This window comes from Nymphaea colorata, chromosome 1 (assembly GCF_008831285.2).
Source record: "Nymphaea colorata isolate Beijing-Zhang1983 chromosome 1, ASM883128v2, whole genome shotgun sequence".
NCBI lineage: Eukaryota > Viridiplantae > Streptophyta > Magnoliopsida > Nymphaeales > Nymphaeaceae > Nymphaea > Nymphaea colorata.
The window spans coordinates 16,952,112-17,018,171 of NC_045138.2; the positions used below are offsets into that span (position 1 = coordinate 16,952,112).

The 66,060-nt window shown below is 38.5% G+C and overlaps 6 protein-coding genes across 17 annotated transcripts in view; 4 read left to right on the forward strand and 2 right to left on the reverse strand.

Annotated features, from left to right (window-relative positions):
• LOC116265580 (uncharacterized) overlaps nt 1-348 on the forward strand; it is a 5,796-nt gene extending 5,448 nt beyond the window's left edge. The window contains exon 7 of one of the 3 annotated variants that reach the window (XR_004175148.2): nt 117-348. The gene's annotated coding sequence lies outside the window, so the exon portion shown is untranslated. The other 2 variants (XR_004175149.2, XM_031646297.2) reach the window with 2 other exon arrangements.
• A 2,388-nt stretch (nt 349-2,736) lies between these two features.
• Nucleotides 2,737-6,263, forward strand: LOC116260356 (uncharacterized). The gene is made up of 2 exons (XM_031638643.2): nt 2,737-3,277; nt 3,537-6,263. The coding sequence occupies exon 2, from the start codon at nt 3,769-3,771 to the stop codon at nt 5,905-5,907; it is 2,139 nt and encodes a 712-aa protein (XP_031494503.1). The 5' UTR covers nt 2,737-3,277; nt 3,537-3,768; the 3' UTR covers nt 5,908-6,263.
• Nucleotides 6,264-12,995: 6,732 nt separating this feature from the next.
• LOC116246348 (uncharacterized) lies at nt 12,996-18,682 on the forward strand. 8 transcript variants are annotated; one of them, XM_031618191.2, is made up of 3 exons: nt 12,996-13,483; nt 13,737-16,146; nt 18,660-18,682. In XM_031618191.2, exon 2 carries the CDS (start codon nt 13,999-14,001, stop codon nt 16,135-16,137), a length of 2,139 nt encoding a protein of 712 aa, XP_031474051.1. In that variant the 5' UTR covers nt 12,996-13,483; nt 13,737-13,998; the 3' UTR covers nt 16,138-16,146; nt 18,660-18,682. The 8 variants fall into 8 exon arrangements, with proteins under 8 accessions (XP_031474051.1, XP_031474049.1, XP_031474047.1 ...); XM_031618189.2 differs by lacking the exon at nt 18,660-18,682 and adding an exon at nt 17,589-17,704; XM_031618187.2 differs by lacking the exon at nt 18,660-18,682 and adding an exon at nt 16,961-17,391.
• Nucleotides 18,683-19,736: 1,054 nt separating this feature from the next.
• Nucleotides 19,737-29,932, reverse strand: LOC116246350 (flowering locus K homology domain). 3 transcript variants are annotated; one of them, XM_031618195.1, is made up of 7 exons: nt 29,680-29,932; nt 25,266-25,560; nt 23,622-23,868; nt 21,678-21,826; nt 21,212-21,478; nt 20,893-21,087; nt 19,737-20,136 (listed from the first exon to the last, which is right to left on the reverse strand). In XM_031618195.1, the coding sequence occupies exons 2-7, from the start codon at nt 25,548-25,550 to the stop codon at nt 19,960-19,962; spliced, it is 1,320 nt and encodes a 439-aa protein (XP_031474055.1). In that variant the 5' UTR covers nt 25,551-25,560; nt 29,680-29,932; the 3' UTR covers nt 19,737-19,959. The 3 variants fall into 3 exon arrangements, with proteins under 3 accessions (XP_031474055.1, XP_031474054.1, XP_031474053.1); XM_031618194.2 differs by having other exon boundaries at nt 23,616-23,868; nt 29,685-29,928; XM_031618193.2 differs by having other exon boundaries at nt 23,616-23,868; nt 29,680-29,928.
• A 9,657-nt stretch (nt 29,933-39,589) lies between these two features.
• LOC116268073 (uncharacterized protein At2g34160-like) lies at nt 39,590-41,933 on the reverse strand. The gene is made up of 5 exons (XM_031649892.1): nt 41,722-41,933; nt 41,250-41,298; nt 40,310-40,372; nt 40,106-40,170; nt 39,590-39,911 (listed from the first exon to the last, which is right to left on the reverse strand). The coding sequence occupies exons 1-5, from the start codon at nt 41,839-41,841 to the stop codon at nt 39,798-39,800; spliced, it is 411 nt and encodes a 136-aa protein (XP_031505752.1). The 5' UTR covers nt 41,842-41,933; the 3' UTR covers nt 39,590-39,797.
• An 11,210-nt stretch (nt 41,934-53,143) lies between these two features.
• Nucleotides 53,144-58,642, forward strand: LOC116263918 (protein WVD2-like 1). The gene is made up of 8 exons (XM_031643745.2): nt 53,144-53,457; nt 56,385-56,730; nt 56,813-56,991; nt 57,183-57,265; nt 57,363-57,456; nt 57,543-57,614; nt 57,761-57,871; nt 58,150-58,642. Exons 2-8 carry the CDS (start codon nt 56,424-56,426, stop codon nt 58,462-58,464), a joined length of 1,161 nt encoding a protein of 386 aa, XP_031499605.1. The 5' UTR covers nt 53,144-53,457; nt 56,385-56,423; the 3' UTR covers nt 58,465-58,642.
• Nucleotides 58,643-66,060: the final 7,418 nt, after the last annotated feature.

A 66,060-nucleotide genomic window follows, 5' to 3' on the forward strand; every position in this document is an offset into this window, starting at 1 on the left:
AACCATTCAAATTTTCTATACTTATTTTCCTCTAAAATCACTCAGAAAAGTGCAGAAAACTCTTTAATTAAAGGTACATTTCTTTTTTATTAGTTGCTAAATGATCTTGAATGTAGCTGATGCAGATTGGTTCTCTGTATCCTTTGGTCCAAGGTGTATGGATCCTAATATTGACGGTACTGCTTGAAACAACTCCAAGTGGCTAAAGAACTGTCGAATGGTGCAGCGTAGCCAATTGAATAAAGATTAACATTGATATATGTTCTCAATCTTATTTTAATTTATATTTTTATTTTCCTGGAACCGATGTTTGAATAATTTTTCAGAACTAGACTCTTTTGGTGTGTCTCTCCAACTCGAGGAAGTGTACTTGTTTCTGCTTATGTAAAGCATGATGCTCGTGAGACTTGAACAATTGCTGTTATCTTGAGACGGTGCATCTCACGATGTACTTTCCAATCACAAACTTAAGGCGTCACGATGTACTTTTCAATCACAAACTTAAGGATGAGACGGTCTTTTGATATTGAGTTTTCATGTTTAATTTAGAAGCAGAAACTGCCTACCCTTTCTTTGGATCAAGTGTTGTTTTGGGATTTGGATAGACATATGGTACATCTATCAATTAGAGTATTATACTACCACTTGTTTCTGTTCAGAAAAACTGACGACTGAGTTTTTATTGGCTCATCAGCCCAACTAGCTACCTTAATTCATCAGGTATGTGCTTTTGAGATGAAATATCCAAATATGTTTTCAAAACAGTCGGTCCACTCATTAAGAACATGGGACTGGTTACATGTAACTCTCTTAATTCTCTAGGTATATTTGCTAATAAATTCATTCTGAAAAACACTTTTGGCCTGACAATTTAAATATTAATCTAGTGTGATATAATCAAATGACTACACATTATATATATATATATATATAATTCATTAAATTACGTAAATGGATGAAGTATGGAGACTGTGTTGAATGATTGTAAATCACGATCACGTTGATTGATCGTTAAGGTGGAGTATGCTTGAATTCGGTTATAGATACAGTCAGTTAAAAACGAAACTGCATCAATGCAGCATAGAATGGAGTTCGAATATAATTGGGTTTACAATTTTATTCAGACTAAAAATGTGCCCAAAATTGAATTTAGACTTGGATGGAGAACTGTAGGTTTCATGGGTTCCATTTATTACGACAGATTCCTCAAGTTAGTTATAGCTGAGATTCACCGAATAAATGAAACTTCAAAAAAAAATTACACCTTATGAGAAAGAGATGCACCTAAAGTACTAAGTTTGGGTGTGGATGCAGTTTTCACTGACATATTTATTTACACCTTGAGATATCAAAAGGCCTACAAACTACACCTACCAAATTTGAAAATTTATGTGCTCAGATGCCTAAGCACCACTTTCTTTAAAAGATTTACCTTAGTTCTTACACAGTCATCCACTTTGAAAGTTTTTCCCGATAATTTTCTTAGAAATGTTTACAAATTTTCATGTTTGAGGTGAATGTGAAAATTTTACTCAAGTGGAGTTGTTAAGTGAATTTAAGGTAGTGTCCGGATGCAAGGCCAAAAGTAACATGGAAAGAAAAAAAAGTGAAAAAAAAATTGATTCTTCAAAGATTTTTTAGAAGAAAAAAGTTTCACCCAATTTAGATTTGAGACTTGTAAATTTTTCCAACCAATAAATTTGCTTGAAATTTACAATATAAGCCGAAAAAACATTTGATTCTTCAAAGGAGAGGCAAGGTTAAAAAAAAAAAATCAGAAAAAAAAGTTTCATTCGGAAAATAAAAGATTCCAACAACATCGCTTTGGAGTCCAAACCCGGTGCAACACATAAACCCGGTTCTTAAAACTCATTAAAGTTTTTTACTTTTTTCTGCATCTCAAATTTAAAATTTTTAAACAAAGATATATAAATAAAAATGTGCCTCAAAATAAAAAAATTAAGGACTTTTTGTAAAAAAAATAATTTTAAATTATTCTATCTTATAGACATCTATATTTTAGAAAAAATAAATGGCGAGTTTGGTTGAGGATCGTTTTTGATGAATGGTTAAAAGAAAAAAAAAAAAAACAAAGTGACGAGCATTTTCATCATATTATATTTGTTCATATTTTTTTATTTAAGTTTTTATGTCAACATTTCATCATGAACCCTCATGAGTGAGCTCACCCTTCACTCTCTCTTATATTTTAGTGAGTGAAATAATGTTTCTAAAAAAAAATTACTAATAGAATCCCAATGTTTTGACATTTTCTTCTCAATTTATTTTGTTTTTGTTGGAGATAAACCCAGTTACCGATTCGGATTTGATAAAGCAATTCGGTTTTGATCACGAAACAGATTCGGATGCAGCCATGCATTTATTTTCACAATGGAATCTGAATCGGATAAAGTATCCGAGTCGATTGCCCATAAGTACGGGAACCAAATCCAGTTCTAGAAAAACAAGGTTCGAATTGGGGTCTGAACCGAAATCCGACACACAAAATCCAAAAAGAAATCGATTGAAGGCTGAGTTTCTACTCAAATCCGATCCGAACCATTACCACATTCGGTTTCAAGTTCATGAGATCGTATACGTAAAACACGGGGAACACTTTTATAAACGCCATTTTTACCCTTCAAAATACGAAATTTCGAAAATAAAGTTTCGTCTCTCTTTCTCTATGCAGCTTGGAAGGTGTGAGGGCGAAAGTTTTATATATATTTTTAATACCCTTTCTCCATTTCTCTCTCTTCCTCAGATCGCTCTCTCTCTCCTCTCCCCCTCTGGGTGGGTGTGGGGTTGAAGAGGAAAACCCTCGGCTGCCCCTGCAATTCTCGCCTTCCATCCGATGCCCTTTCCTCCTTTCTCTCTTTCCCCGCACGTCCTCTGAAGAGGGAAGAAAAGGAAAAAAAAAACCCCAAAATTAGCGGGAAATTACTCAAGATTTGAGATCCTGCCATTCGTCTCCTTCCCTCCATCCTCCCTCTGCAAATCTTCGCCCGCCATCGCCTCCCCACCTACTCCTCCTTCGCGCTACCCTCAGGGGCGGAAGGCCTTGTGTCCTGGTTCTTGTTCCTTGTTAGGGTTTTGGAGGAAGCGGTTCGGAGGAGGGAGGCTTTTAGTTTAGCTGTTTCGCTTTTGATTCTGGCGTTTTTAGAGAGAAGAGTTTGAATATTTGGTGGGGTTTGGGAGTGAGTCAGGAGGTTCGCCACTGGAGGAATTAGGCATTTCTTCAGGGTCCTGAGGACCCCTTCTGCTGCCTTCTTAAGAGGTACAGTATGAATTGCTTGGTTTTCTTCTTCCTTGCTTTTTTGGTTATGATTTCGGTTGAAATGCTGTGGTTTTGCTCAAGTGTGAAGTTTAGGAGTTCTTGTGGTTCTTCGGCTATCGTCGTTTTTTTTTTTTATCGTTCTGTGATTGGTTTATGATACTGGAGTTTGTGGGCTGGTCTTTTGGTTGTTTGTTTGCCTTTTCTGAGCCTTTATGGTTTTCTCCTGATTCTCTTCCTGTTTGATTTTGTGTTTGTTTAGTGCTGGAAATCAGTGTGTATGTGGTGTTCGTCGGTTTGTTTTGCCTCTGCGGCTGAGAAACGGAAGCTTGAAAACTGTGATGGACGGTCTCTTGGTAGAGGAACTAGCTTTTCTGGCTATTCGTGGCTCTGCTATGAAGTTCATTAGATTGGGTAATTCTTGAAGGAAATTCGGAATCTGTGTGTTCTTTGTTTGTTGGTGAAGGGGAAGAAGGCGTTCGTTCTGTCTCTTAATGGCAAACCACGAATTGGCTCTTGGGCAGGCTCACAGCTTGGATCTGCGGCGAGCCCACACTCTAGGCCTTAGCCAAGCTCATGATTTGGCTCTGCGCCAGAGCCATGATCACAGCTTAGGCCTTGGGCACAGCCACAAGCATGAATTGGGTCTCAGCCAGAGCCATGCCCTCGCTCTTGCGGCACAGCCGCATGAACTAGATCTCTCGGACAACCATGGCCTTCATAGCCATGATCTTACCGTGGGAGAAAACCATGAAGTGGCTATGGACCACAATCAAGACATGGGTGTCAATGTTGGTCAGGAGTTGGTCATTGTTTCTGAGCAGCAGCAGCCAGTTGTGACTAGTCAGGCACTTGTTACACCCATTCGTCAGAACCGAGCACTCGTTGCTGACCCAGATCATGAGCTGACAGTAGGGCAGGAGTTTCCAGATGTGAAGAGTTGCCGAAGAGCCTTGAGAGATACTGCTATAGCGTTGCATTTTGAGATTCAGACCGTGAAGTCAGACAAAACAAGATTCACAGCTAAATGTGCTACTGAAGGTTGCCCTTGGCGAATTCATGCTGCAAAGCTTCCTGGTGTTCCTACTTTTACAATAAGAACCATTCATGCCCAACATACTTGTGGAGGCATTACACACTTGGGGCACCAGCAGGCTTCAGTTAGTTGGGTTGCCAGCTCCATGGAAGACCGTCTTCGAGAGAATCCAACTTATAAGCCAAAAGATATACTTGAAGACATTCATAGAATGCATGGTATCACATTGACGTACAAGCAAGCATGGCGTGGAAAGGAGCGTATAATGGCTTCTCTTCGTGGTTCATTTGAGGAAGGGTATCGACTTCTACCACAGTACTGTGACCAAATCAAGCGGACTAATCCTGGAAGTATTTCTTCAGTGTATGGTGCAGGTCCCGAGAACTGCTTTCAGCGCTTATTTATCTCATTTTTCGCTTCAATCTATGGTTTCATAAATGCTTGCCGTCCACTGCTTGGGCTCGACCGGACAGTGTTAAAGAGCAAATATCTTGGGACCTTGCTTCTTGCTACAGGATTTGATGGTGACGGTGCATTGTTTCCATTGGCATTTGGAGTTGTTGATGAGGAGAATGATGAGAACTGGATGTGGTTTTTGTCTGAACTTCATAATCTGCTTGAAATGAATACTGAAAACATGCCTAGGCTAACCATCTTGTCGGATCGGCAGAAAGGCATCGTGGATGGGGTTGAAGCAAACTTTCCCACTGCATTTCATGGGTTCTGTATGCGTCACCTCAGCGAAAGCTTCCGCAAAGAGTTCAACAATCCAATGCTGGTGAATCTTCTGTGGGAGGCTGCTTATGCGCTCACTGTAATTGAGTTTGAGGCCAAATTACTTGAAATAGAGGAAATATCTCAAGATGCAGCTTATTGGATCCGACGTGTTCCACCTCGGCTTTGGGCCACTGCTTATTTTGAAGGTACAAGGTTTGGACACCTAACAGCGAACCTCGTGGAATCCTTGAATACATGGGTTCATGAGGCATCTGGATTGCCAATTGTCCAGATGATGGAATCTATACGTAGGCAACTAATGACATGGTTTAATGAGAGAAGAGAAACTAGCATGCAATGGAACTCTATCCTCGTGCCATCTGCTGAAAGGCGTGTTGCAGATGCAATTGAACAGGCACGCAATTATCAAGTTCTTCGTGCTAATGAGGCAGAATTTGAAGTTATATCTCATGAAGGAACCAATATTGTAGATATCCGAAACCGTTGCTGTCTTTGTCGTGGCTGGCAGTTGTATGGTTTGCCTTGTTCACATGCTGTTGCAGCACTCATCTCTTGTAGGCAGAATGTTAATCGATTTACTGAGAGTTGTTTCACTGTCACAAATTATCGCAAGACCTACTCTCAGACAATCCACCCTGTCCCTGATAAAACATTGTGGAAGGAGTTGTCTGAGCATGCAGAAAATGGTGGAAATAAAATTGATGTTGTAATATCTCCACCAAAGTCTCTTCGGCCCCCAGGGCATCCAAGGAAGAAAAGAGTGCGTGTGGAGGATCGTGGTCGTGTAAAGCGAGTTGTCCACTGTAGCCGCTGCAATCAGACAGGGCATTTTAGAACAACATGCACTACGCCTATATAAATGTTCATTTTGAGTGGTAGCTAGATTATTGAGGCACCCGTATCTTCTTGTGAAAAATTTAGGGATCCTGTGTATCGAGACCTGCAGCCTTTTGTTGGAAATTAAGTTTTCGAGATCATTTTTTGCTTTGAGGTATATGGGGCTTATTATCTTGTAGGATATCTTAGTCTTTTTACACTTTTCTGCTGTGCAATCGCATGTTCTAGTTTTTCCTTCCATGTTCCCCGTTCTCTCTGTGATGTTATACAGCATGCTTGTAGAACTTTAGCTGTATCCCACTCTTCTTCTATGGATAGGTAAATAAGAAAAAAAAAATTGTATGTTGTGATGTTTTATCATGTATGTTCTTGTAATCACACTAACTTGTCCCTTGTTAATTAGCTTGTCTTTTACACAGCTCGGTCTTAAACAAATCCAATTTGAAAGGCACCAAGTGTGGCACCGTCTCTGCATCTTTTCTACATTTAAAGGTAATTACGATGGCAAAACTACAATGTCTGGTGAGTTACTCATAACCAGATGATATGCCATCCTTCTCAATTTTCTAAATTATTTCGAGGCCTTTGGACTAAGGAAGACAAGAATACCATCAAAAGCTATTGATGATGGATGAGGGTAAGAATTTTAATCTACTCAGACATGTACAAGCGGCTAATTCATGTAAGTGCCAGAATTGCTAACCTGGGGTGTCTGGTTAACGCCATCTCCTGCTCTTAGGCACCTCAGCAGGTTGAGTGCCATTAGTTTTCTATCTGGTAATTGGATTCGTTTACTTTGTATAGTCTTCTTCCTTGACCAAATATATATATGTCTGTAGAAGGTACAAGATCGCTTCGACCCATCAGACCTTGTCTTATCAGGTTTGTTGATTAATTTTGACCCTCAGCAGCAAGATGAACGATTACTATACTTGCACTTGTGCAACAGCCCCTAATAATTGTTCATGACTTACCTGCTGGCCTTTTACTTCATATCTGCCATCTATAATCTTTTGCTATCAATGCAGATCTGTATTTCTGAACTTGAAGGCCCCTTCAGTAAGGTGTTTAACATACTTTTCTACTTTTTTGGGTACTTTAATCGATGAATCCTATCAGGTTACTTCTTGAACTTATGGAGTGAGATTTGAATGATTACTGACAAATGATTGGGTGCACTGAATCTCTTCTTTTTCAGCTGCTGGCTGTTGCCTCTGGAAGTGCAAGCTTTTCTTTAGTTGGTTCTCAATCTAAGCAAGAACTGAGATTTCTTTACTTGGAGAAGATAACCATCCATATCAGTGCCCATGGGGATTCTATGGTTGTCTTGTGAAAATGGGCAGTATCTCCTTGTAGTGCCAAGGACAGTACCTCCTGCATGACGTTGGCATTTGAAGCGTCCACCTTGTGACTTGCTCTTTGGGAACGTGCTTTTTTCATGCTTCGCTAAAAGCATTAAAGTAGTTTGAGGATAAGAGCAGCAGAACATTGTTTTATCACGATTGAAATAGTCGTTTCTCGATCTTCATGTGATATGTTGATGGCAAGCTAGATGGTCTTCGTTGGGTTTCTTTTATACTAACCAGGAAGAATGGCATGGCCGGCCTTCATTTTACGAAGTTTTTGAATGAGCCAACTATGTTTTTTATTTTACCGTAGCCTCCAGCTGTGAATGCATACAATCTTCCATAAAGTTCCTCGCCGTCGATTTGATGGATGACCATAGTGAACTTTAAGCACGTGTTGTCTAGGAGCCAAATTCTTGCAATAATATAATCCATACATTGATATGCTCTCGTTCTCATGCAAACGGTAGAGAGCACAAGATCTCAATCATAATTCATAACTCAAACCGATCTGCTTGAATGGTGGATAGTTCATCCAAAGCTGGACAGATCACTGGATGCCAAGGACCTTGTGAGCCAACCTCAAGCACTCTCCACTGTCTAGCAGATAAAAAGGGATCAGAACGGTACATCGGAACCTCAGGAGCCACAAGTTTTGTACCGATAAAGACTGGGTAGGGAAGTCACTGCCATCATCATCGTAATCACCATTCACCATCACCATCATGCCAAGGGATCCAGCAAGTCACGTGCATGAACGCACACTTTGAGAATTGTAACTTGCCATGGGGTGCAAATAAGTTTCTTCATCACAGGTGCAGTTTCCTCATGTGAGAAATGAAAAATAAGGGGGCAAAAATTGCCATGCTACATAGATCCATAAGGATCTCCACAGACATGCTAATCTAATGGAAGAGCGGGTACATTAATTGAACTTCTGCCTATGCCAACACAATGCTCTGCAATAATAATAATAATCAGGTCCTAAATTTAAGCCTGAAAAAGCACGCATGTGATATCTGAATTTGTATAGGTGGATCCATCATCGCCACCACAGACTGGTACATAGCCTCCGGCACGAAGACGAGCAAGCCCAGGGTTTGGAAGGAGGTTAAGAGTACCTGGACCTCTGTGGGGGATAAAAATTGCATGTCAACTGGGTTGAGCTAGCTCTGTGTTGATTCATGTGAATTCCGCGAAATGGATCCATCATTGCCACCGCAGACTGGTACATAGCCTCCGGCACGAAGACGAGCAAGCCCAGGGTTTGGAAGGAGGTTAAGAGTACCTGGACCTCTGTGGGGGATAAAAATTGTATGTCAACTGGGTTGAGCTAGCTCTGTGTTGATTCATGTGAATTCCGCGAAACCTGTGCATCCTCATCGAGTGTAAAACCACCATATTAATACTTTTATGCAATATCACCATACAAGTTTATAAGCTGTTTAGCCAACTTTTCGTCTGGCAAGGAAGTTTTTTTAAGGTTAGAAGCACCAATAATTGGTGTAAGCTTCTCCTATGTAGCAGTTGCAAGATCCGATTTTTTTTTTTTAGAAAAAAGAGCTTTCCGTTTGCCATATCTCATGGCTCATCGAATGAACTGATAGACAGCTTCAAATGCAGTTCCATATATAGGTTGTACTACTGAGATGGGATATTGTCATTGGGCAATGTAGTTTGCATGTGCATGAGTTAAGTTTCAATTTTGAACTTGAAAGATACACTTGAAAAATTTTGGTCCGCTCTTAGATGTAAGATCTATAACATTATAATCAGAACCATTGATCCTGCGGTACATTTTTTTTTTTGTTGAAAATTAAAACAAGAAAGCATGTAGGTGCCTTCAATGTTCGATTGTAAAACCAAATTGTTGGAAGGGCATGCAAGTCTACTAATCAAAGTAACATATTCAATCAAGAGAAAAAGTTCCAATAGTATTCTAGCTGCTCATGGCTGTTCTCGCCGATATCTGTGAGAAGCCAACCTACTATGCACCCCACCAGGTAAAGGGAGGCGCTTCTTAGAAGGCCAAGGATTGGTGAATCTGTTGACAATCAATATTTCTTTAATTGGAAAGAAGCAAAACATAGCTCCTTGTGATTTGAAACTTTAAGAAAAAAAACTTAACCATAAAAGATTGCATTCATGCCTGTATCAACTACTGAGCACTTTGAACTTGAGTTGCAGAGTCATTAATTTCATCTGTTTTTCTCCTGCAACCCCGCAGTTTCTTGGATGGTGATGGCAGCTCCACTAACATGGCGCGTATAGCTAATACTCAGCCACCAGCGCCAATCACAGCATCAACACACGGTAATGGAATCTGCATAAGCCGATTGCTGGGGGACCCGTGTATATAAGAACACATCTCACTGTCAAACTTGTAAGCAGCAACTGCTCGATTGAACATTAGCCATCAACTTCCTGCTTTTAGTTGCAGAATCAAAAAGAGCAGGGACATGTCTACCTGGGTAAATCACTGGTTGTGGGGGTTGCACACTCTGCAATTGCTGAACACCCACTGGTTCCAAATGTTGAATTGGCATTGACATCTTTAAAAGTAAATACAAGAGATATATGTCGACCATAACTAATTGCATACAGCCTAATATAATTTTAGGCTCAATTCAATTAGTATCTCGGAACTAATTGCTTTAACCCTGAAAATATAAAGCATGTTCTAGAACAGTGATGCGTCACACCAACAAAACTGGCCCAAGCAAAGAAAAGAAAAAGAAGCGAAGGCTGCAGTTCAGATTGGTTCTTCAGTTCTTCAGCAATACGCTTCACGCAGAGTAGGAACAGAACTTTCATTCAGTGGAAGAACACTTTTATCAACCAAGAAATTCCTCGAAGTGTGAGAGAATCAATTAAACTGCTTTGCACACGCATGTGGGCTCCCATTTTATCTGAGCAACTCCATCATCTGCCAAAACACAGAACAGGAGGTTCTCTACAGATTAAACGGAGAAAAAAAATTCAAAATTAACAAGAAGCTATTATGGAATCTGAATCCTAAACTTTGGAATGCAAATGTGCTAAGTATCTTTCTTAAATAAAAAAAGGTACCTTTGACAGATTAATTTGAAGACTTTGGTGAATAGGGATCATCTCGGTCTTCTTCTCTAGATTCCTCTCAATTACGCAGGATGTAATCCTGGACACAAATAATAGAATGGTGTTCACAGTTTCTCCACCAGGACGTACTCCCCAACCTGCAGTAGCTATATCATTACATTTGCATATAATATCTATCAGGTTATGCAGAACTACCATAAAGTCATGCTCGCTGTGATTTGATTAAAGCTGTGCCACTTGATGTTTAAGGCCAAATTGTCATTGTGTGACCACCTGTGAATGTGACTGCTATTAAAATCATGAACTATGTTTCCAAAGTAGTTATATGGAAAAATGTAGCTTATTTATGGGCATAGCCACAAATATCATTCTAGGGTCCGAGTATTTATCGGCAAAGTTGTTCTTTTTGGGAAAATCTTGGAAAAATCTCAGAGCTTTTTAAAAACATAAAAAGTCAAAATGTTAGGTAAAAATATAAGAAATGAAAAACTAATAGGTATCGTATTGCGTTTAGAAGGCCATGTTAAATACCTAAAACAAGAGGAAATAAACCAATGAAACAAAGGTTGAAAAAAATAAAAACAGAAAACGAAATAAAAAATAAATGAAAAAATCAGAGAAAATCGTGATAAATTCATTTTTAACCTTTTTCAATATATCGTGATATTTTTCCGTTTTTATCTTTTTTTTTTTCTGGTTAATATCACAATATCTTTTAAAAATATCACCATATTTGTGGCTATGGAATTATAGGTAATCTCTCTGCAGGCGGAAAAGCAGATTAATGCATTTCTAGCAGTTCAGCAGCAAACTTAGTATACGTTTCTTTATTTCCAGTTAGAAGCCCACTTTTATAACTTTCGATAATTCCAGTAAGAGGGACACCATTTCTAGTTCTCCTGATCTTGCCATGCGCTTCTTGAAAACTGAAAATAAGGGCCTGACTGAAACTTAAGGCAGGAATCGGATAAGGGGACGCGAACCCTGCATCAGGAAAATAATAAAAGTTGCAACACTTCTCTGAAATTACGAGCAAAATGGGTGCCCACATAGAGAATTTCCCAAAAGAAAGATTAGATAATTTCACTTTTCAATGTTATGCCATTAACATTAGAATGCATGTTCCCATGTTTTATTATAAGACCAAAATAATAATTTTCCTTTACAAGGAGCATGAGCATTTTGGTCATTTGCACCCTTTACTTTAGCAGTTGGATTTGGAACCCTGGTAAAACATAATAAAAACCAGCCCCACATTAATCACTCATTACATATAAAATATACAAATTTAATATATAAACATAATATTCATAATAAAAAATACATATGAATATAATATATATATATATATATATATATTATCAGATGGAATTGGGCTGCACAAAGCCATTTTTGTGGCCTGGGCACTAGGAAGAAAAGGTCAAGCATTTGATCTGATGCCCACGTTTACTTCTAAACAAGCAAAAAATTCTATTTCTCTTGATAAAATTTGATAAAAGCTGTATAGAGTTGAGTACCTATACCTATTTTTGAGTTAAAGAAAGTTGTTACAAATAGAAGGCATGAGAGATGCTATAAATGCTAAAGCAAGAAAATTGGATGACACCCAAAAATAATTTTTGCAGGTTAAAGAGACGATTTTACTTGCAAACCAATGTATCATGAGCGTCTGGATGGTAATAAAAAAGAGTTTTTATAAAGTCATTTTCTATGAAAACCATTTTTCAAAAAGGAGTGAATAACTTGCTAAAAATTTTCAAACTCTTTTTTTTTTTCGAATATTTGCATAGAAAAACCCCATCGTTTGCATTTTACAATTAAGCGCCATGAGTAGGCCTTTTCTTTAAAATGTGAAGAGCAGATTAGGTTGGAGACTCCATTTTATAGTTGAATATTTTATGGGCAAAAGGTTCAAGTTATTCAACGGTTAGTATATGATTTTGGGATTTTGGATTTTCTTTGACCTTCGCAAATCTGATAATGTTTTTAAATTATCTGAATCTGAATAATCTGTATTTATAGACTATGTCGACTAAAAAATCTTATATAAATCCCTTAACTATTATACACTTTAGAATCTATGAACTTTATATGAAATTTTAAATGTCTAAGCCGGTGTTATTAAATCAAATTGTTCTGGCCGCCTACTCAGTTAACTCCCCAAACTGTCCTTCAGGTGATTTGATCCGGAATAGATAACAGAAAGTTACAAAGAAAAAGAAAACTTTAAAAAACATCAAAAAAGCATAACAAGCAAATTGTGTGAGAAGAAACTTAGTTCAAGTCGCTAGAGTTGGAGAAATTTTTCATATAATCTTATACAAAGATAAAAAGGTAAAAGATACCCACAAATATTAGCCTCCACAAACTTAGGAAAAAATTAAAAAGGATATAAGATACTCGGTTTACTTTATTTAAATCTTAGAGTTCACATTGTTTTCTTTTGAATCATAATAAATTTTTAGGGACAGAAAAAAAAAAAAACCACTCACCCTAATTCATTTGTGAACAGAATCGGATTGAAATTTATAATTTTAAGTGAGAGGTTGAAGGCGAAAGAGAATTGAATACAAACCTCTTTTGGAAAATAAACCTAATTCTTGTCATATTCATCGTGTCCGTGTGACGAGTAATTTAACTCACCGGAAGTCCCGAAGGTTCTTTTTAGGGGCCGTAATGCCCCTTTCTTCTTTCTCTCTCTTCGATTTGGGGGTGTGAAAGGGAAAAAGCCTCGGCTGCCCCTGCAATTCTCGTCTTCCATCCCATGCCCTTTCTTCCTTTCTCCCTTTCCCGGCACGTCCTCTGAAGGGAGGAGAAGGGGAAAAGCCCCCAAATTAGCCAGAAATTACCCAAGGATTTGAGATCCTGCCATCCTCTCCCCTTCCCTCCATCCTCCCTCTGCAAATCTTCCCCGCCATTTCCCCTCCCCACCTCGCTCTTCCTTGCGGGTATCCCTCGAGGCGGAAGACCTCCTGTCCTGCCTCTTGTTCCTTGAGTTTAGGGTTTTGCAGGAACCGGTTCGAGGCTCTGTTGGGTTCGCTTCTGATTCTGGCGCTTTTGAGGGAAGAGTTTGAATATTTGGTGGGGTTTGGAGGTGAGTTAGGGGGTTCGTTGGTGGTGGAAATTGAAGGGTTCTTCCCGGTTCTGGGATCAGTTCGGACGTCTTCTTGCGAGGTACTGACTGTACATCTTTTGGTCCATTTTCCCCTCTTTTTTGTGGTTCTGATTTCCGTTGAACTGCTGTGGTTTTGCTGGAATGTGAATTTGGGAGTTCTTGTGGTTGTCGGGTTGTTGCCGTTTTTCGTTTTCTGGGGTTGGTTCTGGTACTGGTGTTTGTTAGTCAGCTGGTTTCGTTGCTTGTTTTGGCTTTGTTTTTGCTTTTGGGGTTTCTTTGACTCTCCTTTTTTTGGCTTTGGTGATTGTTTAGTGCTCGAGATCAGTGTGTATGTGGGAAATTCGATGGTGTTACTCGGTTCGTTTGGACTCTGCGGTTAGGAAACGGAAGCTTGAATACCCTGATGAAGGACAGCTTCTTGATCGAGGGACTAGCTTTTCTGGATGGTGCCGGCGACTTGTCTTATGAAGTTCATTAGTTTGAGTAGTTTTTGAAGGAAATTCGGAATTTGTGGGTTCTTTTTTGTCGCTGCAAGAGAAAGGGTGTTCGCTATCGAAAAATCCTAGCTTTCTGAATGGCAAACCATGAATTGGCTCTTGGGCAGGCCCACAGCTTGGATCTGCGGCAGGCCCACACTCTAGGCCTTAGCCAAGCTCATGATTTGGCTCTGCGCCGGAGCCATGATCATAGCTTAGGCCTTGGGCACAGCCACGAGCACGAACTGGCGCTTGGCCAGAGCCATGGCCTCGCCCTCGCGCCACATCCACATGAACTGGATCTCTCGGACAACCATGGCCTTCATGGCCATGAACTCACTATTGCGGAAAATCACGAATTGGCTATGGACCACAATCCAGACTTAGGTGTCAGTAGTGGCCAGGAGCTGGTCATCTCGTCGGAGCAGCCGCCGTCAGTTGTAACTAGTCAGGCCCTTGTTACACCTATTCGTCAGTCCCGAGCTCTCGTTGCAGACCCAAGTCATGAGCTCACAGTCGGGCAGGAATTTCCTGATGTGAAGAGCTGCCGAAGAGCCTTGAGAGACGCTGCTATAGCCTTGCATTTTGAGATTCAGACCGTGAAGTCAGACAAGACAAGATTCACAGCTAAATGTGCCAGTGAAGGTTGCCCATGGCGAATTCATGCTGCAAAGCTTCCTGGCGTTCCTACTTTTACAATAAGGACTATTCATGCCCAACATACTTGTGAGGGCATCACACACTTGGGGCACCAGCAAGCTTCAGTTGGTTGGGTTGCCAGCTCCATGGAAGATCGTCTTCGAGAAAATCCGTCTTATAAACCAAAAGACATACTTGAAGACATACATAGACTTCATGGGATCACCCTAACATATAAACAAGCATGGCGTGGAAAGGAACGTATAATGGCTGCTGTTCGTGGTTCATTTGAGGAAGGCTATCGTCTTCTACCACAGTATTGTGAGCAAATCAAGCGGACTAATCCTGGTAGTATTGCTTCAGTGTATGGTATAGGTCCTGACAATTGCTTTCAGCGCTTATTTATCTCATTTTATGCTTCCATCTATGGTTTCGTAAATGCTTGCCGTCCACTCCTTGGGCTCGACCGGACAGTGTTAAAGAGCAAATATCTAGGGACCTTGCTCTTTGCTACAGGATTTGATGGTGATGGTGCATTGTTTCCACTGGCATTTGGAGTTGTTGATGAGGAAAATGAAGAGAGCTGGATGTGGTTTTTGTCTGAACTCCATAATCTGCTTGAAATGAATACTGAAAACATGCCTAGGCTAACCATCTTGTCTGATCGGCAGAAAGGCATTGTAGATGGTGTTGAAGCAAACTTTCCCACTGCATTTCATGGGTTCTGCATGCGACACCTCAGCGAAAGCTTCCGCAAAGAGTTCAACAATCCCATGCTGGTGAACCTTCTGTGGGAGGCTGCCTATGCCCTCACTGTTATTGAGTTTGAGGCCAAAATATTAGAAATAGAAGAAATATCACAAGATGCAGCCTATTGGATCCGACGTGTTCCACCTCGTCTTTGGGCTACTGCTTATTTTGAGGGCACAAGGTTTGGACACCTAACAGCAAACATTGTGGAGTCGTTAAATACATGGATGCTTGAGGCATCTGGATTACCAATTGTTCAGATGATGGAATCCATCCGAAGACAGTTAATGACATGGTTCAATGAAAGGAGAGAAACTAGTATGCAATGGAATTCTATCCTTGTACCATCCGCCGAAAGGCGTGTAGCTGATGCAATTGACCAGGCTCGCAATTATCAAGTTCTGCGTGCAAACGAGGCAGAATTTGAAGTTATATCTCATGAAGGAACCAATATTGTAGATATCCGAAACCGTTGCTGCCTTTGCCGTGGCTGGCAGTTGTATGGCTTGCCATGTTCACATGCTGTTGCAGCACTCATCTCTTGTAGACAGAATGTTAATCGATTTACTGAGAGTTGTTTCACTGTCACAAATTATCGCAAGACCTACTCTCAGACAATTCACCCTGTTCCTGATAAAACATTGTGGAAGGAATTGTCTGAGAATGCACAAAATGGTGGCGATAAAGTTGATATTGTAATAGCCCCACCCAAGTCTCTCCGGCCACCAGGACGCCCAAGGAAGAAAAGAGTACGTGCAGAGGATCGTGATCGTGTAAAGCGAGTTGTCCACTGTAGCCGCTGCAATCAGACAGGGCATTTTAGGACAACATGCACGACACCTATATAAGTCTTCATTGTGAGTAGTGGCTAGATTATTTGAGGTACCCATATCTTCTTGTGAAAAGTTTAGGAATGTTCTCTGTAATCAGACCTACTGCCTTTTATTGGAAATTGAGGTCTCTTGTTCATTTTCATTCTCAAGTATATTGTTTTATTATCATGTAGGCTACTCTAGGCCTTCTAGACTGTTCGGCTATGCATCACATGTCTTAGTTCTCTCTTCAGATAATGCCCATTTTTTAATGTGACATCACATGGCATGCTTCTAGAGACTATCAGCTGTTTCCTGGTTTTCTTTTTGGTTAAAAAAGAAAAAACATAAATACCTATGATGCTTTTTATGATTGTACAAATTACCTAGTTAATTAGTTTGATATACCTTGCCTTTGAAGAAGTTTACATGTAAAATTCAAAGCTAATCTGAAAGACACCAAGTATGCATTTTTCCTGCATCTTGTTGAGATCTGAAGAAAGTTATGCTAGCAATGCTACAACATTGTAATGAACTGACTCGTTGCCATGGAAATCTTATACGACTCTTATGCTTTGTTTGTTATGCATATTCTGCTGAATGCACATTCAACAACATCCGACCGCTACTGTTATTTGGTTCTTTTTAATTGAGTATTTCCTGATAACGTAGTAATATTTTGAGGCTTTCGGGGCCTTCAGACCAAGGAAGCTAAAGTGACAACGGAAGCTGTTGATGATGGATAGTCCGATAACGTTTTAAAACTTAAAATTTCTGGGACATGAACAAGTGATTCATGCATTTGGGGGCTGAAGTTGCATGTCCGGGGTGTTCAGCTGATGCAGTCTTCTGTTCTTAGGTCCTCAGGAGGTCGAGTGCTGCCAGTTTGCTAATCTGGGAATTCAGTTTTTTAGCTGTACATGGTCTTCTGTATTGATCTAGTTTTCCTTGAGCGGACCATCTTCAAGCAACTTCAAGTTTAGTTTGTTTTGTCCGGGGCTGCTGCAAGGTCACCCCGAACCATCTCACCGGTTTTAAGCTCAAGTGCTTCTTGATGAACTTCAGCCCTCGGTAGCAGGGTGAATGATTAATGTATGTAAACAGCACAGTATCTGCACTTCTCAACTATCTGCACTTCCAGCTGCCATCCGTAACCCTTGCAATCCATACAGATCTGTATTTCTAATTTTGAATGCCAATTCAGTGAGGTGTGAGCGTTCTGTTCTGATGTGGATCTTTTAGTTCGTAATCTTTATCACCCTTCTTGACTTATGGAGTCAAATTTGAATAACTACCGAGAAATGATTGGGTCTTGAATCTCTTCTTTTTTTCAGCTTCTTGCTTCTGCTTTTGGAAATTTCTTGTTTCCCTGGGAATCTTTCTAAACTGGTTTTCTCGATCTAACCAAGAACTGGAATTTCTCTAGTTGGAGAAGGCAACCATTCACGTACAATTTTCCGGTGATAATCCTATTTGCCTTGTGACAGGAATTTTTCAGAGAGTATCTCCTCGTGGTACGGAACGGTACCTCTTGCATGATGGTGATGTTTCTTGCATGATGGTGATGTTGGAGGCACAACTATCTTTTTCTCGGAAAAAAAGGAAATATCTGGTAAATCCCTTGAGCAACAGCATGTGCGTTCGGTGCTCGCACATGAGTGTGTATGTGCCTGTGCCGTGTCTACGAAGTGTTGAAGAATGATGTTAATGCAAAACACATGGATAAATTGATACAAACCTCGATGTTCTTCTGACGCATAAACTTGCTTAAGTGTCACGTTACATCATAAAACAGATTTAAGGATCGCCAAAAGTCTACGTTTTTTCAGAAGCATCGGCATGAATGAGCAGCACTTTCTTCGGGCAGCAGTACTAGTTCTATAACAAAGCACAGGGTTCATGGTTTTTGAGCTACCCATAGAGTTCATGTATGTATATATATATATATATCAACCAACCATTTAACACTGTATATGAATGAATGAGAGAAAAACAAAAAAAAAAAGTGATAAACTAATATTACATGACAAAAACGTTGATAACTTTTTTTCTCTTTGTGCTTCTCTTAACTATCCATCATAATGGATGGAACAGTATTGATTAGATGGTTGAGTAACTCTGATATACATATATATATATAAGCTAAACTTAATCTGATAATATAAATAAATTCAACATAATCTCTTTTGACGAACATTTTTAACTTATCAAATGTAGGTGCATTTCTAAATTGCTTATGGTTCATACTCATCAAATCTTTTTGCAGGTTGGCAATTTGGTGACTTGGTTGAATGATTGTAGGGCGGGAAACGATAAGGCAAAAAAAGAATTCAAGACAAGACCATAAAATCACCATATATGTATCATCATTTTATATATATATATATATATATATAGTGTGTGTGTGTGTGTGTGTGATTATTTTCCAAGTCTTTGGATGAGCCGACTTTGGACGTGATTTTCGGGCAGCCTCCTACTGTGGGTGCAAATTAATTTTCTGTATGTCAGATGAGGTGTCCGTTTTCTGTTGGTTCTCATCTCTTCACAATGATCAACAGGTGCAGCCATGATTTGAGCCAGTGTTTGAGATTTGTACTCAGAATTTGAAGCTGTTGATGCTCTTGAGCGACATTCAGAACACTTACAAATGAATGGGTTGACAGAGAAAGGCTCTATCTGTGATAATTTGGTGCCATTCACCTGATTGCAACCAAGGAATCCGTTACCTGATCTACCACTTTGTTCCTTCGGTGCTAACCATTGCTTTAGTCTACTGGAAATGGTGTCTTCAAATGATATGGTCATGTATCTGCTAAATGACATTGATGGATGGCTACTGTTATAAGCATTGGATAGGAATTGTTACGAGACTTTGGACGCTGCACTATGCATGATTGAATGAAACCAACTGACGGTGGCGACATCATTGAAGAATTGATCCACTAGATGCCTTCATCTGCTTTCATTAAACGGTGGAAGGATTGATTCATCAGTCATCACAGGGCTGTGCTGTTTGCAGATTGCAGGAGTCGTCGTTTCGGCGTGGAGTTTTGATAGGATATTGACAACACTGGTTTGCCTTGTTATGGGAAATCTGAAACCTTATTACCAATCCTTTTGTTTATCTAGTCTGCAGACCTGCTTTTCCAAACTAAGAACGGTTGCAAGGATCAGTCAGACAACAAATTTCAATTTGGATAAAAAACCTTAGGAACATGTTACACAAACCAAATGGTCATTTCTTGCAAACTGAATCATGTTCATCACAATTACGCGGTGAAATTTGATCATAAACTTGAAAATTACCAAACCATCTGTCTCTAAAAGGTATCCAACTCAACCCGTGTCCTTGGTAGTCCGAGTACCTTACACAATGGCAATCCAGTAAAAGCCAAGATGGAAAAACCACTAATGAGGAAAAGCTTTTAGGCCAATTTCAAGCACTCTCCAGTCTCCACTGCCTAAAAGACTTATAACTAAAATGGCAATGAAACCATTGAAACTTGAAAAAGGAATCACGATAGTAAACGAAAATCTCAAAGCCACAGTTTTAGGCTGATAAAAGACTTGGCATGGAAATCATTAGCCACTACCATCATTACCATCGCCTTAATAATAATGGAACCCGGGCAAAATGCATGAACAAGTGCTTTGAAAATTATAACTTCCAATTAAGAGCTACAGAACATGTCATAATGTACACAAATTGCAAAAGGCTCCATCAATTTGCTAATCTAAAGGACACGGATACATTATCTGAACATTCTGCCTACGCCAACACAATTCTCTGCAAAAAACTATCAGGGTCCTCGAGTTAAGCCTGGATCACAAAGCACGCGTACTAAATGCTGAAGTTGCCTAGTATCCATAATTGCCACCATAGACTGATCCATAACCTCCAGCAGGAAGACTAGCAGGCCCAGGGTTGGAAGGCGGTGAGGAGTACATGGACTTCTGTGGAGGATAAGAATTGTACGCAGAATCAACAGAGTTGAGCTGATTTTGTGTTGGTCCTGCAGCTTCAGCCATGAAATTCTGCAAAACCAGTGTATTCTCATCAGGAAAGCAAAAATCACCATAACAAGATAATTCTGTAAGCGGTTGAATCCAACTTCTATGGCAAGGAACCATTTTCAAGGTAAGACACAAATATACCTGGTGTAAGCTTCTCTAGGTAGCAGTTGACAGATCTTTAGTTTTTAAATAGAAAAACTAGAACAGGTTGACCTTCTTTTCACAGCCATGGCTAATGACTCACAATCAGGTTATATTTGATGAACAGCATAAAGAAACTGTTCCACATATAGCTTAGAATGTTGAAACGAGACGAGTTTTAACTGGGCCATGTATTATGCATGTGCATACAAGTCGCATTTCAACTTTGAACTCCAAGAGATTGCACTTCAAAGTTTTTAATTGTAACCGACTGAATCCTACATACCTTGTATGGTGAGGCCACCATTTTTCCTTTGTTCTATGTTAGAAAAAAAATCTATTGTATTATCAGGGGAAACCATTATTCTGGACTAAACAATCTTTTTTTTGTCGAAAACAAAAAAGCATTGAGTTGCCATTCTCAATGATCAATCATGGAAGAAAATTGCTCGAAGACAACCCAAGGAGGCACAACTTTACTGTGTTCCCTAATGGAACTAACTCAATGGTGAGTTTTTGCTTACATTCAAAATTTTCAACTGGAGAGAAGCAAAAAAAGGTAATTCATTGATAAAGCATAAAATAAAATAATAATAACTTGGGAAATAAAATAAACTTAAAAGATCAGACTCATACCTGTATCAACTGCTGAGCAGTTTGTACTTGACTTGCAGACCCATTAATTTCAACAGTCATCTCTCCTGGAACACCCCTAGTTTCTTGGATAGTGATAGTGGCTCCACTAGCACGCCGTATATAGCTAATACTCGAGCCACCAGCTCCAATCACAGCATCAGCATATGACAATGGAATTTGCATATGCTGAGTAACCTACAAAAGATCACATCCGACTGTCAAACTTATAAAAAGTGATATTTCAATTGAACGTAATCCACCATTTCTCTAATTTTAGTTACAAAACAAAAGTGATAAAAGTCAGCAAACACATAACTACCTGGGTAATTACTGGTTGTGGCTGTGCATTCGGCAATTGATGACCCATTGGTGCATCTCTTCCATAAGCAGACAAAGCTTGGTGAGAGTGTTTATCAACACTAGGAAGATCAGATGGTGGATAGTAGCTGTCTAGCTGACGTTGAGGAGGCATATACTGTGAACTGTTCCCAAATCCAGAACCGCCAGCACCTGGAAATAGACCACCTTGATGGTGGCCCCATGGTTGAGGTGGCATGTTTGGTTCCAAATGTGGATTCATGGACATCTGTCAAAAGTGCCACAAGAGAATGCCAAACACAATTAATTGCTTTCTAAACCTAAGAATATAAAACATGTTCAAAGAAAATGATGCATCAGGCCATCTAGACACATCAGAAAAGAAAAAAGAAATGAAACTTCAGTTCAGATTGCTTATCCCATTGTCCAGTGTCATGCTTCATGCAAAACAGCATTGGAATACTTGCATTTGTTTCAAATAGTGGAAGCACGCTCTTATCGACCAGGAACTTCCTCAATTGCGAGGCAATCAATTCAACTGCTTTATGCACGCCTGTGGGCTCCCCTTGTATCTCAACAACTCTATCATCTGCTAAAGCACAAACTGGCAGGTCCTCTACAGATAAAAGGGAAACAGAACATAAAAAAAAAAAAAGATTGAAGCTGCTATAGAAGTCAAATGTTTAGAATTAGATCATAAATACGCCTAGTAGAACACCATCTTTTCTGAAAGTAAGAGGAACCCTTGACACAATAGTTGTTCCTTGTTCCCCAAAAAAAAGTCAACCTAGTCTGAACCATGATGCTTCTGCAACAGCTGCAAATTTGTTTTGAGGAGACCAAATTACACATACTATACAACTTCAAATTTTTTATCATTGGTTATAGCCTTATTGGCCAAAGGTTTTCCTGACTTTGTTCTTCATAAACTAAGAAAACTGAGGAGAGATCTTGCTAATCTTAGTAGTTAGCATCCTTCATCACAAACCAGTTTTATAAAAATCACAAATTGACATCGGATCAGCCAGGATGCCGGTTCAATGAATTGGCTGACTCAGCAATTTAGCTGAATCAGTTATGAATCAGAACAAACATTACTAAGATATATATAAGTATGTAGGGAAATATGAAAAGTAATTTCAAAGGACCTTTAAAATCTTTAAAAATAATTAAATGAATAGTCTACAGACTCTACACCATGTGGTTCTATTGGATCAACCAGTGAATCAATACAATTTGCCAAAGTTGATTTGAATCGGCCATTTCGGGTCAATTTTAAACAACATTGTCATAAATATTAATCTTAGTGGTTAGCATTAAACATCACACTGCAGCAACATCATAATATGGACAGTTATACCCTTTTGAAAATGAATGAAGAGACCAAGAGTGCACTTTTGTTAGCTAAAGGATAAAAGGAAGAATCAGATATCAGCACCCCAAAAGATGCACTGAAAAATTAAAAGGCAACTCAAAACCACCACCAGGTTTCTTGTTATTAAATGAGTAAATATAGCTCAATTACAGCTTTACTTTACATTAAAATTGAACAAATTTCTAAATTATAGAAGTCATCAGATTATTCTACAATCTTTCAGGTCTAAATGACAAGTTATATATTGATTTTCTTTCCTAGTCAATGAAACCTGGCCCAAGTCACGCGTTGATAGTAGAAGTAGAGTCTCAGTCACTGGGTTCAAAACATCGGGTAAATGCATACAGAATTCCATCACAACAGGTTATGTGATGTGCACAATGTAGTGTTCAAAACATGCCATTTGCTTCTTTATATTTCTGAGTATTGTATCACCACATAAGCATTGTTGATGACAACATGAATCTGGTAGGAAACATGAAATACTACTAAAATGATTAACTATGCTATGTTTTGAAAGTAGTCATATGTAGCTTATTAAGAATCCATATGCAGACAACCAGCAAGAGATTCATAAATTTCTAGCAGTGAAGCAGGAAATTTAGTAATATTAACTATTAAGACTAGAATTCAAGCATTGGCACCTTAACAGACTAAGCAACACAAGAGAAAAGCTTTCCACTACAGCAGTCCACGAAACCAAAATCATACAAGTTAATATCTAATAGAGCCAAAAACCCATCAAAAAAGCTGTCATAAAATAAAATGAATTACCGTAAGATGATTGTGTGGGAAAAAATGATAAATAAATACAAACAGGCAATGGGCAGCATTCCACGAAAAACTAACATTATACCAGTTAATATCTGATAGGGTCAAAAGGGCCATCAGATAAAACTGTTACAATACAACATAAAGTGAATTACTATAAGGGGATTGTGTGAAAAAAATATAAATAAATATCAACAGGCAATGGTTGCATCATAAAGGAAAGAGTAAAACAACATAACACGACACTTTTAAAAAACACCTGTACCAAGAACACGGACGGTGCAGTTTGATGCCTCTTGAATGGACTTTATTGTAGCTCCCTGTTTCCCAATCAGGCTTCCAGCCTGGGTAGCAGCAACCAGAAGTCGTGTTGAAATCATTCCACCTCCACTTGGTGGGGCATGGCCAGATTCACCATCTAAACCATCAATAATACGTTTGTGAACTCTCAGAAGGCCATCCATTGCTGGAGAAATTGAAGCATCCTGCTCCTCCTTTGCTGAAATAATAACCTTAAAGATGTACAAACAACATGCAGAAAGATAAGTTAGACTATGTGCAAATCTAAACGGATGTTAAAAATTAAAAAAACTCCTTTTTTTGGGCAAACCAGGCAAAAGCAGAAAAGAAACTGGGGAGAAACTCAGGATATTAGAAGTTTTTCAAAATATGAATTGAAGAGTACATTTGGATTCCTCAGGCAACTAAACTTATTTAGAGAAGAAGGGACACATTTTATCTGCATTTCTTCAGACAACTGAGTTTAAAAAGTAGAAACATAATTAACACTGTAAAAGGAATATAAAGTAACTAAAATTTTCTGTATTAAATAAATCAAGTTGGTTTACATTTTGTAAGTCGTCAATATACCTTGACGGTGGCAATTCATGTGATAACTGACAAGACTGTTGACATTCAACAAAACAATGGAATTAAAGTACAGACATATAGGAGTGTATGTGTTTTATAATCCCATAAATTTAAATCTGATTAACAACAATCTCATCATGTCAACTAGCACCAGCAGGATTGCTTTACAACTTACAAAAAGCAAAGTTGAGAAGTGATTCATTCTTTCTGTCCTCCAGCACAGCTAATGACAGTAATTTGCTTAAAACAGGAAATGGACATATTCCAAAGAATGTCAACTGCTTGATGCCCCAGTGAATTTGAGAAGATCAAGCACAGAGGAGGAGGAGGAGGAGGTGGTGGAGGGAAGGGGTGAAGGAGGCATGGGAAGAGAGAGAGATTGCAGCACAGACAAAGGCCAAAAGAGACCTTCTTAAAAACCTAGTTTCAGACAAAATCACCGAAACATGAGACGCTTGAAACCAAAAAAATATTATTATGATGATAATGTAGACAACGCCTTAAAGTGTTAATAAGCCAAAGGTAATACACGTCCAGATTACCACCGCTGAAAAATAATATGATGAAGACCATAACATAGGTATTTTCAACAGCTCGATATTAATGATATGTACCCCTGCCTTACCCACTGTAACCCACATGGTACTCATTGACGTGTTCGTGCATGTGTTGTACCCCTGCCTTACCCACTGTAACCCACATGGTACTCATTGATGTATTCGTGCATGTGTAGTGTATCAGCACCTGCACCTACATAGCTGATGAACCAAAGGAAGCAAGAAAAGGAAAAGTAGAAAGCCATGAAGAAAGAAAATAAAATATGCCATAAGTAAAAGCAGGAGACATGCCACGATAGAAAGGAAAGATAACTGCTTCATAATCAAGCACCTTATATCTTTACAAAGTGGCATCCAAAAAACACCAAGAATATGAGAAGCTACTTGCTGGTGCCTACACTTAATATATGCATCTACCACAGTACGTTTGCACTAAAATAGCCTTTATCAACTCTAACAAAATAGGAGCAACACGAACTCACAGCTCTTTCCGGTGCACCTGGAACACCATCAAGAATCTTAATGCGTGCCCTGCTCTCCTCACACATCTTTTTGATGAACTCTCCTTTTCTACCAATAATACCACCAACTTTCTGTGCAGGAACCAGCAGACGGAAGACACTCTCCCCCGGCCATCCAGGCCACCTTTTATCACTACCACCTCCAGCACCTACCTCATCATCACGGGCCCTTTTTTGGTTAGAATGTGTATTCCCAGGCACTCCGGCCGTTTCTTGATCAGAAAATGTTTCGGCAGAGGCAGCCATAATATAATATCTGTTGAACAAGAATTAAAAGCCTGATCAGCCTATTTCACATCCACAGGAATGCTAGAAGCAGAACTATGAGTTCCATAATGAATCAGCAATTTGGGATATATATCGATAAAACACATATGAGAACTGGACTGACATTTTCCGCCAATAGTTGGAGAAAACAAATATAGGAACATGGTGTGCCAATTAGAAGTACTACAAAGTACAACCAACAAAAATAATCTAAAGGCATGTTTCATGATTAAATGAAATACTAAAAATCATACACATAATTTGCTAGAACAATTGAAGGTGAAAGAAATGCAAATTAATATCTAACATATCTAATTTAGGGAGTCAGAGTCTCCAGTTTCCTAGATTATTCACCGAGCAAGCACAAGCCTCAGATTCAAGGTGTGTTTGCCACTTTAAGTATAGAATTCACATTTCAGCGTTGCCGAAAGAGAAATGTCATCACCAGTGTTATCTGTAACATACAATATGACTCGTCTGGGTGAAGAAAACCTAGACGATACAGGCTCGATACACGATACGTCTGTGTATTGTGCCCATATTGGGTGTATCATACAATACACATGATACATCCCATATTTGTATCACCCCATATCTTACGATACGGTGTTAAAATTTGAAACAGGACCCCAAGGCCCCTTTTTGCATCATTCTTTTAAACTGAGACCCTCTCTCTAACTAAACTTCTCTAAAAGCTGTAAAGAGGGAGAGATTTTGCTGGTTTCTCCAAAAAAATTGCTGTTTTGAGGAAGTAACTATCGATTTATTGAACTTGTAATGTAGTTTACTAGACTGAAGAGTCTATAACACTCTAAGGTCTAAAGTCTAAACTCGTATGTGATAGATGCTCTTTAAATTTGTTATGCGCTTTTTTTATATGAAATATATTGCTCTTGATTTTTCTGCTTTTTTGGATATTTTCCTTATTCTTTACTATTTTTAGTGTTTTTTAATTAAAAATTCAATTTTACGATACGTTACGGTACATTTATGATACGTTATAGGTCAGCCCGACCGATACATGATACGATATGCCAGTGACAACATTGATCATCACATCATTTGTTAAATGACAAAACAAACCATATAATCAGCATTTTATAAAGCCAATGACAAACAATTTTTTCTGCTATTGTTCGCTAGACAAACAAGTGTTTAAAGAATCATCCTCTTCCCTGAAATATACATTATTATAAGTCGTATTCTATGGTATCAAAAGCATACCTATGCCTGGTAGGCTTCCTAGGCTTGTCTGGTCATTTAGCGTTACATGTCCTACACAATCTGGAACAGAAGAACACCTTGGGCTGGCTCAGCTATGCACCCAACAGCCTAGGCTTTTCCCCTTTTCCTGCTGTCTAATCAGGATTTCTGTTTTCCTCTCTCGCTCTTTGTCTTCCTCACCCACACCTATGCCCACAATTGCATGTGCACCTATGTGACAGCTCATAAAAGGCATCCTAACTTAGAGCTTCTCTTTTCTGAGTTCTGGCATGTCAGACATTCTATCCAGAACAATGTTATCAGCCTAATTTCCTACCCACTAGAGTAAAGTTGCATATTTCAGCTGTCAAACAATATTTTAAAGCTTCTCAAAAGTGCAAGACTTAGCTTGAGCAAAGTATGTTGTCTCTTTCAAGATTTAAGGAGGTACTTGCCATCACAATTATGTTTGTTATGTCGGTACACAGGCCACACATACACAGTTGATAATGCATTCAGGTCTTGCTCAAAACTAACTAGCAGTAGCCATCATGGTTTGGCCACATGGAGCATAAAGAATGTTCTTGCCGAAGTCAAATCTTTGTTGAAGGTTATAGGCCACAAATGGTAGTACAGGAACTCTTTCTTTTGCCTTTTAAACTGAATTAAGTGAATTCTCTTTAGGGTAAGAAAGATTTATAACAAAAGGTGACTGATTTAGCTTTAAAAACATTTCAAAAAAAAAAAGAGAACAACTCACATGACAATGTTAGTAGCTCCTCATCACAGTTGCTAGAAACTTTCAAAACCTTTCAAAATCACCTAAGAAACACAAAAGCATGCCTCCTTTCATGCTTATGGAGATATATGGTTATAATATAAATTTTAACCTCCACAGCACTGAAATACATTTACCCACAAGATACTGAAAACAATATTTTATTAAAGGCATAAATGGTTAATGGTTATTTATTTAGAATACTCTTGCTTTATGATTAGAGTACAATAAACAAGGCTATATTTTGCCAAAAAGGTTCACACAATGCAAATCAGCAAAAAACATTGTGTTCACTTTTTTTTTAAGACCATTTCTTATCAGTTTAATAGCCATCTTAAGCACATCTCCTTATGCCGCCTAAGCCTCTCAAAGGTGACAGTCCAATCATTTCCAGAGTTTTCCCTTTCTCAATTTCTGGACCAGTTTTCTATCTCATTAGCTACAAATTTGGTGTTTCTATCTGTGATCGTGGCCAGTCATTTATCTGCATTTTAGATTCTTCTTTCTATTACTTTTCTTACATGTGCTAGATTGGCACCTTCTTTTAAGTTCCTATTGCTATCCTTCATGCATATGACACATTAACACCTCTCTACCTCAATTACAGAATTCACATTCAGCGTTACCAAAAGAGAAGTATCATCAAATCAATTTGTTAAATGACAAAATAAACTATATCATCAGCATTCAATAAAACCAATAACAACAAATCTTTCTGATACTGGTGGGCTTAAAACTGGTGTTGCTGTGGCAAGCTCTAGTAGACATGAATCATCCTCTGCCCTAAAAGATATATTATTATTAAGTCTAAATAACATGGGTATGTGTGACTGCCCCACATACCTGCTCCGGTATGTGGAAGCAGGTACGGCAGGGCCAATGGTACGGCTTCGATAGGATCTGGGTCAGACCCATTCCAAACCATAATATATGAATGTTTAAAAGAAAAAATGTCAAGTTTCACCTCGATCAAGTGGATATTGCCATAGTGGTTTCATGTGCTCAATAGGTCTATTATCCCATGAAGTTGAAGTCAACAACCTGAAAATTAGTATGTTTCTTGTACCCCATAAGGAGCGTAAGAAGCCATTGTTTGCACGATTTTGTGCCGCTGCACTAACCTGAAATTATTATTGTATAGATGCAATGCCCCTGGCAGGCCGGCATTGCAATTACACCATAGTAACCCCAGACCACTACACCAAAACACAACATACAAAAGAAAGGTCAAGGATAAACAAAGGCAAGCACGTGTAATTATCTTCTCATAGGTGCCAACAACGAAAAAACTACAAGCAAACAACATTGATCAGCTACAAGACCTATGGAGGCAAAGGCAAATATCCCCAAGCTATCTCGATAGGTTGCAAAATGAATGGGCTGCATTGTTACATGCGTTACACAGCCATCTCTTAAAAGTAATGACAAAGCAACAGTGAGCATTGCCCTGAACCTCAATCTTCTGGTTCAATGTCCCTCTTGTTTCCAACTGAAAATTACCCTTCTAAAACAGCGGCTACCAACAACTACATATCCAATGAAACTCATTCACCAAACGAAACCAGATGGCTGCGAGCAGTCCAACACCGCCAAGCCAAAAAAAGGAGGACTGTGGAGTCAAGACTGAAAAACAAAAAAACACCCCTGGAAAAAACAAGACCGCCACAGTAATGAACACGCGATGAATAACACAGGTACCCACAAACATTCGCATTTAGAAACGCCATACCACGCAGAGAGAGAGAGAAAAAGAGAGAGAGAGAGAGAGAGAGAGAGAGAGAGAGAGAGAGAGAGAGAGAGAGATAGGAAAGGTTACAGAAACACTAATAATCAATTATTGCTAACTAATTCACCCAAAAAAACAAACGCGCAAGAGAAGCCATCTCCCAAATTGTTCGTAACTCAGGAGAACGCACGACAGAAAGCATTCCGAATAAGCTAAACGCGAGACTCAAGCCAATATGCTGGTTCGCCTCCCACCAACCAAAACCCTAGAACAACGCCACAGACGCCAAATTCGGAGAAAACGCGAATGGAAAGCCAAAAAGCGACTACAGTACAAATCTTGCACCAAACCAAAAAAATGGAAAAGAAACAGAAGAATGGATAAGGCAGACGGCAACTCACAGTACTTTCAGTAGGTAGAGGAGAGAGATTCCTGCGATGGATCCTTTAATGGCGGAAACAGCGAGGACGCCAGCAATTTCTTCAGAGGGAGGGAGAGAGCGAAGGAGAGAGAAACTAGGGGTTTGTGGGTTGTGTGCTAAGCGCGGTTCGATTGCCTCGCTCTCCCTCTCTCTCTGTCCCTCGCGTGAACACACGCACAAGACAGACCCACACCCACACGTTGGCTTCTTTTCCGGGGTTCCCCTGTCCAGCACTTACGGGCGTATTCAGTTCTCCCTTTTTGTAATTGACGGATTCGTGCCTCTCTTTTTTAAACTTTAAATCAGAACTTAAATTTAGTTTGCCAGTAAAATGACATAATACAATTAAAAAAAAACAAGATTTAATTAAAAAATAATTTAATATGTGATCTTACAAAGTCAGTGTGCAAACAAAAGTACAAACTAACTCTTAACCATAGATTAGTTTCACAATTCTTGTTAGTTTAAGCCTGTTTGGTATTTTTTTTGTTTCACTTAGCCCCACACAAAAACTGGTTTGGAAGAAGGAACAGATGGGACAGGTTGTTCTCGTTAAGATGCTAAAATGATGTCCATGTTGAACACACACAAATTATTTGCATATTGAAATTCCCTGCACCTCTTCTCCAAGGAGCAGGGAAATGGCATCCAATATGATTCCATGCGTTTTAATTAAGTATTTCAACTAGCTGTGGGATTAACTCTATGTGTCGAACTTTAACCTCATTACGACTTGAAATCTTAACTCTGAATTTTAACCAAGTGAATAGAGTGCATCTTTTGATTCGTCGACGTCGCACATGAGTGGCTCACTCTTCTCTGTCGTTCTAATTTGCAGTATTAATTTCTCTGTTGTTCCAAATCCACCGAATATATTCGGGGAAACCATTCGTCATGGCCTTCATCCATGATGCATATGTAAAGTTTTTGAAAGTTATGTGCACAAAGTATTAATGAGAAAACTTGCGAGCGCCATAATATGTGCCAAAATTCTCGTGCGCAGGCACTCTCCTTACAAGCAGCACAGTCGGCGGAAAAGAAGGAAGATGAGGACGCAGAAAAAGTAGACATGAGAGAAAGATGCAAAATAAAACCTCACTTGGATAGAGCTCTTCACAGTGATGATGGAGATGAATGAAGCTGCTTGCAGCAACGAAGATGATCGCAGGACCGGTAGCCGGAATGGAGGGAGGCGGTGAGCAACAGAGAGAGCCACGAAGAAGGGCGTGGCGGTGGCAGTGAGGAAGAGACAAAGGGAGCAAGAGAGAAGGGGAGAGATAGAGGAGAATGAGAGGGAGAAGAAGGCTCGAAGGCGAGTGACAGTAGACGCTTTCGAGCGTCTGTTCTGTGTTCTCATTCAGAACGATGCATACTCTCTCTCTTTGATATATATATATATATATATATATATATATATATATAATGTTCAAACCTACTTTGCATGATGACGGGACGCAAAATCTTTATCATTAATGTTTTATTTAGTTTAAGACTCAAAATATAAAAAGTTTAAAACAATTTTAGGATTTATTTAATCAATTAGTTAAAAATGTTGGCACCACTATTGTTGGAGACTTAAAAAGTTTTCATAATGTATAATTTACTTAATTGAGAAAAAAACTTTAAGGGGGCAACTAATAAAAAAGTTATTTTATTTGGCCAATTAATAAATATTTTTTAATTAGACAAACAATTATATGACCAAGAAACCTTTTTTAATTAACCCGGTCGAGTCATTACCGGGACATAATATTGGACACACTAATTAAGAATTCTCAACAAAGTTTGTTATTTTTTTAGAAATATAAAAACTAACATTGAATAAACACAATTAACTTAGTTGATTATGAACCATTTGGTTAACTTAGTTGATGGTCTATAAGGTATCATGTGCAAAGTTATCAGCGACGGCAAATGTCTTATTGGCAATGGTAATCGCGGTCGCCAATGGTACTTTGTGGCATGATTTGATTCGTATTATGACACCTTGGTCCAATGGTCCCCAATTGATGAGAAGTAACCAACATCATTTTTCACATGCATTTGCAACTTTATTCATTATGGGTCGGAAAATGGTAGGGACTACGATGATAGTTTATGAGAAAGCACATATCAATCATATTATTAAGTGATTATGTTTTTCATATGTTGGACTATATATTTGAGCCCTACCTTAGATGGTTAGGGATTTATAGGGTTTGTCGTCATACTGTGAAGATTTAGTCTTCTGTTTATTCTCTTTTTCAGGTTTTGACATACTCAAGGCAGCAGTCATCTATGCATCGTATTTTTGTCCTATCGATGTCTTGTTTTTTTGTTTAGAAATCAAAGATTTATTTTGAGAGTGTTTTCGTCATGAGGGTCTCAACTAATTTCTTCAAGTTCAAACTCATTCACCAATCTTTTCGTGGTGTAGATCGTAACATTATCATTCTCAATCTTTCTCTCTAACATCAGTTTAGCTAACCAATGTCCTCTCTGTCTCACCGCGGCTAAGTCTCGGATCCACCTTTTTACTTTTTATCATTTCTTCTTTGGTGTTCTTACCTCTGCATGACCTTTCATTTTTAGTAGTCTTTCAGATCCACTCTCCATTCGTCTTTTTTCCCTCTTTTGTCATTCCTCCTACATGTCCATTTTCTAGGGTCGTGTTTGTAGGTTGTGGTTCATTTTTCTTTAGTGGTGCATTTGATAGGAGAGCAACAATAAGGTCTTCAGGGGTACCTTCTCATCGCCGAATTTTGTGGCTCGTCTTATGCAGGGGATGTCCAGTTTGCTATTCGGCTGCGGCGCCTTGCTCGGTCTGTAGCTGGGTGACTGTGTCGCTCCTTCTATCTATTCTCTCCCCACTCCTCTTATTTTGTTTTGTTGTACGGTTGTCTTGCATATTTAGTCTTTTTATTTCTGTTCTTGCGGTTTGCTTTTATATCTAGGGGACATCTTGTCCCCAAATTTTGTTATGAATTTTCATTTTATCGGCTCTCTTCAAATAATTTTTTGAATGGAATGATGGAGTTTATTAGCTTTTTAAAACATTTGGCTTTGTTGAGGCATTGAAGCAATCGTCTTCTCTCCGAGAGATTAAATGCAAATTTTGCCTTTCCCCTTTACAATCAGGTAGGCTAAGCAGCTTATTGTAAATGCAAAGGACAAAATTCACACGAGACAAGACATTTAATTTACCTCTATCCACAATCACCAAATTTCTCCTAATACAAACATATTCTCTCTGTTATGCGCTCACCTTTTCTTGGTGGTTGTAGTTAACCTGTCGATCACCCATTATAGCACCACAAAATACACACCAAATAAAATACAAGTAACGATAGAAGCTGACTGCCTCAATGCCTCAACAAACTCAAAGTGATGGACTTAGCCGACAGGTGCGGACTCATGCTTAGGAGACGCCTAGGTGTGGACTAGTCCGCGCCTTAGCAACTAAGATCTGCACTATAAAAAGATTGAAGAACGAGTTTGAACTTGAAGCAAAATGAGTTTGCTCGTGTCCTAATGAATAAAGTTGGAAATGCATGTGAAAAAATAATACTTGCTATACTTCTCATTTACTGCGGGCCATTGGATCAAGGTGTGATTTCACAAGTCAAATCGCACCATACTCAAAGCTAATCGAGCAGCCAAAAAGAAAAGCAAGATTGGAGACATTAGCAATGTGGCAAAACTTGCTACTTAAGATGATAGGCCTTGAGGGATGAAAATATTCATTTCATATCATGTTTTAACTTGCACACATTGCATGAATTCAAATGCACCTTATAGAAGGTACATACCCATCAATACTCAGGGTTAATTGTATTTCTCATTGGAAGAAAGATACTAGAGATTGAAGCAATGATTTCAGTCTTCATTGTAGTTAAGCTAGATTTAGAAATCGGAAGTGCGCATGCAACAAAAATACACTCAAGAGAAAAAATATGGGGTTGCGGTATTTTGAAAATTTTTAATAAAAATATGTATGGGTTTGCGGTATTTTGAAAAATTTTAATAAAAATACGTACATTTTAGAATTTTAACATTTTCAAAAAACCCCTTCTAAAAGTCTCCATTTTTTATTTAATCTGAGGCATTTTGGCCATTGCACACCCCTGTGCATGCACAGGAGCGTGCATGTAATTCAGTTTCGCTGTGTTGAGGATGACTCTAATCAAAGACACCTTCCTTGCCAGGAACAGTCCAAATGTCACGGCCAGGTTGACGTGACTAACTGTGACGCACTAACACATTCCAAAACCAACAATTACTTCCTGTAACTTGAACCCATAACGTAGTAAAACTTATTTATACAGGAGTTTATGCTTTTAGTAACGCCAAAATTTATCATCTTCTCAGCAGAAAGTAACATAGATAATTTATTTATTGCATGAACCTATAAATAATGTTACTTTCTGCTGAGAAGGTGATAAACTTTGGCGTTACTAAAGGCATAAATTTTTGAATCAACCAGTTTTACTATATTATGGGTTCAAGTTGGAGGAAGTAATTGCTGCTTTTGGGCGCTATTGGTGTGTTGCAGGTGGTCGCATTAGAAGTTTGGCCTGTTGTTGGCAAGGATACTCAGGGTTTTCATCAAACAATGATTTCGACTACAATGAATACAAATGAAAGGAAAGAAAAACAAAGAACAGATAAGAGAAGCGACTTCTAACTAGCCTTCTGCTTACCATATGCTGAAGAGGAGCTTCTTCCATTATAAAAGACGAAAAGTTTGTTCTGTACACACGGCCAGGTTAATGTGACTTCCTGCAACAAACTAACACAGCCAAAAACCAACAATTACTTCCTTCAACTTGAACCCATGACCTAGTAAAACTGCTTTACACAGGCGTTTATGCTTTTGGTAATACCAAAATTTATCATCTTTTCAGCAGAAAGTAACATAGGTAACTTATTTCTTGCATGAACCCATAAATAAATAATCTTTGTTACTTTCAGCTGAAAAGATGATAAACTTTGGTGTTACTAAAAGCATAAATTTTTGAATCAGCCAGTTTTACTATATTATGGGTTCAAGTTGGAGGAAGTAATTGTTAGTTTTGGTCTGTGTTGGTGTGTTACTGTGTTGCAGGTGGTCGCATTAGACATTTGAACGGTTCCTGGCAAGAATACTGAGGGCTTCCATCAAACAATGGTTTCAACTAAAGGAATACAAATGAAAGGAAAGAAAAAGAAAGAACAGAAATAAGAAGTGACTTCTAACTTGCCTTTTGCTTACTACTTGCTGAAGAGCAGCTTCTTCCATAATAAAAGATGAAAAGTTTGTTGTGTACACACTTACAGGTTAACGGCATGGCCAGGATAATGTGATTAACTGTGACACACTAAAAACACCTTGGTCTAAAAGTTTCTCATAATACATAATTGTTGTTGGTTATTTTTTGTCGGTTATAGCGGCGAGTTTAAGCACCACTGCAGCTGTTTTGGGGAAGGTTTAACAACCCCCCAACTATAGGTCCTCATTAAATAAAAAATTAAATTTTTTATAATGCAAATATTCATAAAATTTTTACATAAAACTATACCAGCGATAGATATTGGCTAGTATACATAACAACTTATATTGGCTGTAATAAAATCACCTTTGGTATGAAACCCCCAAGACTATACCCTAATGTCTCTAAGCTTCTAGCTTGCCGTGGGCAATAGGTGAACCTACTATACACACTTTCCCACCATTGACAGCCCAAATGAAAAACGCACTGGAACGTGCCAGCGGCCATGGGATTAGATCTAAAATTTTAAATTTTTATGAGAAACTAATATATAAGTAAGAAAAACTGCTGATAAATATTAATATAAAAGGGGAATTTTTTTGGGGTTTGTATGGATAATTATCCACACCTAGCCTACACCCCTGGTTAAATTTTCCCAAATGAGAGAATGAGATTTTCCCATGTTTAAAACCTCAAAACAGCTAAGTTATTTAGGCCTTGGGCAGCTAAGTTATTTATGTCTTGGGCCTCGTTTGATGCACAGCGATTGCGATTTTACCGTGCATCGGGAAAACTTGCAGTCTTTATACGGTTTTTCACTTTCAAATCAAACACAAGAAAAATTATACTAGCGAGTTAGATGGTTCAGGGTAATTTTACCCTGCAAAAAAGTTGAACCTCGGAGGGTTCGACTTTTTTCCATGGATTTTTTTTCATGATAAATTTACCATTCTAAATTTTACCTGTGCATCAAACAGGGCCTTGAGGAAGAGAATCTTAAGCATTTGTCAGTCGATAAAACACATCCCAAAGAACTCAAACGATCTATGTTGACATTTATAAGTCTTCTAAATATCATCATCTTTTCGAGTGAATGAAATTTGAACTACCACCCGAAGAAGACCGGAGCCCTCACCCAACTCCTCGTTCTCTAAGGACCAATTTTAGTGCCTTGGGATGCTGCTCTTGCTGCCCTTCAACTTGCACATTGGTAGCTCCCCATTTACAACACAAAGAATTGATACCCTGAGATTCAAAACAGAAACTGATCGCCTACCAGTCCCCTACTCAATCTCATTGTGTCAACCTCTTTGGGGATAATAGCCATCCTCCTTTCATTGGAAAGAATGACATTGAAAAGGATAAGTATGTTCAAGAGGTAATAAGTTGAGACTCCTTGGCCCAAGAAATTTACAGGGCAATTCATCAATCATCTTAGCCAATGCATCATGACGTCTAAGCACCATAACCCAAGGAGAGCTGCGGGAACTTTCCTGCTATTCCGACATAAGCTAACAAGGCAGGTTCATTTATTTCATTTCCATGTGTTTTCATGGCAATAAATGGTTTAAGGTTTAAAAACCAACCGATCAACGTTTCCCACAAAAAAATGAGGCCTATACCAGTGGTCGATCTTTAATGGTGTACTAATCCCCCGCCTATAGCTCCTCATTAAGTAGAAAAATAAATTTTTAATAATGCAAATATTCAGAAAATTTTACATAAATCCCCGTCCAAAGAAAATTGGTACCTACATTTATAGGTCACTCGCTATCTAGTCCTTATAATTAACATTAGAGTTTTTTTTTTTTAATTTATTTAAGGGTAAGTGGTTGATTTCACCTAACCATAGCCTTTCCTGCCCACTACCTCCAAGTTTCAAAGAGGTTGCTGGGACAATTCAGAGGGGGAGTGCACTAGGACTCGATAACGACTACCATATGATTTGAACTTAAATCTCTCAATAAGATGTAGGCTGCCTTGCCGCCTAGTATGCTACAAGCACAAGGGGGTTGGTGCAACAGACAAGGCTGGATTGATAAGCGGCTAGTTTCCATTTAGAATCTCATGGGCGTCAACTTTTTGTGTTGCAAAATAAAGATCACTGATGTGCAAGTTGAATCACGGTGAGGGCATTCTATATATTGTTCACAAAATATCTGAACTAAGTAAATATAAAAAGTGTGCTTTTTATCAACTTCATTGATAGTTCATAAAGTGTTACAATATTCAAAATTATTTTTTATAAAAAACAAACGACAACTTTGTGCTGAATTGAATTTGAAAATTAACCAAGTTGACCATCAGTAACTTTTAAATTAATCTATAAACTGTTTGATTAAATAAGATTACTGAATACAAACCATTTGGTCAACTTCAATGATGATTTATAAAATCTCATGTATAAAGTTATTAGCAACGGCAAAGGTATTATTGGCAACAGTAATAGCCATCGCCAATAGTACTTACTGCTGGCATGATTTGCTTCGGATTATGACACCTTGATCCAATGGTCTCCAGTTGATGAGAAGTAACGATTAGTATCATTTTTCACATGCATTTCCAACTTTATTCATTATGAGTCGGGCAACTAATTTGCATCCAGTCCCAACTAATCCTTCAATCTTTTCATGGTGCAGATCATGATATTATCATTCTTAACCAACTCAAATGTTCCAAGAACTAATAAACTCCAACGGTGCCATCCAAGAGACTGTTTAAAGTGAAAAGGGTAGAGAATAATAGTGTCATCTGTACTATAAAAAGATTGAAGGACGAGTTGGGACTGGAAGCAAATTAGTTTGCTCGTGTCATAATGAATCAAGTTGGAAATGCATGTGAAAAAATGATATTTGTTACTTCTCATCAACTGCGGAACCATTGAATCCAGGTGTGATTATACAAGTCAAATCACACCATACTCAAAACTGCTGGAGCACCCAAAAAGGAAAAGCAAGATTGGAGACATTAGCAATGTGGCAAAACTTGCTATTCAAGATGATGGGCCTTGAGGGATGAAAATATTCATTTCATATCTTGTTTTAACTTGCACAGATTGCATGAATTCAAATGCATCTTATAGAAGGTACATATCCATCAATATTCAGGGTTAATTGTACTTCTCATTGGGAGAAAGCAATTATTTCAATCTTCCTTGTAGTTGAGCCACTATATAGAGGATGGCCCTGATCAAAGACATCTTCCTTGCCAGCAACAGGCCAAACATCACGGCCGGGTTAACATGACCGCTTGCAACACACTGACACAACCAAGAACCAACAATTACTTCCTCCAACTTGAACCCATAATGTAGTAAAACTGCTTTATAGAGAGTTTATGCTTTTAGTAACGCCAAAATTTATCATCTTTTCAGTACTATCTGCTGAAAAAATGATAATTCTATACTACATGTTCAAGTTTGAGGAAGTAATTTTTGGTTTTGGGCTGTGTTGGTGTGTTGCAAGCGGTCACATTAACACATCCGTGACGTTTGGGCTATTGCTGGCAAGCAAAGATTCTCAGGGCCTTCATCAAACAATGATTTCAACTACAAGGAATACAAATGAAAGGAAAGGAAAACAACAGAAGAAATGTGACTTCTAACTAGCCTCCTGCTTACCACTTGCTGAAGAGCAGCTTATTCCATTATAAAAAATGAAAAGTTTGTTGTGTAGAGATAGACAGGTTACACTATCCAATTTATAGCTGAGAAATTGACTCAATCTAGAAAGTATAGATACCCTCCTGTGGTAACGAAATCACACCAAATGAGGCAATTACAGATAAAAACAATCAATCTTCCTTTTTATGTAGGGATACTACCTTCTATACCTTAATATCTTCCTTTCTCATAGGCTCTTTTTTCTTTAATTTCTTATTTTGACTGTCCGTTCTGTCCATTTGAGTCTGTGTGTCTCTTTTGTGTCAATTTGGAGCTTTTGATCTTTTTTTTTCCCAAACCTAATAATGTGAAGATAATTTGTTCCATGTTTTTCTGTTTTTTATGAATGCAAGAAACTGCACATAAGATCTGTTGTTTACTGACGCTATTTTGTTCTCAATAAAAAGAAAAATAAAGTACTTCACAAAATATGCAAACAACTTTGCTATCTACATATGAATAAGCATCAAATGGTAAAGGTGCTAGCTGATTGGTAAAATCTACTGAATCCACTATGATTTCGGAAATATCAACGGAAATTATGCCATGAAATGCATGAGCACGTGATTTCCAACTTTCTCATGACCGCTGTTAGAAGACAGTCCACATTAAATTTGTCCTTCGAGTTTGTTTACTAACTTCATCAATAATTTGTCATTGGTCACACTGTGCTTTTGGTATGATTGTTTTAATCAGTGAGTTGAGGGCACCAGCACCGCTAGAATGATATTGAAATGCTTTGCCGTACCATGCAACGCTACCATGGAAAGCTTATGCATTTCACATATTGCAGTTCAGCATTCTCGAATTTTCCACAATATTTGTTCTATGTGTTGGGAAGCTGTAAGTTAATTAGACAGATGTACGCTATGTTTCTATGCATGCTAATTAACTAGCATTCACTTTCATAATGGAATAGTTGTTTCACAATGGATTTTGAAAACTTGATTTAAATGAAATTGTTCCATCGTTGCAGGAAAGACCTGCTTTCAAACAGAAGAAGCTACAAACAGAAATTTCACTGTTCAATTCAAGAATATCAGAAAAGAAAGATCTAAATCATGCCCACAGGAACTCAACTATAGCTACAGGAATATCCGTACAGACAACTATCTCACTAACAATTTGTCTACAGAAATTCAGCTTAACACCTAAGGTACAAACAAGAAGCCTGTACATCCACAGCAGGATCACCAAGCTTTGTATCTTTTATTCCTGGTCACCTTCCGTATCCTTCTTCTCAGCTGCAGCTTCTTTCTTTTCATCTGTAGTTGCAGTCATTTTATTGTCAAAATCCTTCGTCTTCCCAAGCAATATTTCAATCTGTATAGTTTCAGAAACATTCTTAAATCAATTTAACAAATAGTCACTGCAGACTAAAGACTAGCTTGATAATGTGAATTGAATACAAATAAATATAATATTTTAACAGGGATGAAGATGTTCTGCACTATGACTGAATTGGCAGTGGAATCAAGGAAGGATCTGCCTCCAGATTGATTATGTGGTGCTCTCACCTTGGCCTTGTGCACTTGACGGCCTTTATTTTCATCCTTCATATCGATGGTTGATGTCTGGATTTCTGCATCAGAGCAGCATTTTAAGGTTAATGATATTCAAGAGTGAGGCCCTTCTGTAACAGATTGCTACAGCAATTACCAAAAAAAAATTGCATACGGAAAAGACACACGCCAACAGAACAGAGCATTCCAAGAGCTTACTTTTTTCCACAGCCAGTCCATTGTTCTTCAATATCTCAGCAATAGTCACCACCGTAGCTATGGCTGGATTAGTTGTATGTGAAACACATCAGCCACATGAAGAACATAATCAAACACAGGTCATAAAACATGTCAATGTTTGTCAATTGATAAAGGAAGGAAACAAAAGGTATTTGAGCAAGATTGATCAAAAGGTTGTAAATAAACTAGCTGTTCACCTTTTGATCTACAAACATGGCTAGATGCAATGAGTATAAGAAAGAAAATTCAAGTAGAAACAACTAGTTTGAAGATTTAATCCTATCCAGAATAAAGAGTAGTGAGATGATGGAGCAGAACCAAGAAACCAAAATCCATTGGTTGCTTTTACCAATCCCTAATCATAAATTCCGGTAATGAAATTGATCCTTCTTCAATGGCTAACAATTTACTAATCTGCAAATTGGTTACCACTAGTATATCAATTTCCAATAAATTTCAAATGACATCCACCTCGAAAGTTCAGGCAGTGAAGTTACTTGAGAAACCAAAAAAAAAAACTACCAAGAAAAGGTTGCACTTGCACATGTTTTCATTTCCAAATGGCCTACTACGCAAACACCTGAGAAATCATTACACAACACAGAAGCACATAAACAAAAACTAGGTACACACGTTTACTATTAATTCAAAGTCTCAGTTTCTTAAGCGAAATACCCTACAGCCTTAGCGATTAAGCTGAATTATGACAGAGAAGCAAATCACAAAATAAAGAACCAGGCTTAAGGAACACATTTACAAGAAACAGCATGAAACAGAAAACCAACTACTGAAAACCTTGATATATGGATCTCATATTCCAAGAAATGGAAACCTATAGATAATAAAGAAACTCCCCACTTCATGCAGATTAATAGCCATATCAAATGAAGCAAATCAAGATCGCAAGAGAAGCAATTACCCATCCCCAAAGCAGAGAGCTCCACCTCATTATACTGCTGCATGTACCTCTGATAAAAAACAAGTCAAGATTCAGAATTAAAAATAAACAGTGCAAATGAAATAAACGACAACCCCTATAATCAACACTAAGCTCGACGTCCCTGAGCCCCATTTCTTCTAAAGCAACCATAATTGTGAAAACAACAAAACCACCCATCAGAATTTGCACACAAAGCCATATGAATCCAAACAACAAGAAGGTGATCTACTTCGTCAATCCGGAGAAAAGGAAAAAGAAACAAGCAAAACCTCCACCCAGCATTGCCCAAAAACAATCGGAACCCACACATTCTCACACAGAGATTCTTCCGACAACAATAGAACACATAATGGAGGACAAAGAAGGATGAAGAAGTCCAAGAAACCTCCAATCAGACATTACCCAAGAAACCAAATGAGAATAATAGAGAGAGAGAGAGAGAGAGAGAGACCTTGGCGAGGTTGACGTAAAAGAAGAGGGGCTTCTTGGTGTTGGAAACCTGAATCCTGTTCTTCTTCTGGGTAGCCGCAGACAGATTCAAATCTTCCATTGCCTCCTGTACGTGTTCCATCTCTCTCCCTTACTCTTCTCCGTTTCAGAGATGAGGAAGAAGAAGAAGGTGCAGCAGAAGAAAGCGCGCGAAGCAAACAACAGAAACCGGGAGAGCCAAGACAGTGAGCCGTTAGAGAGTCGTGGCCCCCATTTATGGGAATGGGTCCCCCTGGATCGAGCCAATCACAGGACGCCACGTTTTCCCGCTTCGTTAGGCGTTCGTTGACGGATGGCGCCCGTTCGTTTATGACCGGCCGTTTCGGCAGGCGCGAGCGCGACCCCTCCGTCTCGTTTCTTGGTCGAGTTTGACCTTTGACTTCTTGATGCAGGAAACCGATGAATGATCGGGTCGGGTCGGATTGATATCTGACTGAATTGCTCAATATTTAGATTAGATTTAGATTTTAAAATGGACATGTAATTGGATTCGTTTTAAAATAAATATCTGATTGGATTTCCAAATTCAGATTTAGTTTCAAATAAACATCTTGCAGTTAAAAAGTCAGTTTTAAATACATAATAATAATAATAATGAGGTTTGGATTTGGTTCTGTATTTAAAAGTCAAATTTAGATTCGGTTGTAGATTTAGGAGCAGGATTACGACCGGGTTCGGACTTCAAATTTAAAATTCAGATTCAGATACAGTATGAACTTTTCTTCATGTGCATTCAAATTTGGAGGGTGACTACATGAACATTCAATAAAATAAAATGGATATGGTAAAGGGTAGTACATTTAATTTAAATCCAATCTATTGACATCCCTATGGAGATAAACAATCTAGTCCTTGATTAGTAAAGACATCCCGCCATGATTATATTATCCTTGAGCTTTGGAACCACAAGCCCTAAGGGGTCCTTTGGCAGTTGGAACAATTTGTGACTGTTTCATGAATCTACCCCAAAGATTAGAACAGATTCATAAAACAATAGAACCAAGTGTATATGAATCATCTGCCCCAAACGACGCTCATGAGTTCACTCTTTTACCAAACAACTCCTAAGAGTTCACTCTTTTTTTACAAGACGAGACAGTACTGCTGGGTTCTTGAACCCCTAGCTTTGTTGGATCCACTGAAAACCAAGTAATGTGGAATACAATGATGTTTGTTTTTCTAAGACTTAATTACTGCATATTCCTCTATACACAATGCACCACTTGTTACTCATTAGCCCAAAGATTTTGCCATTTCCTGTTCAGATCAGAATCTGATTATTGTTTAGATTCCTTTTTTCTCTGTTTAGGAGATCCAAATTTAGTGAATCCAGATCCAAATCAGACCCCTACCCTCTTAATGTTGGATAACGACTTGGAGTGAACAAGAACAACACATCAGTCCACAAGAACATTCTTTAGAGCCAAATTATGCTTTTAATAACTTGAAGCTCAGAACAGATACTCGATTCCATGCTTTTATTGCAGCAGTTAACTCAGTGGGGGTTACTAAATGCTGATCAAATTCATAGTCAAACTAAACATCAATACAAGCTCACTGGAGGCATAATCAGGTGGCGAGATGGCTCACACTCGAGGTGTCCAAGGTTTGAATCATGCGGTCGTTGTCATGGTCCAGTGTGTTACTCCTCAAGACCGCAAACGATGGCAAGCGCAACAACAAAGTCTTCGAGCAGATGATAAGAGGGATATATAACTGATGGCTTGTTGAAGATTTAATTAAAGTGTTTGATTACTTCATATTTTAGATTCATGGATCTGATGCGGCATATCCACTAAATTCATAGCTCATCAAAGTAAAGATCTAGGTCAGACATAATTAGATCGGCACTTGAAGACCTCACTCTACTTATTTACATGAAGTCTCAATACCTAACATTGTTCGTGATGTTTTATCTTTTACATTGTTTTATCTAGGGGCGTAGTCAGGATCTTTTTTAGGGGCAGGCCAAACAATCCGTAGGTCGGGCCAAGAGGAGCGATGGGTCGAGCCAAACTAAAAAATTTTGATTTTTTCAATATAATTTTTTTTCCTGGGCTAACTTGGGCCATCCCCTGCTCCCTCTGCCCTGGTTCTATCTTTTTCTTTTTTTTTCCCTTGCAGATGCATGGTTTATGCATGCTTGTGGTTCAACTTCAACTATAATTTTTTAGACTATTAACATTACATCTTTATTTTGCTTCATATTTATGCCGATGTAGTCTATACTTCTAGCTCCCTCATTGGTTGAAACCATATTTTAAAGCAAATGAAAGTGCGTTCCATGTTATGCATCTACATGGGAATGAATGTTCTCACTTTTTACTAGAGGGTTGTTTTGGTAATTTACTAGAGAGAGAAAAAAGTCGGTCGTATTATTAAGGGCCATAACATATAACCTGCTCGAGAAGCAAATCGGCCCACGTAATTTGCTTTGCATCGAGTCAAGATTCGACTAATCTTCGATCATTTTCATCCTTCTTTTCTATATTTGTCTTTATTTTTTGATGCACAAGCCAGTACCGGGGGCCACTGGGATTTGATCCAGAATCGTGAACCAATTTGAAAGCAACTTTTCTAAATTCTAATGATGATCAGCTTTCCCATTCAATCCCATTAAACACATTTCCCATAAGAAGAAGAAACGGAGTCTAATGAACTGAGGATTTTATTTGATTGTCTTCAATAGTAAGATCTCATTTGATGGCATCAAAATCATTTTAACTACCTCGCTTTTATGTTCAAAAGAGACGCCTTAAAATAATTTTTGATGCAACAACCATGTTTCTGACGTGCTTTTAGCATCATAAAAGTAGACATGATCAACTGATTTTTTTTTTTTTTTGGAGCGGATATATTAGAGTTTGGGAACTAGATCATGATATAAATGGTCTCCAACCATCTTTTAAATAGAAAAACAAAATTTCCATTGTTCTCATGAACATTTTCATCATCTTCATGATCAATTTTTTTCCCCCTTAGGGACCGGGGTTAGCTGTTCCCAAGCCACCTAGAGGTCATTTGGTAATAGAAACAGTAAGCCTGTCAGATCACCAAGGATTTCAGATCCATGGATTTAAGATTGGACGACTCTCCCTCCAATGTTAAATCCATGGTTTTTAACTTGTAGCACTATAGATTTAAGATTAGACCACTCTCCCTCCAATGTTAAATCCATTGTTTTTAACTTGTAGCATGGATTTGAAATCTTAAATCTATGCTACTGTAAACTGAGGATCTCCCAAAACACACCTTTTTTTATGCAGTCTCGGATCTAAGATCCGAGACTATCATATGCAATCTAATATAGTTTCCTATTAATTTATCCTAAGGATCGGGACATATTCATGAAATGCTAAAACACAGTATTGCACAAATTTATCTTGATTTTCCAGACAGATTCATAAAACACTGTGTTGATGTCTATGATACCAAAACCCCCTCAAAGTATTGTCATTCAAGACAATTTAACGATTCAGATAGATCAACACAAATGTTTTGGCTAAAAGTTGTGCACTAAATCATATTTTATAAAATAAAATCATATTTTTTAATCATTTCGAGTTCTGATGCATTGTGATTCCAAAAATCCAATTAAATTTTCTTAAAACTAAAGTTCGGCTCCCTCCCAAAGAAAAATTTCTAACTCCACCCCTGATTATAGAAACGGCGGATGCAGTTAAACTTGTCCATCCATGATATTTTAGGATAAGAGGCATTGTTAGCACTCAACCTATTTGTGATTTCCAAAAGCACAAAAATCTTACTTAATCAAGAGACCCTTGACTCAGAGGCCACAGTGCCTTCTCCATCATGGCACCAAAAGAAGTTAAACTCAAGGTCAGGTGAACAGCATGTGTTATGGGTCCAAATATAGGCAGAGCCAAAGCATATGCATCTGGTCCAGCCACTAGAACTAGGCATATATACCTTCCAAAGAAGGCTAGCCAATGAGGAATGGAGAAGTGTTTGTTGATGTGGTTAAAGTGGTCCACTCTACCAAATCCAGATCCAAACAACTCATGATACACACTGTGCCACATGGGGAACATGCTTTTTGGTCTTGCATTTAGTGTAATGGGAACAATACAGAGACATCATGAGACAACAGACCAGTGTTCCATGTTTTGTTTGTTTTCTAAACATACTAGAGTCTATTGGGTCCAGTCATGGTCTGTGCCCATGCTCTTGCTACATAATTTGAAGAGGTTTTGTCTCACTTTGACTTCATTCAAGGGACAATGCAATGCCTGAAAAGAAATGTGATATACTGAATTTGAGAAATACTTTCAGGGGAAAAGGAGAATACACATGCTAGGGTTATGTAGGAGACTCTTACCAAGTTATGCTTAGAAGATATTTGAGAAGAACAATATTGTATGCTGGACATAAGGGACACCTTGTCTGTTCCCTGCCATCAAACAATGGACAGATTCAATGTTTTGTCCATTGGAACAAGATAAATGTGAGAACTGGATGCCCTAGTTTCTCCTATATTCCAAACGATCTCTCACTATATGTTCTAAATAAGTCATGTTCTTGTTCTAAATAAGCCATGCTATATTTCATAGTTCGTTGACTCGCTGAGTCATCTCAGGGATTGCCCGAGTTAGGTCGGATCGCTAGAAAACCTCAGCATGAATCAAGGCTAGCCTGGTTTGCTCCCTGACTCAGCCCGACTAAGCCCAACTCAAGTTATTTTAAAACTTGATCGAGTCGACGAGTCAACTTGCTGACCCCATGATCCAGTCGTTTGCTAGTCCCAGTTTCAGTTTGCCAACTATGAACTGAAGTGCTCTTAAAGTTGATAACATGTGCCACAGAAACACAAAGTTCTCATAGAATACCATCTTAGTGCATCTTAATTTTAAATGGTTCCACAAAAGTATTCACTTGTTTGATAATGATGAGCATTCCTTTCGGCAGTAGGCCCTACGTATCTTATCAAACGGCGGACACATTGGTCGTCTTTTATTGTTTCTCTAGAACAATTTTTAGGCTTCCCACACTGTTCATTTTTACTGGTGAGCAGAATAAGTATTTCATCCTACTATCCAACTAAGAGACAAAACTCTTACTTTTCCTTTTATCTTGAATGATATCAAAACCTACTTTCGGTGCATTAGCATTTTACAAATGCATAAAAGGAAACACCATACTCCCTGAAACATGTGTCTTATTGTTCGAAACCTACCAGAAGTGCCCAAATTCTAGCTAGCTGAAACCCATCGCCCCTCTAGGTGTCACGGGGCGCGGCACAACAACCATTCCAACCGCCGAAAACCTAAAGGGGGGCAAGCAGGTGTGTAGATAACTTGAAAACAAGGGAACACTAGGTGCGACAAGGAAAAAGTGTGTTCGATACACCTCTCTTTACGACCACATGTCCGAGATGGAAACGACACGTGACGCCCTCTACCAAGCAATCAAACACGCCCTAAAAAGACGACCAACTATTGATTCTTTGACCACCTTTTCAACTTGAAGCCTCACGTTCATCACCTCCGCCACGCCGACCGAATCGTCGGTAGCTCTTGCTTCCCGCATATCTCATAAATAAAAACAAAATCTACTGCTTCCATCTTGTTCACATCGTCGCATTATATGCCAAAACAAGCTGTCAATTTGTCACCTTTTTTTTTTTCAATTAAAAAAGGAGACGATTCGTGCGTTTTTCTTTTGTCCAAAAAAGAAAGGGATTTTTTTGTCTGTGGATTTTGTCTAGGGCATGCAACGCAGCTCTTTTAAGATGGCGTGGACCCAAGCGAAGGGGCCCCCAAAAGCACGCCCACCACCTGTTTGTTGAATTGTCTGGTGAAGGTCAAAAGCTTATTTGGTTCCTTCCAAACAGCCCCATGAAAAAGGTGGATGGTCTTCGTTCCCACCTGCCAACCCCACCGGTTAAGGCCACCACGTCGGAAGGCTGTTAATCGGGTTGGGCCGGGTCGAGCCCAATCTTAAGTATCAGGTATCAGGTATTGGGCCGGGCATGAGCTCGAGTTCCAGGCACCGAGCCCAATTCTTATTGGGCGGACCGGGCCAGGCCGAACCAGCCCGATGCTCAGGTCTAGTGGAAAGACCGTTGAAATGTCGAACACGCACCCCGGCTGCACCACCTTTGATCCGGCAACTGGGAGCTGTGGGACCCACTTGACCGCCCTTCCACTCAACCGGCGTCCCCACCAAATCATCACGAACCCCCCACTTCTATTTTGTCTTCTTTATTTTTTTAATTCTTTGTTAATGGAAAAGAACAAAAAAATAATACACATTGATTCCTTATCCTTCCCCTCCCTAACCCGCTTTATATAGACGCCAACTTGCTAAAATATCAGATCCCCTTTTTTCCCTAACAAGTTTCGTGTGAAACTCGTGAACTCATTAGGTGGAGCTTTTAGTGCCACCTCTTAGGTCCCAGACATTATAACATTATATATATATATATATATATATATATATATATATATATATATATATATATATATATATATATATATATATATATATATATTACACTTTTGAACTTGTGGTATAAGTTAATGAAGTACGATTGGTATGAACTAGAGGCTGGATTTTTTTTTAATGTAGAGGATGATATTTTAGGTTAAAATATTTATGGCAATTGAATTTTCATGGAGAAAACCTGGCCCTGCTGTACTTGGAAAACTTAAGCGTTGAATCCCTTGAAGTCAATGACGTAGAATTTCCAGAGAGCCAAAAAAAAATCACGAAAACTGTGTTCTGTACAGAGCATATTTTATAGTCCATTTTGGTAAGAATAGATGCTTGAAAGATGTCTCTTTAGTAGATATACAAATTTTCAAGTTGAGCATATTCATTACAAATGTAGGTTGATCATATCTAATCATTTAAATACCATCCAAGTGCTACTTCTTATAAAATCAAACATTTCTTTTATATATATAGAACATGAGACATCTTGATAAACAAATGGATGGAGGAAATATATATATTACATGACCATTAACTATAATTTATGATGCAGTAACAAGTCATGGTATTAACAACTAATTATGGTATTTTATAAATTGATTTTTAATTTTTAGGCATTTGACAACATCTAGAAGATGATAGAATTCTCCTATATTTGTCATAACATTATACGGATAATGTTCATCATTTTCTTATGTATATCATAATATGACACGAATAAAGCTCGTCCTTTTCTTAGTTAATTGTCATGCCCACTTAGTTGTATATAAATATACAATAATACCAAAGAATGGATGGGATTACACCTTATCTATGAGTTGGCATTCCTAACTATTCCGGTCAATAAAGACGCTACGCTAAAGGAGAAAAAGGAAGCCCACTACATTATTCGTATAATCCAACTCTATAATTAATTAAAGCATTTATCGCCAAGTAGAGAACATCAAGTGGGCTCGGAGTCGGAGGTGATCACAAATGGAGGGTTAGGTCGCACCGTCATAACTAAGAGGGTTCCCCCTTCGAGCCCCACTAAGATCACACCCACTTCTTATTTGCGTATGGAGATAAGAAAGCATTAAGCATATGCCTTTAAATTAAAAAATGTATATATAAAGAAAAGTCAATTTGTTTAGTTAGTCAAACAGAATTTTGCAATCAACCATAAATGCATTTAAAAACAGCTTTCAACATGATAATCTAGATTTCCAGTTGCTAGTTTGATTCTGCGGACCCCAAGAGGTTGGTTGTAGCTGGTCAGATTAGCAACTAGTAGAAGGCCCTGGTTCGATTCTCATGGGTGTCAACTCCCTGTGTATGTCAATGCAATCCTAAACTCTAAATTACAAACCCTAAACCTATAAATTCATCTGTTTCGACTCGTGAACGCGGCCTCGGGATCGGCTCCTAAGGTTGAAAATTTTGTTCATGCATCGCTATCAAGATTCTATGGTACATGAATTCAATATCCAAGTTGCACCAGCTATGTCTCATAATGCTAATGGCATGAGTAGCTAGATTGAATAACTTCATACACTGTAGATGTTTGACAATATGATGCGCATCGTGTACGTGTGAGCTGCAATATTAATGCCACATTGAAGATGGGTTGTTCATTCTGATGACAAAAGGTATCCATGTTCCTCATGTCCCTTTCACCTGAGCCACGCTCCTTCTTTTAATTGCATACCACACAAGACAAAAGGCTATATAAACCATACGCATCGGTTTCCTTAGTGGGCAGATGTTCACTAAGGAGTTGAAGCTAAGGAGTTAGGACAACTAGGGAAGACCCTAAATAGTTGGTGGCTGGTTGAGAGTTCAAAGCAATGAATTTCTTTGCAACTAAACAAGTCTCAACCTCGTCATTTTGCTCGCGGAGTTTTCACAAACTAGAGATTCGGGTTTGACCTCTATTCAATTAAGAAGATGAAGCCCCTTCCACTAGGCGTGAACATCGAGAGCTCGACTTGTGAATGAGTTTGAGCTGAGTCATTTGCTTAACGAGTCGAGTTCGAGTTCATGAGTCGACTCGTTCAAACAATCGAGTTGAGTTCGAGCTCAACACGTAACTGCCGAGTCGAGTTGTCGAGCCTTAATCAAGTCGATATATTCAAATGAGTTTACGAGTTTGTCGAGCCTTAATCGAGTTGAGCTCGAGCTCAACACGTAACGATGAATATCAATTCTATTCAAACGAGTTTGTCGAGCCTTAGTCAAGTCGAGCTCGAGTTCAACACATAACTGTCGAGTCGAGCTCAAGCTGCTTCCATCGAGCTATTCTCGAGCTCAACGTTTCATTAGTCGACAAGCCGAGCTCCAGCTGACTAAACTCGAGCTCGACTCGGCTCGTGTTCACCCCTATCTCCCACCCCTGCCATTTGGGTGGCTACCTGGGTCTTCATCGACGTATGGGGCGGGGGTAGCGTAAAGTCAATTTGCTACTACTCTCTGCGTCATTGACCCAGGGGCATAACACCCATGGAGATCGAACTGATGACTCAGTTATGCCACTTGGGGCATCAAAGAAGAGATTGACCCAAGTTAAACTTAACAACCTCGGAACTGAAGGAGGTCAGGAGTTCAATATTTAAAGTATGTTGGCGCAATTTGGTAGAAAGTTTGCCTAACCCCAACTTATCAGTCAACAAAATATCATCTTTTTTGAATGGGTGGTAGGATTTATTGTAAGCTTATGAAGGTCATGGGGTTGCTTTGGGGCAACCAATAGTTAAAGAACTTAGTGGAATACTGGAATCTTAGGGTTTTATATGAAACAAGGAAAGTTTTGTATTCTTGTTAAAGCCTACCACCTTTTTCCTTTTTCTCTTTTGTTTTATACCTTGATAGGAAATGGCATCTTCCTTTTAAAAAAATTGAAGAGATGGTCTATAAAGCGACGAGTGCAGCACCTTGTTGCCAACAACCTTCGCCATACAAATGCCAGGGAAGCTTCTTGAGATTCTCTGTGTGAAGGGGAATGGGAAAAATTAAATGAAAAACGAATCGCTTCAACAAACTTTGTCCTTCGAGGAGAAAAAATAAAAGATCTTGCATTCCTCTTTCTGTTTCTCTTTTCAAAGTTTAAAATAATTCAGTTGAGTTCTTGTAAGGTCTGAACCAAGACCAAGCAACTCCAAGAATGCTGACCTCATGTCATGCTTGTTACTCAAACAAAGGACGCATTGTTTCGAGAACAGCAATTTTAAGAACAATAGTTCAAAAGTAGTCTCAAAAAGCATTTGGTAAGAGGAACATTATGCTATTGAAATACATGTTCACCTACTATATGATTTACCAATTAACACCATGTCTTCGTTTGAGAACATATGATGCAACTATGTTTGATTATCCTTTTTATGTTTGGAAAAATAAATGCCAGACAATTATGCCCTGTTTAAATGGAGGTAAAGGATGTTCATCCCTGTCTCCTTTCCCTCCCATTTCCTTTCATTTCCCTCCATCCAAACGTGGCTTAGAGACAAATTATCCCTACTAAGTTGAGACAATGCCTTGAAAAAGTGGAAATATTTTCAAATATAAAAAAGTTAATGACAGGAAAAAAAAAGGATAAAAATGAATATGAAACTGCAAAAGTTGCCCTCAACTTACCAATTCATGAAGAAGAAACTTTAGATATAACCAATCATATAAAAAAAATAAAAATTCCCAACTTCAGAGTTTCCAGTTAAATTGCCAAAGTTTCATTGGTGCACAATTAGATTGGAGTACCATTTTGGGAAATTAGAGATTGAGTGCAGTTTGGAAATTTGAAAAAAGGGGTTGGAGGGGTTTTACTTTTACACATTGACCAACTTGGCAGGTTTGGTTTGGAGAGTGATGGAGGGAATTGCTCTTAGTGTTTGTTATATTCATGTGGATGTATGACCCACAACCAACAATCAAGGCACAAAAATTGTAGACTCTTCTTCCTGGCAGACCTCCTCACCCCTTTCTTCAAGGGCACCTGATCATGTGCTTTTAGTTATGAGGCCAATCAAATATCCTGCTTTATCCCGTTTTTCCCGGATAAAGTGGTGGTATATCCCGAAATCCAAAACTTTTCTACTGCCTTGCTACTCTGTTTTTCTCCCTTTTAAAATAGGACTAGATTTTTCAAGTAGACGCATACATTCAACCGTTGGATCTGATTTGCAAACCCTGCGATCTGGATCGGACCCAGTTTTGGTACCAAAAGATCTGGAGAGGTAGTCTAGTCAGGTCTGATCTGTACACAGGTTGGATTTGGTTCAAGTAAACAACTGGATTCCGCTTGAACGAGTTTTTCGGCCTCAGTGGATCACTCTAGCCAGGACTCGGACCAGGACCCGATCTTAAATTAGAAAACGAGCAAAATCGTCAAAGACCGTTCACCCATTTACGTCATTTTACAGGTAGGCCGAGGTCTGTTGAGCTACCGCTTTGGATCAGATCTGGTAACGGTCTCAATCCCTCGATCTCGCACGTCCTTGTCCAGATCCAGATCTGGTATCACTTTCTTGGCCTCTTCCCCGAAAACGTTCGCCATTCTTAGCAGCCTTTGGAACCAAATCCCGAGAAAAACAAAGAGTTCTTGAAGCTTCAAAAATGGAAAAAAAAAGGGGGAGAAACTACAAGACACGCGATAAAAAGAAAACTTCACGACATAATAACGTGGAAACTGAAATTAACGGGGATAGAGGGGGGGAAGGGCGTGTTTGGAATTACGCGGAAAGGGCAAGGCCAATAAAGTCATCGGAAATTTGAATGAAGACGCGCTCGACGTCCCTTTCTGTTTTTGGACGCTGGATTGTTCGTGTTCCCACGCGAGCGAGGAGAGAGAAAGTAGAGAGAGAAAGTGAAAGAGGGGGTGGGGCCGGGGAGAGAGAGAGAGGGGAGGGTCGCGATTCACGGGGCCAGGCGGGGGCCCAATAAATACGATCCCGCGCGCGACTTTCGAACTTCTCTTTCTCTTCTCTCCCTTTCTCTCTCTACAGTCGGTGCAACGAGACAGACTGCCCGCACTGACCACCGGTGGTGGGTTAGGGTTTCCAGAGTGACGCCGTCAACTTCCCCACCATTTCCCTCTCCTTCCCTCTGCCTACCTCTTTCGCTCTCTCTCTCTCTTTCCTCTGTGTGCTTATATTTGACTTCCCGGGCGCTTGCTTGAGGGGTAGGTCAGTGGTGCGGCGGAGCTTCTGGCGGAGGAGGAGGACGATGACGGTGATCGGCGATTAAGGCGGAGGTTCTTTTGAGGATCCATTTGACGGTGAGGAGTGGCTCGTTTCGACGTGCTCTTAGCTGTCCGCTTTCTGTCTTTGACCGAGCTAGGATGTTTCCCGGGTTTTAGGGAAATTGGCGTTCTCTGTGGCGTGTGCAGGGTGTTTTTTTTTTTATTGTGTTGTATGGGGAGATCCCTTTGGAGGCGAGGTTTCGGCTCGGGTTTTGGTTGCGTTTTCTGCTAACGCCCTTTCTTCGCCACGAGCTGATAGCTTTTCTATCCTTTTTTTTTTGGCGGAGAAAATCGGCGGGAACGGGTGTTTTCCGTCCCGCTCTTTCAACGGAAAAAATCAGTGGGGTTCGTGTTTGTTGAACTTATCTGTTGTTGCTTTCTCCGTTTCTCGTGAAAATTTTCGTTTTGCTTGTTTATTTCTTCTGTTAGTGGCAACTATGGATTCTCCCTCTGTCTTCTATTTAACAAGATCTACTTGTCCGTATTTTTATTCGTAAGCCTTTTCGCTGCATTTTTTTTTATTTGTCTAATCTGTGTAAATGACAGTAAAGTTATTTGGGTTTGGAATTTTTCTATATTTTGTTCTAGCTTGACGGCTATGTTCTTCAGCCTCTCTTTGTTTCTAATGTTTCCGTAAATTCTCTCTCTTAAACTTATACCATCCTTTTTTACAAGTGGGTGACGGAAAACCAAGCCGTCCAGGTTGTACATCCTTCTCCCATGGCTGCTCTGTCTATAGTCACAAGCGTTTGTTTGGTTGGAATAGTTTCCTCCTCCTATGTAATTTCCTGGCCTATCACGGTGGCTATTACTGTGTGCTTTTCTCGTCGCAATGTTCGACATGATTAACTGACGAAAGCCTTTAAATTTTTTCCTTAATTGGTCATTGATTACTGAACTAGTTCTGTACCAGCCAATTAGTGATATTTAATTGTCTCTGTGCTACCTTTTGGATTTGGTACACTTTCAATCACTCTTATTTGCTTGTGAAACAAAGAAGTACCCATATATCCTTTGCATGCTTTAGCTTTTATTTGCTGATAGGTTTCTCTTTGTTTGGAAAGTCAAACAGCAAGCCATTTGGTGCTTGCGTTATTTTTACGGTTAATTCGTGTCTCCTTTTTTCCTTGTGATAAAAAAGAAAAGGCCGAATGGTTAGCGGTTGTTCATCTTGAGGACTGTTGCATGTTTTTACGTCATACTTGGATTACTGTGAAGAAGGGATCTTCTTAGATGAATTGCATGCAGTAAACTGTCTTTGTTTTGTCACTATTGCTTGCCGCTTTCTTCTTTATGCAATAGATAGGAATTGTTGTAAGCTGTTACTGGTCTTTTTTGTGGTTGTTTTATTTTTAATAACAACAATGACATGAACTTTGTTTTTTTTCCTTGTCAGAAATCAGTTAGAAAATATAATATTTTTTCTTTATATGTTGTTGAAGTCTTTAATGTTAGACAAGCATCCATTGTTATGCTCCTTTGCAATTTAAGAAAATAGAATATCTTTCCGTTATATGTTGTTGAAGTCTTTCATGTTAGACAAGCATCCATCGTTGTGCTTTCTGCAATTTGAAGCCAAATTCTTGTTTTCTAGTTTTGTTCTTCTTTGTTAAGGTTGTTGTTACAAGCAGTATATTGGATCTCTTGTTTAGTTCAAAATTTAACTTCTGCATGTGCCTACGGGTGAACAAGTGCAATAGGCCGCATAACTAGATTTTTTTTCCCTTATTCAATGTTGAAATATTTTGAGACAATTGATGAAGAGCCCATCCTTGACTTCAAGCCTTGTCACCTTCCAAAAAGATTGTGGAATAGTATCTTGTTGTTTGTGTCACAGAAATAGTAAAAATATAATGTGACTGATGATCCTTGATTTTGATAGTTGAGGTTATAAATTTTGGGTTTACAGTGAGTAGAGAGTTAATTAACCATCCCATGTACAAAGCCAGAATTGATGGATTTGTGAATTTGTGAAGGTCTATCTGCTGGATCTCATTAGTTTTAAACTGGTAAGTAGAAATTGTAAGCATCTCCAGATTGCAAGTTCTTGGACCAACAAGTGTGAGGTCAGACCTGAATTTCTACTGGTATATTGAAATATATTAGTGTGAAAGGAATGGTGTGATTGTCTTGTAGTTACAGTTAAAATTAGGTTGCTTGTTGTGGGATGGAATATGGATATAGGCAAAAATATTAAAGAGAGACAGCTAAGTGGAAACCATGTTTCTACCTTATATGCCGACACCTAAGAGGAGGTCAGGGGGGTTGGGAAAGATGGTGGAAATGAGAGGGGGAAAAAAGAGTGGGGTGGGGGGAGTGATGGAGGGGTTTTTTCATAAATGGGTGAGATATAGTCTGAAAGATTAATCTCTTTATGGACAGTTCAGGTCTTCTGCTGTTTATCCTGAGTTTTTAAGTAATAAAGTTGTTTACATTCAAATAATACACAATTATGAAGCTTGTCAGAAAATGTTAAATAAAAATAAAGTAGCAATTATTTGGCTAAAGAAATAGTTGAAGACATTTCTCTTTAGCTTTCATGTGCGGAATGGACCTTAGATGGTATATGTATTTGTTGAATGTGGCTGTAGGCGAGAGATAGCTTACCATGGATAATCTGCTTTGACTGCCCACTTTCCTCTCAGTTACAAGGAATCTTGATCTGAATTGTTTGACTGTTCATGTTGAGCTTCCTGTAGGCTAACCTTCTAACAGTGCACATGCTGTCTTCACTGATACTTGGTTGTCAGACTCTCTTAATGGGCTTCTAAAGACATGACCTATCATTGTGGACTGAGCAGTTTAGATCTTGAGAAACTTATGTTCACCATGTCCTGTGCCATTATGTGCTGTAGATTTTTTTTTTCTGGACATTTTCCCTGTGTGTGTGTTTTTTTCATGGTTAAGTTGCTAGAGTGTGCTAATTGTTTCCGCTAACTGGTGTCTTCCTCTTCTAATAACAGGATATTATTCTCCAGTGTTTCTCAACGATAGAATACAATATGGTCATGGAGGAAAACGAACGGTACCTGCAACCTGTCTGCCCTGTAGAGTCAAGGGATGCAAACAAGATGGTTGGTGATGGTCATTCTCCACCAGTACACGTCCAATCATTAAAGATTGAAATTGAGGGCACTGTTTCTGTCAAAGTTGATTCTTTGTGCATTGAAAATGAGAACCACGAACAAGATACTGCAAAAGATATAGTCTCTGAGAAACATTCAACTTGCCAAGCAAGAGCAGAAGAGACTGGGATAACTAAACCTGTATCTTGTGGAAATCATAAAAAGTTGTCGTCCCCTATAAATGGTATGCAAGACTAGATATGTTGCATGAAGGAAATCATTTCCATACTTGCATAACCATCTGCAATATCCTTCCTTTTGTGCAGATAATGCTAGAAATGTTCAAACAAACCGCACTATCCCCAGCCCGTTTTCATTGGAGACTGAAAAGCGTGCAGTTAATGGTAGTAAGTCTGCCTATGTTCACTCAGCCCCTATGAATGCGGATCGATCACCATCAAATTCATATGGTCAGATGTCTTCGATGGGACCAAAGAAGACTCAGGTACTCCCTCTGGTTTTTAGTCATGTGAACAATTGTGGTAATTTTATTGTTCCAAGGCGTACTCTTTTTTTTTTTTGGGGGGGGGGGGAGAGGGAGATTACACAAGCACATATGTGCTATATAAATGATAGCTTGGATACTTTTTAATTGACTTTATTTGGATGGTTTTCATGGTCTTGTTTGTGTTAAAGCCAATATCACCTACCATGTCAAGGAAGTTACCACACGAGTCTGCAAAGTCGCCTGATGATGAAGACACTTGCTCCATTGCATCGTATCCTTGACTTGCCTACAGGAACAAACACTCACATCTGGCTATATTTATAAAAGGTGTTTCTTGTGCTTTTTCACAATTCTTTAACATTGTATAGAACCACAGCATCAATTAGATCATCAAGAACCAGAGCATATGTGCCATCTGCGCCTACTTTTCGGTGCTCCGAACGTGCGGAGAAGCGAAAAGAGGTAACATTTCTTTACCCTTAATTGAAATTGGTTTCTAATCAGATAATTCTTTTCGGAATACTACAATTGTTTGCTTAATTTGACAGTTTTATGCCAAGTTAGAGGAGAGACAGCAGGCTTTACAGGCAGAGAAAAGCGAGAAAGAAGCTAAGGCCAAGGTATGAGTGACTGTTCATCTTTTAAGGTACACTTTTGCAGTCTGTCGAAGGTGGAAGCTGAATGCCTTATTTTTAGTATTCATTTTATTCCCTGAAGCTTCTCATAGCTATTAGCCCTGGCTAAATAAGCAAAGCTAATGTTGCAGGAGGCAGAAGAAGCAAGACTAAAAGAGCTTAGAAAGAGTTTGACATTTAGAGCTAATCCTGTTCCTAGCTTCTATTACGAGGGCCCCCCTCCCAAGGTTGAACTTAAAAAGGTATGAAGATGTACTCCATGTTCTCCAGAGAACTACCTGTCGATGTGATATTTTCTTGAAGTGCAAGTCTTTATCTTAATAATAATTAATAAGTAATTATAACAATAAATTCCAGAATTATATGTTCATCTTTACTTTGAACATTATTGTCATTCTTTTGAAAATAAATGTAGGGGGTCTAACCCCCAGCAAGGCGTTTCATTGGTGCTTTGAACACAATTTATTATTTCCTGTCTTTTGTGTGCTTCTAAGTTTATTGAGTTCAACCTCACTTGCAGACCCCTCCAACCCGTGCGAAGTCACCGAAGTTTAGCAGGCGAAAAAGCTGTGATGCAGTCAGCTCAACACCATCCCATTCCGAAAATAAGGCATCTTATGTGAGGGTTACCCGCCACAGTACGGGTAGCTATAAGAATTCTGGCAGCTCGGTCGAAAATGATAAGTGTTGCAGCAACACCAAGGCTTCTTGCAAAGATAGAAGCGGGAGCAAAGCTGTAGAGAACGGGAAACTGACCCCTTTGAAGGTTTCGGGACAGGGGAACATAAATGCTTCTGCTGGTGCTGTTGTGAAGGATGTAGTGGTGCAGTCTTGAGGTTTTTTTTTCTTTTATGAGCAAAGTGAATTGTTTGGATCTGTCTCTGGTATGTGAATGTTGGTAATGCGCATAATTTAGCGGCAGCCGTTGAGTGCGTATACAAACTACGAGACTCTTCTGAAAGATGTAAATTCTGTAAGCTATGTGTGTGCCTATATACAAGTGTTTGTGTGACTATCTTCCCTTACTGATCGCAAGATTTGGACACGTTCTTCCGTTATAACTACGTATGACATGATGGTTTCAAAGTATATAAACATTTGGTTTCTAGATATCTAGACATTTTCATTCCTTAATTCTCACCACGGTCAGCCGAGGCATGAAAATGTGAGTTTATAGATATATGATCCTTGCCCATTCCTGCATCTTCTTCTTTTAAGCTACTCTTTTGCAGTAGTATTGTCCAGAGAATTTGTCTATTTTCAGATGCAACATGAGCTTAAGGTTGTTAGGTTAGTATTTGTCTCAGGTTATGGATTCTTGTCATTCATTATACTCCTAGATTTGTGTGTGTATTCTTAAACTGAAATTGGAATTGGGTTTTGTTTTTATCCTCGCGTTTGCATAGGACTGAGAAAAATGACTTTGGTTTATGGTGATGGGCATGACAGGAACGGTGTCCAAACCAAAGCCTTGGAAATAACTCTACCCCATCGAATCTGGCTTGTACAAACTTCGGTGAGCGTGAGGGAATCCCACCATGCTATTTTTGCAGTACAAAAGAGTAGCACTTATAAAATAAAACTAATGCTATTTTTTGCAGTACAAAAGAGGAGTGGGCCAACCAGCCTAAACTCAATTGTCGTATAGAGGCCTTGTTGGTAGCATGAGTAAAATATAAATTGTCAAGGACACGTCGATTAGGCGCAGAGGAATTTGGAGCTCCGCTGCATTATATTTGAAACTCCAAATTTTCCATCTCTTAAAGTGCAGGTACACCAAAAAAGCCTCAACTTGCAAGATGATTTTCTCCTCCTTAGAAGGCGGCCTGGTCTAACTAATTTAATTTGCTGCCCTTTTCAATGATGCAATACACGTTTAATGACGGCTTTCGTCATTAAAAAAGAAAAACAGCAAGAGGATGGCCGGAAACTTTCTAAGTGCTTGGCACGTTCTGTGCATTGACAAACTCTTCTGGTTGCGTCTTCTACATGGCAATCAAAGGATCAGCTTCTCCGTCCATGGCAGCCACGTCCATCTGTTTGACCGTTTTAAAACCCGTCATGCTCAGGCACTCATCAAAAATCAAAGCTGGCACGTATCACACGATACCTTCTGTATGGATAAACTTCGGAATCGAAAACAATTCGAACTAAGCTCATTTTTCTGATGTTTGTATTGTTTTAATTATAAACTCAAAGCAATGAATGGGTATTCATTTGCTGCTATAATTTAGTTAACGTAGAAAAGAAAAGGTGAGGAGTGGGAAAAGTATTTCATGAACTAATTTTTTCTTTTTTATGAGATACTGAATATGTAGTAGTTAAAAAATTTTCAATTTAGCTTTAGAGTAGTACGTTATAACCGGACCCAGGTTCATTGTGGTCCAACATGTAAATTCAAAGGTTTTAGAGTGGGCTCTGTGAGACATACGGCTATAGAGCCCCCACTTATCGCTACCCTTGGCCCAGAGGAGAGCTGAAACTCCTACTCAACTTTCCATCTCCTTATAGAACAGAATATGCTTTCAGTGTTTCTAAATGCTACCCCCGTCATGCTTCAACTTGCGTGTCAGGGATCTTTTTTTTATAGCACAAAGATTTGACACCATGAGAATTTGAAATAGAAATTGACCGCCTATCAGCCTCTGCCTGATTAGTGCGCCAATTCCTTCAGGGACGGGTACTTCAGATCTTCTATTCGAGATGAACTATCATTCTAAGACATCCAATTTTTAAGATTTTAGACTATTGATTTCTTAAAAAATCTAAAGTCTTACGGTTGAAGGATGCAAAAATGAAGGTTAATGGTTATCTTAGTCCATTAAATAGAGTTTTTTTGTTATAATCCAAGGGGAGGCCCCATATGAGACGTAAACGCCCCTTAGTTATGAACTCGTTTTAGAGGAACTTTTTAATCAAGAAAAGAACAATAGAAACTCCTTGGGTCGATTTTCTCTTCTCAATATTTTTTGCTTTTACATAAAACTTCACACTCTAAGACATACTCTTAATACACATTAAAGTCTTTCTTCTCTTCGGGTTATCAAATATCTTTTCACTATTGAAGGAATAAAGATAATATGCCACATGTGATAAGAGAAAAATGTAAAAACTGCAAAGTTAAAAAGGCACCATATTGAGTTTGGACCTTTTGTCACTCGACTGCCTGAAGCATCGCCTGCTAAAGTTTCGAGGTCGGAGCTCGCTCTCATCTTGAGAGAAACGAATTCTTCAAGCAAAGCTATCTGTCAATCATCTTTGTTGCTTAATACCGAAAGCAACCTGATAAGATTCGATCCATCGTGTCAACAGTGGGAGCCTACAAAAAAAAACGTCACGCACAGATTTTGTCAACTTAAGTTTATTTCAACATTGCAAAAGCTGACAGCGAAGGCAAAATTTGATGCTTGCGAATCCATTTTTCACAGGCTTTTTTTTCCATGTTTTTGAAGATGCAACCTCTGAATAATGAATAAAATGATATTGGCCATTGTCATTTGGGGCTACATATTGGGTACGGTTATGGAGATATGGGTATAAACATGCCAAAAATAAAAGTGGGTACATGTGCATATGCATATAATTCCACAAAATTCAAAATGAAGATGATATTTAAATAAAAAAATAATATAAATAAAAAATCTATGTTAATCACTAATAACCCACAAAAATAGAATGGAAAATGAGTTGGAAACACACTAAATCAAATAAAAATAAATAGTTTGGATCAGTTTCAATTTAAAAAGTATCCAGATATATTCAGGTACCTGATTGGCCTTATCGGTATATTGACATGGGTAAAGGGACCTTACTGAAATGCCCATGTCCATGTGACCTATTGTCCCAGCAGGAACATAAAATGGATCTGATATATCTGACCACCATTCTGAACTCAAAATAATTTTGCTAATCTGGCAAAGAAATTTAGATCTTACTATTAAGCAGATTTAGATTCAGTTCACATCTTCGCTTTTTTCCAGGAAATACAAGGTTGAGATCCAAACTGTTTCCGAAACCAAATGGATCGAATTGTATCACAATCTGTGCCTCAAATACAGGAAATGGATTTGATACTTAGTGGCAGCGTTAGATCCGTATCTAAACTTGGATATGACGTAAATCGTCAGCCCGACTTCTGCACTAGATTTAAAAAAATCTGAACCTGATCTGAATGCACAGTTCGGATCCTTAAAGGATCCATAGTGAGAAACTAGATTAAAAAAGAGATGTAATGAAAAATCCTTTTGTTGCGGAATCGTCCCCACCTTATCACATTATTAAAAACTCATGCTCGCTTAAGTGAATTTTGCAAATCAGCGTCTACATTTTTATTAGTCCTGCAAAAAGTTCTTTGACATTAAAGGATGCCCAATTGCCCATCAAACTGTGGAAAACTATCATTCGTGACGCAAGTGACGCTATGCAAACCCATCTAGACATTATTCTAATTTGTAATATATAAGTTTTCAAAACACACCCAAATATTTGGCAATAATAATTTCAATATTTGTTTCACCGAATTTCCTTTTATATTAAGTAAAAAATAATCCAAAAGATTATTTTTAGCAAATTAATTATAGAACCAGTGAAAACTTATCTCTTTACCTTCTGAAAAATAACATAAACGTGTACTTTGTTTAATTGTTGTCACTAGGTTCTCCGTGAATAAATTAATAGCACTAGTAAAGGAAAATATTGAAACAATTGTTAGATATTAATAAAAAATAACTGATTTGGATATAATGAATCGTCTATTAGCTTTCTTGGATATAGATAAGGCTCTTAATGAATAAACAAATCTTCGAACATAATCGTTAATGAGCGCACTTTAGTCTTGTTTTTACACTAATAAACCTAAAGCTAATTCACATCAAGTTGTCTTTTCTAACGTTGATACTCCTAGTTGCATCTTTCACAATATCAAATCGTATTATCTCTATTTTTTTTTTGTTTGATTTTGAAAATATTCCTTTGTGATATGACTCAAAGTTAGAAACCATTTTTCTTAGGATTATATACCGGCTACAAAAGCTTTTTGTATGTACAATTGAGTTGTCCTTTGTCTTTTCCCCTGTTGTTTTCTCAAATTTTTTTCATTGGCAAACATATCTTCTTGGAAAAATAAATATATGGCAATTTTATATTCCAAGGACCCTGTCTGTATACGTTCGTCTTGCTCCCAGACAAGTTGTCTTGGATGGAAAACATGTTTGCGCCGTACGACACTCAAACAAACAGTAGAGAAATAATCCTGGATAAGTACTCTTGATTCATGTACACATAAAGCGCAGGGCTTTTCTGGATTTTCAGTCACTCAGTCAGGCTTGGTAGGGGCTGGCGTAAAATCCTGAAAAACTTTTGTTGGCATAACCAATCCCAGTAGGTAACATCCATGTTTGTATATGAACACATTGGAAAAGTTTTGTATTAGACCTGAAACCAACCAAAATCCCCATTAAGCTCTTCAATTTTTAATTGCACATAAACTATAAAGATGAAATTGGTTGGTCGTCTGTAAAAAAAAAAAGGTAGAATCCAACACAAAAAAACTAATATAAGGACGTACATGGTTTCAAAAACAAAAGTTTTTCTACATCCATGGCCGCATTGAGTCTCCACCATTTTGAACAAAGATAGTTACAGGAAATCCTGGCCCTCCAATAAAAGTTAAAACAGTACTGCAAAAATAGAAATCACAACAAAACTCTTAATGGATATATGTAAAACAGGGGAAATATATTAAATTGAGATTAGACAACATACTCCCAACATTGGGTCTTGTTTTCTTGTTTTTCACTAGAACATAAGATCTTTCATGTAAAATTTCCAGTGGGTTTTGGATCTTGTCAAATGCCTGCACATACTAATCAAGTACAGGTCACATGTATATAATCAAAATCTTCTGTTATTTGAGTAGGCAAGTTTTGGTTAGACAGACTCTTAGACTTTATATCAGAAGGCTCACCTTGAGCATTGAACTCTCTTGTTTCTTCAATTTGAAATTCTTTCAAGCATAAAAACATTTTTTGGCGTAGCTGGTTGGGCTAGAGCTAGCATCTGGTCAGTCATTGGTATGACTTAGAACTCGAAGGTACTAGCCTCAGGGTTTTGCTCACAAAATCTCTCGATCCGTGTGCAGTTTCCTTGAGACCCAAACCAAAGTTCATACATTTTTTGTGAATGATATCTGTCACTATGTCCATGTTTCTCCAGTGGTAAAGCTAAAGAGAATCAAATTCTTCGCCAGGGTCACCTTACCTTCATCCTATTGTCATTGTCCTCAATGTGGGAGTGACCTGAACCAAATTCATCATAGTGATATTCTTTGAAGTTTAGGTAAAGTGGCTTTTGCCATCTGTCCTTTCCTCTTTTGCTTTAAAGCTTGCAGTTGACTACTCATTAGAATCTTTTATGATCCATATTAAGTGAGACCACGGGTGATGCCTTTTCCGGATATATATGTGCAAGATTAATGCCCATGGCCTGCTTGTTAACTTAAATGAACTCTTTTCCTGTCTCAATTATTTTAGTCCCAAAATTCCATTCTGCAAACTTTTTCCATTTTAAGCTAAAGAAGAAAAAGATTTAATTCCCACTACACGTTGGCAGGCTTGTAGTTGGTAAACTTTCGAGATTTCCGGCCGGCCGGCTTCTAGTTGATGAAAATTTTGAGAATTCCGGCAAAGAAAGAGAATGCATTGTTCTTGGGCCTTATATCATGGTGGACTCTCTGACTTTCAATTAATTTCAGATATCCTGATAACTTTCATAAATCATACATTTAGATGGATGGTAGCTCTTCTGGTGTTATTCACTGCAACTATCTTTGCTAAATCTAGACTTGAATAGGTGCATTGAGTAAGATGCACTGATAAGCAAGCAATTGCATCGCTAATAAGAGTTTTTTCTTCACCTTATTGGGTACTGATAAATATAAGCACCACCTTCTGCACCGACTTCGGCCATATGATCTTGTTGGATTTTGAAGATTGGGAAATCGAAAGAGGGAAGCTCACAAAAGTTACTGATGTTTTCAGTGTCCTTGTGTAAGTCGCATTGATTGAACAACTCGTAGTGTTGTATGCTGTTACTCATAATTGTTGGTTCTCATTTGATTTGATCTGATCTTGATTGACGTAGTCGGATACTTTGTAGATGGACCCCATGCAAAGCAATTATTTAAAGAGTAAGATGGTGCCTGGTTATTTGAAACATGCTACTACGATATGCTGTTTTTTACACGAATTCTAGACGTAAAAAATGTATAGGAATAAACGGCAAGGAAGTTATCCCTGACTGCGTTGGTGTAAGGGACTGAATGAGGCTAGTAGGTAGTTAGTTTCTGTTTCGCTTTTTTTTTTTTTTTGGAGGTACTAATATGCAACATGAAGTACTGGGGAAGGATAGTGCGCGCTCAAGGCACCGAAAGCATGCCTGGTACTCTGGAAGGATCAGGGGAAGGGTGGAGGCTTCAGGTTTCTACTCAACTCACCCAACAAAACCATAAAAGTTTCTGGGTGCGACTAAATTCTATATTGGGTGGAATTTAGTTTTTTTTCTTTTACAACAGCTCACATGGATCTCACACGGAAAGAGAATGGGCTTCGACACGTAAATGCATCTTTCCACACGTTGAAATCTTAATAAAGATTCCCTAAACTATTAATAAACAGCAAAGTGTACTCATATTTTATATTTTAGAGAGAGAGAGAGAGATGTCCCTCTGTCTAATTTTAAATGCTTGACTATTTTGTTTTCAAATAGATTAATATACCTTTAAGCTCGACACATTCAATTTTTGTTTCTTGTTGAATAGCCTAAATAAAAAAGGGAAACGGTCAACTGGTCCGTCAGTTGCATTGTGGTCCTTAATAAAGGCACCATATTGTATTTCATGGGCCATAAAAAGTTCTGGAGGAGTACCAAGAATTAACCTTCACTTTATATTGTGTTCCCATTTGACTTTCCACCTCTTGTGATTACAAAAGACTTAAAATTCCTTTTATTCCTTCCCCACTTTCGGTTTCTTCAGTTCTAACTGGATGTTTCGTCCCAGCCCTTCTCCTGTATTTTATTCCTTGCTTGTGAAATTTATTTTGAGTTTGGTTTGGCAAATTAAGTTGTGTTACCAATTTGCAGCACCAAGTATCAGTTTCTCACTAAGAAGATTGTAATCGAAGAGAGAAAAGTGTACTGTCTGACAAAAAAGAAATGTGTAATCAAGAACATCTAAGTGATTCATCTGCAAAATTACACAGTGTTTTCTGAAGCCATCATCTGCCATTTTCTCTGACTTTAACTTTACTTTATCCAACGCGTTACTCGCTAATCATGCTTTAAACACATGCAGTTTTGCTTCATAGTTAAGCTTAGAATCAATATGAGAAGCAGCACTGCATTTACTTGATGCTTTTTTTCTGCTCCCCTTCCC

Bases quoted from the DNA above. Each gene is read 5' to 3' on its own strand.
- LOC116260356 (XM_031638643.2), top strand. From the start codon at position 3,769: ATGGCAAACCACGAATTGGCTCTTGGGCAGGCTCACAGCTTGGATCTG.
- LOC116246348 (XM_031618191.2), top strand. From the start codon at position 13,999: ATGGCAAACCATGAATTGGCTCTTGGGCAGGCCCACAGCTTGGATCTG.
- LOC116246350 (XM_031618194.2), bottom strand. From the start codon at position 25,550: ATGGCTGCCTCTGCCGAAACATTTTCTGATCAAGAAACGGCCGGAGTG. The intron at 21,479-21,677 runs GCAAGTATTCCA...CACTTTTGACAG, and splicing joins TTCCACTATTTGAAACAAAT to ATGTCCATGAATCCACATTT. The intron at 20,137-20,892 runs GTATGAGTCTGA...CTGGTTTTGCAG, and splicing joins CTGCTCAGCAGTTGATACAG to AATTTCATGGCTGAAGCTGC.
- LOC116268073 (XM_031649892.1), bottom strand. From the start codon at position 41,841: ATGGAACACGTACAGGAGGCAATGGAAGATTTGAATCTGTCTGCGGCT. The intron at 40,171-40,309 runs GTAAGCTCTTGG...GCTCTGATGCAG, and splicing joins TGGACTGGCTGTGGAAAAAA to AAATCCAGACATCAACCATC. The intron at 39,912-40,105 runs GTGAGAGCACCA...GAAACTATACAG, and splicing joins GTCAAGTGCACAAGGCCAAG to ATTGAAATATTGCTTGGGAA.
- LOC116263918 (XM_031643745.2), top strand. From the start codon at position 56,424: ATGGTCATGGAGGAAAACGAACGGTACCTGCAACCTGTCTGCCCTGTA. The intron at 57,266-57,362 runs GTATCCTTGACT...AACATTGTATAG, and splicing joins GACACTTGCTCCATTGCATC to AACCACAGCATCAATTAGAT. The intron at 57,457-57,542 runs GTAACATTTCTT...TTAATTTGACAG, and splicing joins GTGCGGAGAAGCGAAAAGAG to TTTTATGCCAAGTTAGAGGA.